This window comes from Urocitellus parryii, chromosome 9 (assembly GCF_045843805.1).
Source record: "Urocitellus parryii isolate mUroPar1 chromosome 9, mUroPar1.hap1, whole genome shotgun sequence".
In the NCBI taxonomy this organism is placed as follows: domain Eukaryota; kingdom Metazoa; phylum Chordata; class Mammalia; order Rodentia; family Sciuridae; genus Urocitellus; species Urocitellus parryii.
Window position 1 is genome coordinate 31,165,257 of NC_135539.1, and position 72,089 is coordinate 31,237,345.

Genomic DNA, 72,089 nt, shown 5'->3' on the forward strand with positions numbered 1-72,089 from the left:
TATAGGAGCACCAGGAAGATAGCCAGGAGGACCCAGGTCTCTATGGAAGAATTGGGGATCAGGTCCATCACCACTTTTCTTCAGCAGTTCTGTCTTCTGAATTGTTTTTTCTGCTATGTGGGCTTTTTTTTGCCAAAATGTGTCAAGCTGTAATTCAGTGAAGCCAATTTATGTGCTAGGAAAGGAGGTGGGGCCAGGCATGCAGCCAGTGAAAAGGGCACCTATGCATCTCCTGGAATTGGAGGGTCAGGTGTCCTCTTTGCAGTTGACAAAGAATCATGCACTCTCCTCCTTTGATCTTTTAAACCATTGACTTAAACAAACTTCCTTTGGTAATTTCATTAACTTTGAAGCCAGCAGCTTTCCAATGGGTAACTAAAAGCAGAATAAATCTTGGCATTCTGCCTTCATTAGGTATCCTTTACTAACCTAATATTTGTGACTACACAGCTTTGCACAAGACATGTTAATCATTTAAGGAGTGCTTATATAAAAACTAGCAAAATAAGAATTTTTAGCCCCAAATATACCTAATCTGATACCATCTTGGAGATTGAAGCAAGATTGAAGGGACATTTGATTGTCACCTTTTGGGGGATTTTTTTGTTTTGTTTTGTCTTGTTTTGTTTGTTTTTTGTTTGTTTGTTTTGGTGCTGAGGATCAAACCCAGGGCCTTGTGCATGCAAGGCAAGCACTCTACCAACTGAGCTATAGCCCCAGCCCTGATTGTCAGCTTTTACAGTAGCTTTTTTCAGAGCCCCAGAGTGGTGCCTAGAATTTCTTATTTTTTTTTCAATTCCTTCCAGGAATGGCAGAGCCTTGTAGACAGATCACTATGAAGAGACTGTCCCCTCAATAAAAGGAATCATATCATGACATCTACATTGCCTCTTCTAGGATTCCAGGTCTGGTAGATGAACATCCTGAGCAGTAAAAATTTAGCCCTTTCAAGTGATTAGGACTTCTCAGGAGCCACCTCACAGTGCTAGAACTGAGATAGTGATCCATGAGACTACAGTTTGGGCAAGATTGCTTAACAATGCATACTTCTTCCCCACTGCCCTAATTATTATTCTATTAAAGCCTTCAGGTCAAGTCAGCACCCTGAAGACATGCCTAAAAATATGTCTTCCTGGGGTGGCTACACAGATTAAAGTACTTTACTTGCTTTTTACAATTACCCTTTGCGTTTGATTTTGGGGGTGAGTGGCCAGACCTAGATTTTGTATCTGGCCTGGAACTTCTGTAGTATGCTTAGTTCATATTTGGTGGAAAAATCAATACATCACTGTGTAATCAATAATGTCAAACGTTATTTTATATTATGAGAACTCAAGCAAAGCCATTAGCATTTAATTGCCTTAAGCGTTCATGGCATCATAGCTGCTGACATGATAATACATGAGACCTTCATCAAAACAAGCTATATCCATAAATATCTGGCTATACAGGTTCCTGCACCTAGAATGTTTTTGTGCCTCACAAAGACTTCAGCTTACCCTTCAAAACCCAGGTCCCACAGCACCTACTTTGGTATAGTCTTTCCTAATTTATCTTGAGCAGTAGGACAACTTATTCCTTGCTGTGATCTCCAAGACTCTGGAAGCTGAGGAAGGAGAATTGCAAGTTTAAAACCAGCCTCAGAAATTCATTGAGCCCTATGCCACTTAGATAGACCCTCTCTCAAAATAAAATACAAAAAGGGAAGGATAATAAAATGAATCAGTCAGTATTACTTTATGTGCATATATAATTACACAATCCAGGTAACTCTACATCATATACAACCAAGAGATTCATTCTACTATACTTCCTACTCATAAACCCCCTTTGTTCCCTTCACACACTTCTACTTAATCCAAAGTAGTTCTATTCTTGTCTATACCCCCCTCTATTGTGAATTAGCATCCAGATATCAGAGAAAAACATTTGAAATTTGGTTTGGGGGGCATTGTCTTATTTTGCTTAACATAATATTGCTGGTAAAAAAAATTTACTGGTAAATCCATTTACCAGTAAATGCCATTTTATTCTTCTTTAAGGCTGAGTCATATTTCATTGTGTGTGTGTGTGTGTATCTATCTATCACATTTTCTTTATATATTCATGTGTTGAAAGACACCTACATTTGTTCCATAGTTTAAGTATAAATATCTGCTCTAAGTACATGGTTATATAGAGACTCAGCCCCAGATACCATGCTGATTTGAGAGGGGCACACATGAACAGGCAATTGTAGGATGCCAAATAAAGTAATCATAGAGGTATGAGAAAAAACATTCTTATCAATTTTAAAGGTGGAGCTTCTTTCTTGGCATGGGACAGTCCATTCTCTTGTGCATCGTCAGCCCACATAATATCTCTTTTGAGAAGCCTGTTATTACTTTTACTGGCAAATAAATTGCTCATGGTTCTGGCTTTTGTTTTACATTCAAAACTCACAGGTTTAACTCACATATTAAGTATGCAAAAAGAAAAAAAGAATGGAATGAAAGAAAAAAAAGAAAGATGATTTTTTAAACTCAGCTCTCAAATGCTCTTTCTTTTAAGTAGGGACTATTTTCATCTTGCCAACTTTGGGAGGCAGAAGTATCTAAGCTTTGTGGCGGGGAGAGGGAATAGCCAAGTATTCTGGGCCTTGTGTTTGGAGTCGTGTGAAGACTGTCAGGTCCAGGAACACATCCTCTTGGACTGAAGGAGGAATGCTCCTCACACCATAGTCACTGCAGGTTGAATGAGATGTATGCCCACTGTGTTCAGGACCTGTGTCAAGCATTACACATGAACTATCCAGAAACTTGGCTTTCATGAATTTTAACCTTTGTTGGGAGAATGAAACACTAAACAGCAAGATGAAAAAGACCCACACATATAGATTTTGAATTATAAATTTGGATGAGTTCTGTGAAGTTAAAGAATACTTTACTGAAACTTGTAGCAGTATTTGACTCACTTATTCTTTCCTTTTTTAAACTTACTCCTTTTTCAAAAAATATAAAAACAGCAGAATCAACAAAACTAAAGAGAAGGGAAGTGTGAGCTGTTGGGTGTGCCTAGACTTCTTTCCTCATGTAGGTGGTGGATATTGCCTAGAATTGACTTAAGATGTCCCCGGGTCTTATTATCTGAATCACAGGACTTGCTCAGGACTTCCTGCCTCTCTCAGGATTGATATAAAACACACCCCTTCCTCATTATTCTACTTATTTTGTATATTAAAGTCCACAAGTTCCTGCAGTCCAGTCAGGAACCAAGAGATCCTATGATCATGATGCACAAAAGTGGAATAGGCAGGATCTCAAAGAAGACACACCTGCCATGGAAGCTCTGAGCCCTAAAGTCTACAGAGGTTTCTCAATTGGGAGTGCAGAGAGAGAAGTACACCACACCCCCCCACACCCCTTACCTCAAGAAAAATAGCTAGTGTTTATTTTTTAACTCTTTAAATTTTTATTTGGGTTTTTTTGATATATATGAAAAAAGATTGTATTTTGACATTATACATACATGGAGTATATCTTATTCAAATCAGGATACCATTTTTGTGGTTGTACATGATGTGGAATTTTACTGGTCATGTATTCATATATGAACATAGGAAAGTGGCGTCCAATTCCTTCTACTTTCTTTTCTAATATTTTGTTGTTGTTGTTGTTGTAAGGACTTCTCCTTCATTAACTGGCACAACCCATCCAACAATTCTATGAGATATGTATGGCTATAATTATCATTTTATGAAAGAGCAACTAAGTCCCAGAATTTTTAACTCACTATATACAGTTACATAGCTAATTACTACCATCAAAAAGCAGGGCCCTGGAGCAAAATCTTGTAATTTCATTTTCTATTGAAAGTTCAAGAGACCTTCTAAAAAACCTGGTTGATGTTTCAACCTCACATGGGTTACATATTTCTTTCCACATCTCCCAGAACACTCCCAACACAGTTACAAAATGCTGCAGAACTGCTTGTAAACACAAATCCACAGACGACCTTTTTTAAAATTTATTACTAAATGTGAAGTCACTGAATTCTATGAGTCAGCAGACAGTCAGAGGTAAAAGGAGTTCAGCCATTTTGCAATCAGAATCATTCCAATAGTCAGGAAAACAAGAAGGAAAAGAGGTCAAAACCAATAAATCAAAGAGAACTGAGAGAATTAATCAGTGAGGACAAAATGTGCATCATGGGGTTATGTTGAAAAAGCCTGAAAAGCCTGCACACTGCCCCTCTATGTGGGCCAGTGACTTTCTAACTTGCCTGGTGGGACTGCAGGCTGGCCTTATCCAGGTAATCACCTGCTCACCCCCATGCAGATCCCTGTAAAATGGATCTTTTAACATTTCTTACTGATTTTGTTACCCGGTTCTTTTGATTTTGAAACAGAGTCTTGCTAAGTTGCTTAGTACCTCACTATGATACAGATTAAAACTGATAATCCACTGGCTTATGTAAGCTCTTCTTTTCAACAATTTCACCAAGAGTTTTGGATTTACCATAAAGCAGTTATTCCATAAGGAATATTCCATATTCCCTCAAGGTCAAGCCATTGTAGAATGAGCTCATTTATCTATTAAGCTACAATTACAAAAACTAAAAGGGGGGTATAGGACTATGACTCCCCAACATAATCTCAATAATGCTCTATTTGTTTTAAATTTTCTAAATTATGACTCAGAAGGTCACACTGCACTGAGTGACACATGTCTTCCACAGCAACAGGCCCTTTAGGACTTACAGACTGATCAATGGAAAGGACAAGACCCAGTGATTATGTGGGGCAGAGGTCATGCTTGTATTTTTCCAGAAGGTGCTTTTTGTCCTATTTGGGTACCTGAACACACCATCAGGCATGGAGGACTTAGAACCTAGATTCAAATGATTGAAGATCAACCCAGAGAAGCCTTCACTCAAAAGTTAGAAAACATGATATTGTGTCCATCTACAACTAAAAACAATTTTAAAAAATACTCGAAAGGAGAAGAAGAGGGACCCTGAGAAACCAAACAAGGAAGCTAATCTCATGGAAGGACCTGAAGAAATTGACAATATGGGCTACAGGAATGATTTGACAGCAAGGGAAAGCTAAAACTCCAATGGTGATGCTTGCTGCAGTAACAGCTCTATTGAGGTGTTGGGTGAAAGGGAATCAGAGAGAAACTTATTGTACATATTTTCCAGATCCACCTCTAGTACACCCAGCTGTGTGGACTGGAGAATCCATCCCAGTATTTACTAATGACTCACATATGATGGGAGGACTTACAGATACTCATATTACTCTCAATGATGTGACTGGATTTAATTATTCTGGCTATGTTGTGTTGGTTCCATGATAAACATGCTGACTGTCTAAAAGTGTTATTTGAGGGAAAGACAGAATTAGGAGACTTAGACCAACTAATTGTATTGTTATTGGAGACTTAAAACCTTATATTAGATGAGTTATTAAAATGGGACTTTTCCATAACAAACCAGTCATCTCACCAGAACGTCCATGAATAATACCTCATTGTCCTAACGGTTCTGCAATAGAAATTGGCAGTTTTCCTAAGTGGATAGATTGTATAAATACTTTTCCACTACAACATAAAGTGTCAAAAAATGGTGGGTATATTTTGTACTGGTCTCCTAAAATTGATAAAATGCAGTCATGCAAGAGTACTGCCAACTCCTGGAGGATTTGTTAGCAACATCTTGACTTTCAGCAAAGATGGCATTCAGAAAGATGTTTGGTACTTAATTGCTGCCTCATAATTCTTACATTTTATTGACAAGCCTTTACCAGACTTTGTAGGCAAGAACTGTAAGGAAGGTTCTTGCTATGGCTTATGAGCCTGTGTTCAATCTCCTTATGTCTTAATTACTGGAATGTAAAAATTAAATGGAAAGATTATAGATATCTTGTAACATGTAGTAAATGTAATTTAACTAACTGTATCACCAGATATATTAGAGGAAAAGGAATACTCCATCAGCCTTCTTTTATCTTATTACCAGCTAATATTTCAGAGCCATGGTACACTGAAGCTGGTTTTCAAGTCTTACAACAAATACATGCCCAGCTAGTGAGATCTAAATGTGCTCATAATAGTGGGAGTTGTTGCCTTGGTTTCTTTTATTGCTTCAATGGTCACAGCTTCAGTGGCCATATCTCAAAATATTCAACATGCAAATTTTCTTAATAATTTGGCTCAGAATACTTCCAAGGCTCTTCATAATCAAATAAATATTGATGAAAGATTGAGACTAAGTAAATGCTTTAGAGGCTACTGTCATCAATATTAGTAATGAACTTTCAGATTTGAAATTCAAGGAAAGACTTAAATGTCATGCTAACCAAATACAATGCTTCCCAATGGGATTGGAAGAAGGTTAAAAACCATTTGTTGGGTATTTGGCAAAATAATAATAACAGCTTGGATCTTTTGGAGCTCCATCATTATATTCAAGATGTAAAAAATAGTAAAATTGATTTTTCGGATCCTACTTTTTAGCTGATCAAATAAACAACCCTGGAAACATTCTTAAACATTCTGCATGTTATATTCTTGTATTGTTCTCTTTGCTACTAATTCTCTCTACTAAAAGATCCTACTTTTTAGCTGATCAAAAAACCCTGGAAACATTCTTAAACATTCTGCATGTTATATTCTTGTGTTGTTCTCTTTGCTACTAATTCTCTCTACTAATTCTCTATTGTAATAGTTGGATGGTGAGCCTTCAAAATAAGGATTCAGGGATTCAAAAAAGTGACCCATCGCCTGCTTTTTCAAAGAAAAAAGTGGGAATATTAGGGGGGCTGTTGGGCTGAATGACCGGCATTCTCCTTCTTGTGATTGGAAGAGATTCTGTCGGTTACTTTTGTAGGGACCTAGATATTGCCTGAATCCTTGAAGTAGCCAAATGTGTCTTCATAGGTAGGTGTTCCTTCCCACAGCCCCAGGGGTTGAATTTCTCACGTGTAACCCTGCCCCTCTTGACCTTTCTTGGATGAAACTTTTTAAACAATGAGGGTCCCTCCCTCCCCCCAATAGAAGCTCACTTCTGAACAGGCTAGCTCTCTCTCTTGCCAACCTCTGGTGACTTTCCTCACTCTCCCATTTGGGGAGCTTGAGGCCGAGAGCAGGGGAGCCATCTTGAAGCTTGATTCAAAGGTAAAGTGTGTGTCTGTGTTTTATTTGGTATCCCTGGAAATTACCACGAGTGACCTTAAGTTTAGCTGTCCGCACTGGTTGTGGGCAGCAGTATTTGACCAAAATTCTGTAACATAATCCAGAACACACACATGCACACACACACACACACACACACACACACACACACACATATTAGTTGCTAAGCTCCTTTTCTTAAACTCAGACTCATAAAGTGAGCAACAAACCCAAGCAAACCATATAAATCACACACATGCTCACACACATAACAACCCCACATATACAGACTCACACATACACACACACACACAATATGTATACATATACACACATATACTTATGCATTTTTTTTACTGAGAGGAGACATAAATTTTGGTCTTTAATAAAGTCCAGAAATTTTGCAATTTCAGAGTGATCATGATCATGAAGGCAGATTTTAGATTTCTCTTGTTTTGAAAAAAGCATATTTCAATAATTTTAGCTGCTAGATCATTAGAGACAGAAAAAAATTTTCTTACAATTTGTTTTCTTGGATCAAAAGTTTCTTATCACTATGAACACATTATCCCATATTTCTGGCATCTCATTTGGTCTCCACTCCTTATTTCCCCAGGGTCTCAGGATAAATACAATATCATCCTGATTTCTACATCCTATGGCTTCATCCTGCACATTGTAAGACAAATTCCTTTGCCACTTGCAGCTCCCACCTCACTGTGGTCTCTCTCTTGTTTGGTGCATGCATCTTCTCATACATGAAGTCCAGGTCCCAGTGCACTCTACTGCAAGACAAAGTTGGTTTATTACTCCCACTCTGAATCCTCTGTTTTATTTATTTTTATTTTAACTTGTTATATATGACAGAAGAATGAGTTACAATTCATAGTACACATATAAAGCACATTTTTTCATATCTCTGGTTTTATAGAAAGTATATTTACACCTTTAAGGTCTTCATATATGTATTTAAGGTTATGATATTCATCTCATTCCGCCATCTTTTTATTCCTCCATGCCCCCTCCTTAGCACTCCCACCCCTTTGTTCTATCTAGAGTTTGTCTAAATTCTCCCATGCTCCCCCCAAGCCCCATTATGAATCACCCTCTTTATATCAGAGAAAACATTTGACATTTGTTTTTCTGGGATTAGCTAACTTTACTGAGCATTATCTTCTCAAACTCTATACATTTACCTGAAAATGTCATGATTTTATTCTCTTTTATTGCTGACTAATATTCCATTGTGTATATATATCACATTTTCTTTATCCATTCACCTACTAAAAGGCGTCTATGTTGGTTCCACAGTTTGGCTATTGTAAGTTGTGCTGCTATACACTTTGATGTGGCTGTGTCCCTGAAGTATGCTGTTTTTAAGTCCTTTGGGTATAGACCAAGGAGAGCAATAGCTGGATCAAATGGTGATTATATTCCCAGATTTCCAAGGAATCTCCATACTATTGTTTATATTGGCTGTACCAATTTACAGCCCTATAAGCAATGTATGAATGTACCTTTTTCCCCACATCCTCACCAACACTTATTGTTGTTTGTATTCTTAATAGTTGCATTCTGAATGGAGTGAGATGAAATCTTAGAGTAGTTTTGATTTGTATTTCTCTAATTGCTAGGCATGTTGAACATTTATATATATTTGTTAGTTGATTATAAATCATCTTCTGAGAGGTGCCTCTTCAGTTCCTTGGCCCATTTATTGGTTGAGATATTAGTTTTTTTGGTCTTTAGCTTTTTGCGTTCTTTATACACCCTAGAGATTAGTGCTCTATCTGATGTGTGACAGGTAAAACTTTGCTACCAAGATGTAGACTCTCTATTCACCTCACTGTTTCTTTTGCTGAGAAGAAACTTTTTAGTTTGAATCCACCCCACTTATTGATTCTTGGTTTTAATTCTTGTGCTATAGGAGTGTAATTAAGGAAGTTGGGGTCTAATCTGGCATGATGGAGATTTTGGCCTTCTTTTTCTTATAATACGCACGGTGACTCTGATTTAATTCCTACGTCCTTTATTTACTTTGAGTTGAGTTTTGTGCATGGTGAGAAATAGGGTTTTAATTTCATTTTGATGCATATAGATTGCCAGTTTCTCCAGCACCATTTGTGGAAAAGGTTTTTTTTTTTTCTCCAATGTTTGTTTTGGTGCCTTTGTCTAATGTAAGGTGACTGCAATTATGTGGGTTAGTTTCTGTGTCCTCCATTCTGTATCATTGGTCTACCAGTCTATCTTGGTGCCAATACCATGCTGTTTTTGTTACTATTGCTCTGTATTATGGTTTAAGTTCTAATATGGTGATGCCACCTTCTTTACTTTCTTGCTAAAAAGGGAAGATTAGAGGGAAGATCTTATTCTAAGACATCTAAAAGCAAAAAATAAAAAAGAAAAGAGATATTAGAAAAGGGAATTTAGAGTCAATCTTGAATTTTCTTGAAGTATTGTATATAATGAAGTAATTATTCTCTTTTTTCTTTGAGATAAGATTTTGCCATGTTCTCTATGTTGCGTATAGACCGAGGAGTGGGATATCTGGGACAAATGGCAGATATATCTTCTTAAAGGTCCTAAGAATGACTCCTGGATTTGCAATTCTCCTGCCTCAGCCTCCAGAGTGGTTGGGACTACAGTTGGTGCCACAGTTTCGCTAGTTGTCCTTGAGTTGGAATATGAAGCAAGTTTAGTTTTCTGTATCATTTTCTCATGTGCATGAACTGTTTTTGAAATCCTGCCAACTTTGAATCATTCCCTCCACCTGGATGTGAAAAAATCAAAGCTGAGAGAAAGTGAGTGAGTTTCCCAGGGACATTCTCAAGGACACTTCACTCATATTTTCCCCCGATCTTTTTCATTTCTTTCATGAATCCTTCTAGAATCATGGGGAAATTAGGAAATTAAAGGCACAAATCACCTCTTTAGTTAACCATGTTGATGTGATTAGTTTAGTTGGCTTCTTCATTACTGTGACCCTGACAAGAACCACTGGACTCACAGTTTCAGAGATCTCAATTCATACACGGCTTACTCTGTTGCTGTGGTCTGCAGTGAGGCAGAGTAACATGGCAGAAGAGTGTAAAGGAATAAAGAAGTTTAGGAAATGGCACTAGAAAGCCGACAGAAACTCCACTAACCAGGGACAAAATGTATGCCCTGAAGCCAGGCCCTCAGAGACCCACCTCTTCCACCAATATCCTACCTGCCTACAGTTGAACCCAGTTAATTCTTACTGAGGAAATAGTGTACTGAGTAGATTAAGGCTTTCACGATCCAATCACTTTATTTCTGAACTTTCTTGCATTGCCTCACACATGATCTTCTGAAGGACACCAACACCATAACAGTGATTCTCATGTATGTTGTGGAGTGAGAAAGAATAAGTGAGGATTGACAAAATGGGGTAACCTTCCAGTTTTCCAGCTCAATGTGGAAAAGATGGGGAGATGCCACTCTACCCATGGGAGTCAGCAAATTAAGTACTCTAAGTTTTTGCTTCTAACCCTTAAAAATAAATCTTCCTGTTTCTATGTTTCAGGGGTGATATTTTTATGATGCACAGGGAGACCCCCAATTATGTGGATCTTACAGCCTGTCTAGTATACTGTTGAACGGAAAAATGTGAATAGACAAATAATGCCTTTTCAGCAGGAATAGCAGTATGGAATTCTCAGATGGTCATTAGGTCTCAGAATTTTAGAATTAGAATATGATAAACAAGCCTCAGTGTTTGGGAGAGATAATCTGAGCAGAGTGTAGCCTTTTTTTCTGGCCTCTGGTTTTGAGCTCATGAATTTCTGTCCAGTAGTCAAGACTTAACTTCTGTCCAGTAGTCAAATACCTAACCAGGTTAGTCCCAAATGCAAGCCACAATTTCACATTTCTTTTGGAACATTCCATTCAGTTGTCTTAAATTTTAATAATTTTTAAATCACCCAATTTCTGCTCATTTGAAATCACTAAATGTGTCTTTGTTGAAAAAACAATACTCATCTTGTGTTTAATTATGTGAAGTCCATAGATAAGAACTGTCTGATCTCATTCATAATTTTTTCCTTCTAAGACTTACAGACAGGGTATTATCTTTGGAGGATAATAAAAATGCAGAATGCTTTTGTTTCATCTCTCAAATCCTCTAAATGTAACTTCAGTAGTAAAACTTGAGTAGTTCCTTAGAAATAATCACAAATTTAGACATTAAGAAATTATGTATGTGCAAATTATCAAACTATGAATACTTGCATTGCCCAAGAAATTGTAGTTTCAAATCTATCCATGAACATTTTTTAAATAGCTACTCATGAGATCTAGTTATGAATAGGAGTGTTTGAATGTGCTTGATGTCTTCTCTTTCACAGATTTTTGATCAAATATTAAATACAATATAAATTTCCTGGAAATGTGCAAAGGCAAATTAAACATCCCCTTTATGATATGTACAAGTCTGAACAACATCATGAGCATATAATGCAGATGAACTAGATATCTGAGCTGTTTCACTGAGGCTCTTGAAAAGTTGACAGCAGAGCCCCAGGGAAAAATCTGGCCATGCTCAGGGTGGAGCTTGCACACTGTTTCAAAAAGGATGAGAGCTGGGAACTTCCTCCAAAAGAAGTGCATATTTACCAATGACATTAAACTGGTATTTTCTTTTTGCCAAATAAAAAAGAGGGAACTCAACCATACTCGCCTTGCAGTAGTGCAGAAACATTCCGAAGAAAGACAAAGGTGTTGGCTCAGAAATTCCCAGCTTCTCAAACAGCACATGTGAATAGGTTCTACATCTATAAAGTGAGAGACAAAAGAGGCTGAGCAGTCTCTGACTCAGAAACTGGACCAGGCAATGAGGGAGGTAACATGTAGGTGATATATAACAACAACTCCAACTCACAGTGAGAGAAAGTGGGCACATTCGCTCTTTCCCAACTCCATTTAGAAAGCCCCTCCTTACACCAAAGTCATAATGATGAGCTAAGAGAAGTTGAGATTTTATGCCCCAATTATTAGGTTTATACTCAGCGCACATTCCCAGACTTGAGTGCTCCTGCAAGGTCCAGCCTGGCATTCTGCCAGGGCATTTCATTTGCATGTCTCTTTGGTATATTGGCCCTTCCTTAATGTAGTATTTCCCAGTCTAAAAAGGGGGGTGATATTTTGAAGTTACTTTGATGAAGAGATTTTGCTTAACACAGTCTATTCAATCACAGAGGGCCCATTGAGAGCTTCTGGTGACATTTTTTTCTTTTACAACTTGGTCATAAAACTTTGGGGCTTTTCCTTCTCTCTCTGCAATGCTCCCAGTTCAGCATCCAGCCCTTCTTTAAAATTGACTTTATATGGATCCTTGGAAGCAGTAATAATATCCTTCTGTTGAATGGCAAATGCACCATTTTGAAACAATGAGACTTCCCTCTACCTCACACAAATGTGAGCCATGTTGAGTGTCACCCAAATCTGTAGTCAGACAATCTGGTTGCCTTGAGCCAGAGGGAAGACTGAGTTCCCTATGTCCTCTGAGTGCTACAGCGAGGAATGAATGACTGAGGAATCATCTCCAGGCCATTCTCCCTCTCATTAAGTCTGTTCCTCCAACTGTGATGCTCAGATGGCAGCACAGAGCCAGGCATGCTCATGTTCATCAAGGTGGCCAGTCACAGCACACTTTGTTTATTGCCCCCATGCATCAACTCCCTTTGTATGAAAATCCAGAAAGGGTGGTGCTCCTTTGGCCTGGCTGGCCAGCAACTCAGGTGTGTCATACTCACAGCCCCATGCCAGAGTGTTCTATGTCATACAACCCCTGCCCCACCATCCCAAAAAATGAGAGAAACACGAAAAAAAGAAATGGTGTACAAGAGAGTCCTAGCAGCTTTTTTTAACCATGAAACAGCTAGTTCTGCAAAAGTGGCCCCATAGTGGCAGAGGAGAAAACTGTGGCATGGATAAATGGCCCAGCATGCTCTGTAATTCCTCTCATCTACATGGAGGGGGACCCTCCAAAGTTCAGGAACTGTCCTGTTGAATGAGAAGAAAATATGCAATGTAAAATAAGAACCCATAATGTGTTCCAGACAGTTGCAATAAGATCTTGCTGCTGCTTTTTAGAGGAGAATCTTTAAGGCAGTGTAGGTTTCATATATTCTTACAAATCCTGCCATTAAATACTGTGATAGTAAAATCAAATGTGACTCCATTTTGTTTTGTGCCTCCATTCTATAAAATGACCATGCCAAGTAGAAGGGTCATGACTGGGTCAAGATGTTCTTTTCCTTTTGATATCAAAACCTTTAAGGACATGTAACTACCTAATGGGGCATGGTTTCTATAACTAGGGTAACAGGGCTCTGTTTCTGTAACCGGGGTGACTGAGCCAACTGTGATTGGTTAGGCTTCCTACCACTTGACTGCACTCTTCTGCTTCTGAAACCTGGCTTGCTTGCATTGGCTGGACCCCCAAACATCCCTTTTGTGGTTTTCAGGGTAATAAGGAGCACCCTTGCAATTGTTCAGGGCTGATGAAGGAAACAGCTTTATATTCTGTTCAGTGGCCACTAGTGTGCTGCAATAAAGGCTCGATTCGATTATACAAGAGTGGTCTGGAAGTCAGTTTGTGTAACCCCAGGATGAAGCTTTAACTATAACATCTGGGGGCTATAGCATTCTAGGATGCTCCTCCTGCTGGCCTGTCAGATATGGTGAGTGGACTCCTCTGGGGAAAAGGCCAGATTGGATGCAGTTGCTTACACCTTTCCTGGGACAGGAGGAGATGTTGTCACTGTCTCCCTGGAGGCCTCCTAGTGGGCTCTTACCTTTGCCTGGGGCAGGATGAGTCATGACTCTGCCCCATTGGAGGACTCCCTGTGTGACCTCATCTGTCTGTATCTGGGGGCATGAGGAGACATTGTCTCTGTCCCCCTGGATGCCTCCCTGTGGGGCCTCATCTGTTCCTGGGGGCATAATGAAATGTGGTTTCTGCCCCATTAGTGGTCTCCCTGTGTGACCTTACCGATTGTTGCTTGTCCTGCATCTGTTCTGCTGTTTGTCATTTCCCCAGCTTCTGCCTTCCTATTTGTCATTTGTCCAGTGTCTGTTTGCCAGCCATCTGTCTTGTATTTATCTGTCCCTGTGTTGTGCATAGGCCCTTTTTTTTGTTCTCACAACTGCTCTTCTCTCATCAGGACTCCTTCTCTTCACCATCATCATGGGACAAGGAAGCTCTATAGAGATCTCTACCTGGACCCCTTTAACTTATTTTCTTAACAATTTTCAGAACTTTTTTTGTTGGTTTGTTTTTGTTTGTTCCCTTTGTGTTCTATGTTAATTTCTACCTCAATTTGTTTCAAATGAGAAAAAAATGGTTAAAATGGTTTTAAGTGTGCTCACTACAGTTTTCATTAAAATGTAAAGTGCTGCCAACAGGACTAAAAGAATTGTCAATAGTAAAAGCTAAAGGTAAAAAAAAAAAAAAAAAAAAAAAAAAAAGCATTCTGGAGATTGCCTTCACTTAGGAACTAGACCAGGTGACCAACTGGGTAAATCATGTCAGTTCCTATAGAGGACAGATTAAAACTAAAGTGTTTTATAAAGTTATTATTCCTAAATTGTATAACAAAAAGCATAATTTTGTCTAGGAAGTTTGGCTTTTGTCTCTCAGTATTTGCAAGCATGAATAACTCCCAACTATTAAAAAAGTGGTCCAAAGATTTTTCCATGTCAGGCTAAAATTTGGTGGCCACAATTTAAGAAACCAGAAAAACCAGTTTAGAATGTGTCCCCCACCTGGGGACTCTCCCTAGGAGACCAGTGGAGCTGCATCTTTGGGAAGTTCCTTCAGGAAAAAAATAAGACCCTTTCATTTGTCTATATTCCCTTAACTTTTTCAGCTTTGATGAATAGGACCTCCTCAAGGAAAAGGTCAGAAAAACTTTTAAAATTCTATATTTGTCAAATTGATAATTTTGATCCAATATGCCTAGATTAATATGTTTTTCTGATTACACTCTGCTTTATTCTAAGGCAAATTTACAAGAGTTAACTCTCAATCTAATCGGTTTTAAAAAATAAGTTACAAGGCTTTTGTTTGTCTGTTTGCTTTGTGTGGGTGCACCGGTGGGTGTACTGTCCCATCTACATGTATTGCCATGTCTACATATATTTGGTACAAAAAAAATTGACATCTGAGCTCATAAATTAAAATTTAAAAAATAGATCCAAATACCTTTGGTTAATATGATTTAAAAGGTTCAATTTAAATTGGAAAAATAAATAAAAATACAAATGTCTTTAAAGTTACTAATGCACAATTTTTTTTCTAGATTGTTAAACAGCTGTTAAAATGTTAATATTCATAAAGTGTCTGATATCCATTCTCTCTAGGACTTTTCTTCAACAGGAAAAAATGATTAATAACACTATTGAATGCACCTGTTTGATACCTTGTTTTTAAAAAATGAAACATAAATTTCATCTAAACATATATAAAATTAATCATGTATGTGTTTGTTATAGACATCTAATTTTTTTACAAAGTTAAAATGCTAACTGTTAAATATAATATCAAGTACTCTTAAGTCCTTAGATTCCATAAGGCAAAATACCTAAACAATGTTGGTGTTTTCATAAGTTGGTAAATTAATTTTTAAAAAATTATTTGTGTGGGACAGAGGATGTGGCTCAAGTAGTAAGGTACTCGCCTGGAATATGCAGGGCACTGGGTTCGATCCTCAGCACCACATAAAAATAAAATAACAATATTGCCTCCACCAAAATCCTCAAAATAAATATTTAAAAACTCTCTCTCTCTCTCTCTCTCTCTCTCTCTCTCTCTCTCTCTCTCTCTCTCTTTCTCCAAAAATATTTTGTGTTATCGTAAAAACAAGGTTACTACAAATTAAAAGTCCCAACAGGTATAATTCTACATACAAGGAGTCAAGAGGTTTCAACTACATTTCAATTAAAGACCATAAATAACAAATATTTCATCTTATTAAAATAGATTAATTTATCTAAATTCAGGAATGTATAAGGGTTATTTCAAGGTATAAACAGAAAGAAGGATCAATGGATTAAAAATTATTAAAAGGTTCTAATATAAAATATATATTTAGTAAAAATCTAATAGGTTTTTAAAAATAAGCTAATGTTTCATATGTATGTCATATTGTGCTAGCTAACATTCATACAGAGTCAGGAAACAATATATGTAAACTTTATAAAATAATATCTTAAAAGAGAGACAAAAATCAGCTTTAAAACCATTTAAAAATTGGTTCCAGGTAAAAAGTCTTTATGTGGTAAAGTATAATTTTAATACATCTAAGTAAACAACAAAAGGGTCTAATTAAGTAATATAAAGGTCTAAAAATAAAAGATAAATATTAAAAGGTTTATATGTAAATAAGTTGGTTATATATGTAACACAAATAGTTAAAACTATTCAAGGTCTTTCCCTACAGACAAATATTAATGTACTGATATATTTAAATGCTAAAATGACAAAACCTTCTAAAAATATTAATTACATTGTGTCTGTGAATTTTATCCCCTACAACAAATAATATTGGTTAAACAGCAACGTTTATTTTAAAGTATTGTTCTACATTACACAGTCTAGATTTTTCTTTAAAAGCTAATCTTGGTTAATATAAAAACATCGATAAAAGTGTAGTACATTACTCTTTTTTACAGATTGAATGTGTTCATATGTTTCAGGTATGTAAGTCTTTAAGGTAAAAGGTTTAAAGGAACATTTTATCAAGTTGGTATTCTCCAAACTAAAATTGTCTATAATGGTAATTTAAACTTGAAAAGGATAATAGATTTTATTGGGGATTTATTTATATTATTTGATGTTTTGTAACCAAACCTTATGTTACCTTTTACACTGGGATATAAAAATTTAAAGGTATTTTAAAAGATAATGAGAGCCTGATCTGTTTAAAAGTTGATATTATAAAAGATTTTTGCCACATTTCCACATAAAAGAAAGAGTGCTCAGCCTTTTCTGAATTAATGTTTCAGATGTATATCATATTGTGCTAGCTAACATTCATACAGAGTCAGAAAGCAATATATGTAAACTTTATAAAATAATATCTAAAAAGAGAGACAAAGATCAGCTTTAGAACTAAAACATTTTACCTAAGATTTGTGAAGAGCCCTGCCTTACTTGAGATAAGGCTCTGCCTCCCACCTTACAGCATGTTAAAATAACTTCAAAGTAGGCCAGATTTTAGTTAATTTAGAGTTATATTCAAAGGTTGATTTTATTAAAAAGATTACTATGATCTCAAATAAAAATATATAACTCAGCCAAGGTTCAAAATTATATACAAGCTAGATATGTTTTTACTATTGTTAATTTCACTTTGTATTTTCATTATAACTAAAAAAATGTGACTATGACACTGAGAACAACCAAGAGACCTTTATTGTGGCAGTGTCTGATTAATAGGGAAGAGAGAGAGAGAGAGAGAGAGAGAGAGAGAGAGAGAGAGAGAGAGAGAGAAAGGAAAGTGCAAAAGAGAGAGAAACAGAGAAAGGAGAGAGAGAGAAAAAAAAACAAAGGGTATGAGAGAGGGAAAAAAAGAGAAAGAGAATGAGAGGGAGAATAAAAGAGTGCAAAAGTAAGATAAGAAAGAGAGAACAAGAGAGGGGGACCTGGCAAGAGAGATTTTACAGCCAAAATCTTATGGGCTCTCTGGGTCTACAAGCTGCCTTGTTGGCATACAGTGATTGTATCACTGTAGTTGCTAAGGGTGTCATCTTCTGTCTTCAGGCAGATCAGGCAGGGGTCAGATGTGGGTTTCCATTATAACAGATGGGTGAAAGTTGAGTGTTCAACCTTGAGTGGAGTTGAGTGTTCAGACTTGAGGCAAACAAGCGAAGCTAACATTTGTTCAGCCTGCTCCACAACTAACAATAACTGAGCCTGTTAATGTGTTATAGACGTAAAACTTCATTAACACACAACCTAAGTTCATTTGAGATACTAAGCCATCATCTGTAGACAGATAATAATTAAAAGGGATTAAACTAACTGAAAAGGGGCTAAAGTTATGGCTCAGCAGTACAGTGTTTGCCTTGCATGAGTGAGTCAATGGGTTCAATCCTCAACATTAAATAAGTTAATAAAAAAATAAAGGTATTGTGTTATGTAAAAAATTAACTCTAAAGTTACAAACATTAAAGTTAAAACAGAGTATTCTCAGTTTAAGACTGATAAAACTGACTTGCTGGATGTTAAAGGTCAAACTTAAAAATTAAGGTTAAAATAAAGGGGACAAGAAAAACCAATATGTGGCTCTTGCCCTCTGAGTCAGCCTGAACCCAGGACAGGGGGAAGAGCTTTGCAACTCTGGGCCACATAACCTCCTGATAAGGGAGATTAATGAGACCACTGAAGAACAGAAAGCCAATGAGTATACATGCTGCAAAAGAGGAGGTTCATTAAAAAGGGGAGACATGCCTGATGCTTCCAAGGGAAGCCACATGGTCAGCAAGACCTTGACCCATCCTAATGCAGATGGCACTAGCAGAGCTGAAATGCTGCTCACAAGTTCCCCAAGAGTGTCCTCCAAGGAAACTCAGCTGAGTCTTACCAATAGATAGGAAAAAATTCAGTTTGACCAGCTTGGTCTTAATCACCTAGCAAAAACAGTTAAAAACCAAAGCACAAGATAGGAAAGGTAGCAGAATACAACAGTTACTAATAGGGCATTATGTAAAAATGTGGATGTGTAACAGATGTGATTCTGCAATCTGTATTTGGGGTAAAAATGGGAGTTCATAACCAACTTGAAGCTAATGTATGAAACATATGTCAAGAGCTCTGTAATGTTTTGAACAACCAATAAAAAAAGAAAAAAGAAAAAACCAAAGCACACCCATTCCTGGGCATTTAAAATAAACAACACTTATTTTAATGTAACTTAAAATGTACACTTGTGTTAACACCCCCCAAAATAAGTAAGACTGAAGACAACAAAAGAAAAATTCTTAGGCAAGAATGCCTGATAATAAAAGTTGCCAGAGTCAGAAGTTTTTAGTCAGTTTAAGGCCTACATATTTTCCTAACCTCATACACAAGTAGACTTAATCAGTGTTTGCTAGTATAATTATCTTCCCCTAAGTAACAAAGAAATCTCTACTGAATGTAGAGTCATGCCAATAAAGATATTTTACAAAATAAGATGACATTATCTAACTTAACTAAATGTTGGGTCTACATTCCTGATAATTCTGACAATGTTAAAGATTTATTTCCCGAAAAAAGGGCCTTATTAGGCTTTGTTAGGCCTTGTTATGGGAAAATTTCTCAGGTCTTCTGCCTCCTGGTAAACAATTATTAATTTCTATCATTTTCATAATATTCGTGAAAAGATTTCAGATGCTACTACTGCTATTTTGCATTAATCTTATTTCAGTACTCATGTCTTTTTGTTTCTCTCATAGAAGTGCACACCCCCAGGTGAATTTACAATCTGTTCTTCCTGAACCAGATTTTTACCATGGACTCCTTGACCCTCTCAGTTTCTACAAAGGGACTCCAAACTGCTTGCCCACTGCACATCTCTCCCTCTCAGCACGAAGCAGTAATAACAGTCATCGCCCTTTTACTCTACAGTAGTAGTAGGTACCTAATATTAGAGAAAAAATTATGGTCAGTATAGATATTTGCCAATATGTCTAGCTCAGGAAGATGTACCTGGGGAACTACCCCCAAGATCACCCTGGGTGATCTCCCAGAAAGAGACACTTGCTTCCACAACCCAAATTATAAGTGGGACAACTCCCCATTTGCCAAAAATTGTGCTTCCCAGTCCCACTTCAAACTCCTTACCTAAATCTCAAAACTGTCAATAACTCTTATCTATGTAACCTACTATTTTGATGGAGAAAAAGGAAAAGAACCTGGGCTTATTAAAAGGCCAGGGCCCACTGATTAATCAACATAGACAGGCTGCCCCCATTTTAGTTCCCCTCCTGGCTGGTATGGGAATAGCTGGATCAGTATACTGCTTTGGGAACTGCAGCTCTTATCACAGGCTCTAAAAATTTTAAGTCCCTCAGCCATAGAATATATATAGATTTAGGGGAACTAAAAATGTCAGTCTCCAAACTAGAATTTTTACTAGACTCTCTGACAGAAATATTATTACAAACAGATGGGGTCTAGATCATCTCTTTCTAAAACAAGGAGGATTTTGTATGGCCCTAGGAAAAATGTGTTGTTTTTAAGCAAACCATTCTGGGAAAATAAAAAAAAAACAATTTGGTGCTAGTGAGAAAGAAACACAAACCATAAGAAGCTTCAGGCAATTAGTTCTAAAACTATTGCTCCTGGTCTACTTGGCTGACTACCTTCATCTCAGCCATAGTTGGGCCCCTAGTCCTCCTCCTGAATGGAACTACTATCGGGCTCTGCCTATTACACAAGAGTGTAGATGAGGTTCGACTTCTGGTCCTGCGACCCTAGTATGGTCCCTTAGACACAGAAGGATGAAAAAGAAACTGAAGCCTAATGATGTGCAACATTGCCAACAAACCTTCTAAAACCAGTGGGAATGTGATAGTAAAAGCAAATGTGACTCCATTTTGTTTTGTTACTCCATTCTGTAAAACAGCCATGCCAAGTAGAAGGGTCATGATTGGGTCAAGATGTTCTTTTCCTTTTACTATCAAAACCTTTAAGAACATGGAACTACCTAGTGGGGCATTGTTTCTCTAACTAGGGTAACGGAGCTCTGTTTCTGTAACTGGGGTGACTGGACTCACTGTTATTGGTTAGGCTTCCAGTCGCTTGACTTCACTCTCCTGCTTCTATAACCTGGCTTGCTTACATTGGCTAGACCCCCAAACATCCCTTTTGTGGTTTTCAGGCTTATAAGGAGCACCCTTGAAACTGTTCAGAGTTGACGGGGTGTGGGGGACAGTTTTAAGTTCTGGTCTGTGGCCACTAGTGCACTTCAATAAAGGCTTGAGTAATTATATGTGACTGGTATGGAAGTTAATTTATAAAACCCTGGGACAAAGCTTTAACTATAACAGTACAACAAAACTAAATTACATCACTTCTAGATGGTATAGATTCATTCTTTCATGCTGGAGTGTGGAGGGAAATAAAAAAGAAAAGCCCAATTGGGTTTGGGGTGTTTGTCAGGTTGCTAGTAGATTTTATACTGGGGGTAAATAAGTCTCTTTACTGATGCTAATCTCCCAGAGAGAGGAAAGATAATACAAAAGAAAGGAATAAAACTTCTTAAAATTTCTGTCAGGTATTTTCTGTTCTAGACACCATCATTTAGACATTTCTGTGAATTTTAGGGTGGGAGAATTGAGATCTTGGAGGGAAGGATGTGCTAGGAGAGGTTCACAGAAAAGAGGGAATTGTTCAGTCATCCTCCCAGGGAGTCTGAGGGGCTATGGTGCATTGTACAAATGGTTCTACAGCCAGGAGGGCACGGGAATCACCATATGAACAGGTATAGTACTCCAGAATATTTTTAGCAGTTAACCCAGAAGATGAAGAGACAAAACCCAAGGAACCTGGTTTTCTCCAGAATTCCCAAAGCTTGAAAGGGTGACGTTCCCACTGCATGTGATAAGAACTTATGCATTAGCTGTATCTGTTGAATTCTGGTTCATCACTCTATGTGCAAACTCAGAGCCAATCAGATTATCCCTGGGAATACAGCTCACCATGAATCCCCAAACCCATAGGAATATAGATTTCAGGACAGGGAGAAGCTCAAGCAGTCTGCCTAAGATCAATAGAAAATTATTAAGTGTTTATAACAATTTTAATTCCATCATCTATTTTGATCTTCCGAATAGTTAAGGAAAACAGGAACCTGATTAGGCCACCAACTCCAGGCTTCTGGAGGAGAAAAGGCTGGACAGTGACTCACAGATAGAAAAGCATAAGGCTGATAGCCAGGAGGACCCGTGTGTCTATGAAAGAATTCAGGGATAGGTTCTTCACCACTTTTCTTCATAAGTTTTGAATTGTGTATCTTTCTTTCAGCAAGATGGGCTGCCCTTTGCAGAACTGTGCCTGCAGAGTGTCCCTTCTGAGACAAGCTACGATTCAGTGAGGCCATTTTTTGTGCTGGGGAAGGAGGTGGGGCCAGATATGAATCCAGTGGAAAGGACACCTTTGCATCTCCTGGAATTGGAGGGGTCAAGTGTCCTCTTTGCAGTTGGCAAAGAATCATGCACTCTCCTACTTTGACCTTTGTTTGAAAACAGGGAGTTAAGATACTGCCTTGGGTAAAGACATTGACTCTGGGGCCTGCAGCTGTACAATGAGTAACTAAAAGCAGGATAAATCTTGTCATTCTGCCTTCATTCAGTGTCCTTTACTAACTTAATATTTGTGACTGCTCAGCTGTGCACATAGACATGTTAATAATTTAAGGAGTGCTCTTATAAAACACTAGCAATAGATTACAAATTTATCTAACCTATCTTATCCCCCTTGAAGATTGAGGCAATATTGAAGGGACATTCAACTATCAGCTTTTTAAAAAATATTCTTTTTAGTTGTAGATGAACAAAACACCTTTGTTTAATTCATTTATTTTTATGCAATGCTGAGAGTCAAAGCCAGTGCCTCACACGTGACAGTCAAGTGATCTACAACTGAGCCACAACCCCAGCCCCTCAAGTGTCAGCTTTTACAGTATCTTGTTTCAGAATCCTAGGGTGGTTCCCAGAAATCTTCAGTCATTGTTTATTTCCTTCCAGGAAAGGCAGAGCCTTGTAGACAGATATACATACACAGGAGTTTATTCCCTCAACAGGAGCAATCATCTCATGGGACCTACACTGTCCCCTTTAGAATTCCAGGTCTGGTAGATAAATATCCTGAATAATAAATAAAATTTATTCCTTTTAAGTGATAAGGACTTCTCAGGAGCCACCTAACAGTGCTAGAAGTGAGATAGTGATCCCTCAGACCTCAGTTTGTACAAGACTGTTTCACAATGCATACCTCTTCCCCACTGTCCCAATTCTGCTTCTATTTAAACCTTCAGGTCATGCCAGCACCCAGAAGACATGACTAAAAACATGGATCCCCTTGTCTTTCTGGTGTGGCTGCACTGACTAAAGTTCTTTTATTGATTTTTGCAATTTCTTTTTGGATTTTGGGGGGGGGGGGGTGAGTGGCCAGACCTTGATTTTGTACCTGGCATGGGATTCCCATAATTCTTTACATTCTTATTTTGTGGAAAATGAATAAATCACTGTGTAGTCAATAATGCCAAAGGTTATGTGATATTATGACAAACTCAAGTGAAGCCACTGGGACTAATCTCCTTATATGTTCTTGGAACCTAGCTGCTTTTCTTTTTGCTGATTTTGTTGTTGTTGTTGTTGTTATTGTTATAAGTGGACACAATATCATTATTCTTATTTTCCTGTGATGCTGAGGATCAAACCCCGTGTCTCACAAATGGTAGATGAACATTCTATCTCTGAGCAAACCCAGTCCCATAGCTGCTGTATGTACAAATCATGAGACCTTTGTCAACACAAGCTCCATCCATATATCTTTGCCCACACAGGTTCCTCTGTCTAGAATATTTTTGTGTCTCATAAAAGACTCCTGCTGAGCCTCCAAAACCCAGCTCTTATAGCACCTATTTTGGTAGAGTCTTTCCTTACTAATCTCAAAGACTAGGACAACTTATTCCTCGTCTCTTCTCCTTAGGACTCTGTAGTCTGAGGCAGGAAGATCATGAGTTCAAAACCAGCTTCAGAAATGCAGTGAACCCCTCAGCATCATATATATATATATATATATATATATATATATATATATATATATGAATGATAGTAGAAAAAATTGGTCATTACCCTATGTGAATATATGGTTACATGACTGGTGTATGTCTGCATCACATACAACCAGAAGAATAAGAAGTTATACTCCATTTTTATATAATGTGTCAAAATGCATTCTATTGTCATGTACAACTAATTAGAACAAATAGTGAAGTGTTGGGGATATGGCTCAGTGACTAAGCACCCCTGGATTCAATCCCCAGAATGAAAATAAATAAACAAATAAAAATAAATGAATAAAGGCTGCACCTCAGTGGAGAATCACGTCTGGTTTAATTCCCACTTCAAAACAAAAACAAAAATTCTCACAAACCAAGAAATGAACAAACCACCACCATCACCACTGGCAACAGCACTTATTCCTCTGAAGCAACTTCTGTGCTCTGCACACACTTCCATTGTTGTCTTCTATACTCTTATAGCACATTGCTTGTTTCCACCAGTGTTTCCCTGAACCAGACATTGAGCTTCTCAAGGGCCCAGTCTGGGTATTATCCACTATTGTAGCCTGATATCCAGCAGAAAGTTTTACTCCTGGCATCAAGAAAAGTTGGCTGAGTTGAATTGGGTGAGATTGTTGTGGTTGTGCATGATCCTTTATAGGGAGTCTTTGGTTACCACTTCATCTTCCTGCCTTGTTAATATACCAAGAAAAGTTGTCTCTGTGTCAGTCACCTTCACTGTACTTTCAGGCCGATCTGCACTAATTCTGTTGGGAAGATGGCCTCTCAAGGAGAGATGGGACTTAGACAAGATGGAGCTGATGGTCCCACCAGTGTGTATTCATGTTGCTGTGCAGTTCCTGAGGGAATATTGCAGTACACAGCAAGTTACCCAAATTCTTGACAAAAGAGAGGTTCATGCTTTCTAAAAAGTCTGCATGTCCCAAACCAATGGATGTTAAAGGAAAGAAAAAGAAAACAAAAGAAAACAGCGGCCTGCATGGACACATAGACCTCCAAACCCCTTGGTGCAATGCCAGAGCAGATACAAGGTATAGGAACACCAAAATATGATTTGAGCTTTCCCTTTGGGATCATAAGTCAGAATATATGGCCTCCTGATTTTTGGTGAACAGAGGATTAATTAAATGGGTGAGCATCAAGTCTGGGAAGCTAAGAGAGGAACAGCTCTGTAACAGGTGTCACTACTACCTGTGAGCCCCCAATACTTTAGTGATGAAAGACATCCCCTGATTGTCTGGAAATAACAGCAGTTTTTTATTTAATGTCACCATATGATGGACGATCTATCTAATTGGAACATTATCTAATATTCTGTGTCTACTTGGTCTGAGGAATTGAGGATTAGGTGATAAATCTTCAAAGTTCTTAAAAATCAACAGAAAGAGTAGGAATTTAAATAGCACAAGCAGGTCATTCTTCTTTTATCTGTTCTCAGCGTCAACCTTCTGTATAAACTTGTAACCACCCCAGGCAACTCTTCCCATCCCTCTGGTCTGTAAATCCCCAGGGATTCCTGACACTATCCTGAAAATGTGGGCTTCTCACTGGCAAAATATGATAAGGTTTGAATGCATGTGAAACAACATTCATTCAACAAGGAAAGTTTGGAATATCATTTCATAACTATAAACAATTTAATTAGTCCACCCAAACCCCAATCATTTTTATATTCTTTTGGAGACACATTCCTATGGAAACTATATGTTTCTATGTTATAAAAACATGTGTTTTTCTGAGATGATGTTATGACTAAATCTAATTTGACTTTCCACCTTCTCTGCTTACATGAGGAACAGCTCACACATGTTAAAATGGACATAATGGAGTTTTACTCAGCCATAAAGAATAATGAAATTATGTCATCTGATAGGAAATGTGTGGAACCACATAACATCAGAATAAGTGAAATAAACCAGATTCAGACAGTCAAGTGTTGAATGTTTTCTGTCATACACAGAAGCTATACCAAACTAAGAAATAAAAAGGGGAGTGAAATCCCATGAAAGTGAAAGGGAGATCAGTGGGGCAGAGAAAGGGAATTGAGGGGAAGGGAGGAGCAATGGGAAAAAGAGAGAAAAAATGAAATTAAATTTACCAAATTATGCTATGTCCATAAATGAATGTATTACATACATTGAATTTCACCTTTATGTACATCTACAAACACTAATTTAAAAAGCTATAAATAAATAGAACACGAATAGATTAAATGAAGCGGAACAGGGGGAAGGAGGAGAGGAGAAAAAGTGGATGCACTGGGGACCAAAGTGAAGCAAATTATATTTTATGCTTGTATGATTACATCAAAACAAACCCCAATATTATATATAACACACAAATAGAATCATTGAAAACTGACATCAATATCAATAGGCTAATCTGTGCTTAGGACTGAAATGTAATGTGTACCATGTCTTAACCAATGCATTGGACCATTCATTGATTGGATTATGTGTTTTTTGGTGTTAAATTTTTTTTCAGTTCTTTATATATCCTAGATATTAATAATCTATCAATGTGTATGTGGTTAAAAATTTGCTCCTATTCTATAGGCTTTCTATTCACCTCATTGATAAAAAGCTTTTCAGTTTGAATTCATCCCATTTATTGATTCTTGATTTTGATTCTTGCTCTATAAAAGTCTTATTAAGGAATTCAGGGCCTGATCCAACATGAGGAAGATTTGGACCTACTTTTTTGTCTATTAGGTTCAGTGTCTCTGGTTTAATTCCTAGGTCCTTGATCCACTTTGAGTTGAGTTTTGTGCATGGTGAGAGATAGGGGTTTAATTTCATTTTTGCATGTGGATTTCCAGTTTCCCCAGCCCCATTTTTTGAAAAGGCTCTATTTTCTCCAATATAAGTTTTTGGCTCCTTTGTCTGGTATGATATAACTGTATTTATGTAGGATTGTCTCTGTGTCCTCTATTCTGTACCATTGGTGCCAATACCATGCTGTTTTTGTTACTATTGCTCTGTAGTTTAGTTTAAGCTCTGGTATAATGATGCCACCTGCTTCACTCTTCTTGGTAAAGTTTGCTTTGTTTATTCTGGGTCTCTTATTTTTCCAGATGAGTTTCATGATTGCTTTTTCTATTTCTATGAGGAATGTCATTGGGATTTTGATTGGGATTGCATGAAATCTGTATAGTTCTTTTGGCAGTATAATCATTTTGAAAATATTAATTCTGTCTCTCCAGGAGCATGGGAGGATCTTCCATCTTCTGAGGCTTTCTTTAATTTCTTTCTTTAGTGTTCTGTAGTTTTATTTTAGAGGTCTTTACCTCTTTCATTAAGTTGATTCCCAAATATATTATTTATTTATTTACTTTGAGGCTATTGTAAACAGGATGCTTTTCCTAGTTTCTCTTTCAGAGGATTGGTCACCAATGTAAAGAAATGCCTTTGATTTATGGGTGTTGATTTTACATCCTGCTACGTTGCTGAATAGATTTATTAGTTCTAGAATTTTTCTGGTGGAATTTTTTGGATCTTCTAGGCATACAATCATGCTGTTGGAAAACAGTGATAATTTGACTTCTTAGTTTCTAATCCATATCCATTTAATTTCTTTAATCTGTCTAATTGCTCTGGCTATATTTTCAAGAACTATGTTAAATAGAAGTGGCAAAAGAAGGCATCCCTCTCTTCTTCCAGTTTTTAGAGGGAATGCTTTCAATTTTTCTCCATTTAGAATGATGTTAGCCTGTGGCTTAGCATAGATAACTTTTACAGTATTGAAAATGTTCCAGTTATCCCTAGTTTTTCTAGTGTTTTGAACATAAAGGAGTGTTGTATTTTGTCTTTTCTACATCTATTGAGATGATCATATGATTCTTATCTTTAAGTCTATTGATGTAACAAATTACATTTTATAATGAATGAATTGTATTGATGTGATGAATTACATTTATATTTATGCTGAACCAACCTTACATCCCTGGGATGAACCCTATTTGATCGTAGTTCACTATCTTTCTAATAAGTTTTTGTATTTTATTTGCCAGAATTTGATTGAGAATTTTTGCATCTATGTTTATTAGAGATAGTGATCTGAAGCTTTCTTTCTTTGATGTGTCTTTGTCTGATTTTAGAATCAGGGTAATATTGGCATGATAGAATTAGTTTTCAAGTGCTCTCTCTTTTTCTCTTTCATGAAATAGTTTGAGGAGTATTTGTATTAGTTCTTTGAAGGTCTTGTAGAACTCAGCTATGTATCTTTCTGGTCCTGGGCTTTTCTTGGTTGGGAGGATTCTGATGCCATCTTCCATTTCATTCCTTAAAATTTATCTATTTAACTTGTGAATATTATCCTGATTCACTTTGAGGAAATCATATGACCCTAGAAATTTGTCAATACCTTCGATATTTTCTATTTTACTGGAGTACAAATTTTCAAAATAGTTTCTAATTATCTTGTGTATTTCTGTCGTGTTCATCATGATATTACCCTTTTCATCACAGATGTTAGTAATTTGAGTTTACTCTCCCTTCCTTGTAAGCATGGCTAACGGTTTATTGATTTTATTTATTTTTTTCAAAGAACCAACTTTTTATTTTGTCAATTTTTTTCTTTTTTTATTGTTGGTTGTTCAAAACATTACATAGTTCTTGATATATCATATTTCACATTTTGATTCAAGTGGGTTATGAACTCCCATTTTTACCGCGTATACAGCTTGCAGAATCACATCAGTTACACTTCCATTGATTTACATATTGCCATACTCATGTCTGTTGTATTCTGCTGCCTTTCCTATCGTCTACTATCCCCCCTCCCCTCCCCTCCCCTCCCCTCTTCTCTCTCTACCCCCTCTACTATAATTCATTCCTCCCCCTTGTATTGTATTTTTTCTTTCCCCTCACTTCTTCCTGTATGTAATTTTGTATAACCCTGAGGGTCTCCTTCCATTTCCATGCAATTTCCCTTCTCTCTCCCTTTCGCTCCCACCTCTCATCCTTGTTTAATGTTGGTCTTCTTCTCGTGCTCTTCTTCCCTAGTCTGTTCTTAGTTACTCTCTTTATATCAAAGAAGACATTTGGCATTTGTTTTTTAGGGCTTGCCTAGCCTCACTTAGCATAATCTGCTGTAATGCCATCCATTTCCCTCCAAATTCTATTATTTTGTCATTTTTTAATGCAGAATAATACTCCATTGTGTATAAATGCCACATTTTTTTTTATCCATTCATCTACTGAAGGGCATCTAGGTTGCTTCCACAGTCTTGCTATTGTGAATTGTGCTGCTATGAACATCGATGTAACAGTGTCCCTGTAGCATGCTCTTTTTAGGTCTTTAGGGAATAGACCGAGAAGGGGAATAGCTGGGTCAAATGGTGGTTCCATTCCCAGCTTTCCAAGAATCTCCATACTGCTTTCCAAATTGGCTGCACCAATTTGTAGTCCCACCAACAATGTATAAGTGTACCCTTTTCCCCAGATCCTCGCCAGCACTTGTTGTTGTTTGACTTCCTAATGGCTGCCAGTCTTACTGGAGTGAGATGGTATCTTAGGGTAGTTTTGATTTGCATTTCTCTGACTGCTAGCGATGGTGAGCATTTTTTCATGTACTTGTTGATTGATTGTATGTCCTCCTCTGAGAAGTGTCTGTTCAGGTCCTTGGCCCATTTGTTGATTGGGTGATTTGTTATCTTATTGTCTATTTTTTTGAGTTCTTTATATACTCTGGATATTAGGGCTCTATCTGAAGTGTGAGGAGTAAAGATTTGTTCCCATGATGTAGGCTCCCTATTTACCTCTCTTATTGTTTCTTTTGCTGAGAAAAAACTTTTTAGTTTGAGTAAGTCCCATTTGTTGATTCTAGATGTTAATTCTTGTGCTATGGGTGTCCTATTGAGGAATTTGGAGCCCAACCCCACAGTATGTAGGTCGTAGCCAACTTTTTCTTCTATCAGATGCCGTGTCTCTGATTTGATATCAAGCTCCTTGATCCATTTTGAGTTAACTTTTGTGCATGGCGAGAGAAAGGGATTCAGTTTCATTTTGTTGCATATGGATTTCCAGTTTTCCCAGCACCATTTGTTGAAGATGCTATCCTTCCTCCATTGCATGCTTTTAGCCCCTTTATCAAATATAAGAAAGTTGTAGTTTTGTTGGTTGGTTTCTGTGTCTTCTATTCTGTACCATTGGTTCACCTGCCTGTTTTGGTACCAGTACCATGCTGTTTTTGTTACTATTGCTCTGTAGTATAGTTTGAAATCTGGTATCGCTATACCACCTGATTCACACTTCCTGCTTAGCATTGTTTTTGCTATTCTGGGTCTTTTAATCTTCCATATGAATTTCATGATTGCTTTCTCTATTTCTACAAGAAATGCCGTTGGGATTTTGATTGGCATTGCATTAAACCTATAGAGAACTTTTGGTAATATCGCCATTTTGATGATGTTCAATTTTTTTCAATTGTTTCTTTTGTTTCAGTTTCATTGATTTCATATCTGATTTTAATTATTTCCTGTCTTCTACTGCTTTTGGTCTTGATTTGTTGTTCTTTTGGGGGACTTTCAGATGTAATTTTAGGGCATTTATTTGTAGACTTTTTATTCTTTTAAGGAATGAACTCCATGCAATGACTTTCCTCTTAGTATGGCCTTCATAGAGTCCCAGAGATTTCGAGATTTTTGTCAGTGTTCTCATTTACCTCTAAGAATTTTTAAAATTATTTTAGATTTTTTGTGTAGTTGTACATGGACATTATGTCTTTATTTTACTTATTTTCGTAAGCAGTTCTAAGGATCAAGCCCAGAGCCTCACACATGCTAGGCAAGCACTTGGTCACTGAGCCACAACCTCTAATAATTTTTAATCTCCTCTTTAATGTCTTTCACAAGCCATTGTTCATTAAATAGCATAATATTTACTCTCTAGGTTTTGGAGTATCTTCTATTTTTTATTTTGTTATTGATTTCTAATTTTATTTCATTATAATCTGATAGAATGCAGATTAGTGTCTCTACTTCTTTGAATTGGCTAAGAGTTGCTTTGTGGCATAATATATGATCTATTTCAGAGAAGGATCTATGTGCTGCTGAGAAGAAAGTGTATTCACTCATTGGTGGATGAAATATTCTCTATATGTCTGTTAAGTCTAAGTTATTGATTGAATTATTCAGTTCTATAATTTCTTTGTTAACTTTTGTTTGGAAGATCTATCCAGTGGTGAAAGAGTCATGTTAAAGTCATGCAGAATTACTGTATTGTGGTCTATTTGACTCTGGAATTTGAGAAGAGTTTGATTGGTGAGCATAGATGCTCTACTGCTTGGGGCATACATATTTATACTTTTTATGTCTTGTTGATGTATGGTTTCCTTAAGTAGTATGAAATGTACTTCTTTATCCCTTTTGATTAACTTTGGCTTGAAGTCTATTTGATATGAGGGTGGAAACCCTTACTTGTTTCCTTAGTCCATGTGCATGTGTTTTTTCCCAACCTTTCACCTTTGGTCTGTGGATGCTTTTTCCTATGAGATGAGCCTCTTGAATGCAGCATATTGTTGGGTCTTTTAAAAAAAAATTCAACCTGCCACTCTATGTCTTTTGATTGGTGAATTAAGGGCATTAATATTGAGGGTTACTATTCAGACATGATTTGTATTTTAAAATACCAAAAAATAAACATAAATAGTCATTATGTTTATTTTTGGTATTTAAATTGACTTGGTTTCTCTTTTGGCTGATTTTTCCTTTAGTGTAATAACTCCCTTTGCTGATTTTCATTGCTGTTTTTCATTTTCTTCTCATGGAGTATTTTGCCAAGGATGTTCTGTAGTGCACTCTTTTTAGTTGTACATTCTTTTAACTTACATTTGTCATGGAAGATTTTTATTTCATCATCAAATCTAAAGCTTAATTTTGCTGAATATGATTCTTGGTTGGCATCCATTTTCCTTCATAGCTTGGTATATATTTTTGCAGGATCTTCTAGCTTTCAGGGTCTGGATTGAAAAATCTGCAGAGATCCTAATTTGTTTTCCCTATATGTGATCTCATTCCTTTCTCTGTGGCTTTTAAATTTTTATCCTTACTCTGTATGCCAGACCTTTTCATTATAATGCATCTTGGTGTAGATTTGTTGTAATTTTGGTTTCCTCTAGGCCTCTTGTATTTGATTTTCCAATTTATTCTTCATACTTGGGAAGTTTTTTAATATTATTTCATTGAAGAGATTGTGCATTCCTTTGCTTTGAATCTTTGTCCCTTCCTCTATCTCAGTACATCTTAGATTTGGTCTTTTGATGTTATCCCATAATTATTGGGTGTTCTGTTTATGCTTTCTTAACATCTTCACTGTGCTCAGATTTACTTTCAAGATTGTATATTTTTTTCTTCATTATCTAACATTCTGTCTTCCAAGTGATCTAATCTGATGTTTATGCTTTCTGTTAAGTTTTTGCTTGTTTGTTGATTGTTTCCTTGATTTCTGATTTTATTTTCAGAATCTCTCTTTCTTAAAGTATTCTTTTGCTACCTGTATTTGACCCCTTATCTCTTTGTTGGTGTGATCAATGTTTGCCTGTATTTTCTCAATTAGGTCATTCTTTACTTTATAGGTCATTTTAATTATGTATATTCTTAATTCCTTCTCTGACATTTCATCAACTGATCAACTGTACTGTCCATGGATTCTATTATTACAGTATCTTGGTGTGTTTGGGGCAATTTTCTCCCCTGTTTTTTTTTTCATGTTGTGTATGTGTCTTCCTTTTTTGCAGTGCAAATCTGTTATTACAGTTTCTACCCTATAATCTTATAGTTTCCCTGAAGATTACTTGTACCTCACCTTGGTTTTGGACTTCTGGCCCCAGCCAATGTCCTGTGATAATGCTACTGCAACAAAATATGATGGTGGCAATAGTGGAGATAACTCAAGATAGTTGTGGGGTTGTCTTAAGATGGATGCAACTACTTTCTGAGATGGGGCTAAAAAGTGGGCCTTAAAGTGGCTTTGAGCTGCCTGTTCTGAGATGCAGCTGCCTCCAAGCCCTACTTGTTCTCCCAAGGTGGATACTACTGCATGAGGAAGGTATGGTGATGCTTATAGAGGCCCAATATGGAGGTGGGGTTAGGCCTGAGTTCTGTTGCAGGTTTGCCAGTCAGCTGGGTGGACCTAGGATTTCTTCCACCCTTTTTTGAATGTTTTCTTGCATTTTGCACAAAAAGGCTCACCTTGGACTTTCACAAATTTTAACCTGGAATCAGCCTTTTGTCTAACCAGCCCTATTTCCTATAGTGAAATATGATATTTTTGTTCCATGATCTGGTCACCAAGACTGATCCATTGGTCTTGCTATTAAAATGTCACTGTTACCCAGTCCCATTAGTGCAGACAAGTATGAATTTAATTTTCTACATTCAAACACTCAAACACACACACTTGTTTCCTCTATTTTTCTATCTGGAAAAGCATGAATTCACAGTGATACATTCCATTTCAGTCCTACTTAACAGGTCGCATCCCAATTTTCTTTACTGAACCAGAGAGTCACTTCACCAACATATACTATGAAAACTGGATTTCATTGTCCTTGATGTATTTACTTATTTAAACAATCTCTCGAGCAGCTACACGCGCCGGCAGGGAACGCAGACCGGACCCACTAGGACAGGTCCGGAGGACAGCTGAGGGCTAGGCCCGTCCCCTCCCCCAGTGTCTGCAGGTAGGAGGGGGACTGTGAACACCAGCAGAGCGGGCCCAAAGCCTGCTGAGGGGCGGAACCGGCCCCTCCCCCAGTGCCTGCAAGCGAGGCGAACCTGCAAGCCACGGGCGGGCGGGTCAGGCCCAGCAACCAGCCAAGTGACAGCAGAGACACGCGCCTGCAGGGAACACGGACCGGACCCACTAGGACAGGTCCGGCGGACGGCTGAGGGCTAGGCCTGTCCCCTCCCCCAGTGTCTGCAGGTAGGCGGGGGACTGTGAACAACAGCCGAGCGGGCCCAAAGCCTGCTGAGGGGCGGAACCGGCCCCTCCCCCAGAGCCTGCAAACGAGGCGAACCTGCAACCCATCGGGAGGTTAGGCCCAGCAACCTACGGAGTGACACAGGTGCCCCTGGCGCCTGCTGAGTAGGTGGACCTTTGACGGACCAGCAAAGCAGACCTAGGGCCTGCCAGCATGGTAGATGGTTCACACTAATTGGAGGAGGATCACAACCACTACCTGCCCTGCAAGAGTGATTTTCCAACTATACAAGAGCAATATAAATAAATAGAGGGAAAATATCAAAGACACAACAATTTCACCAAGCAGAAAGAAACGCCAGCGGTATGAAACGACAAGGAAAGAAAGGACCACAGGCAATGCAGGTCAACTCAACTTTAGAAGAGGTAATAGCTGCAACAGATGGAATGTCAGATAGAGAGCTCAGGACATACATGCTTCAGATGATCTGGAGTCTCAAGGAAGACATGAGACAGCAAAATCAGACAATGAAAGATCACATCGACAAACAAATCCAGGAAGTAAAAGATCAATTTCACAGGGAGATAGAGGTAATAAAAAACAAACAAATAGAAATACTAGAAATGCAGGAAACAATAAACCAACTTAAAAACTCAATTGAGAATACTACCAGCAGAGTGGATCACTTAGAAGATAGAACATCAGACAATGAAGACAGAGTATTTCAACTTGAAAAGAACATAGATAGCTCAGCAAGTCTACTAAGAAACCATGAGCAGCACATTCAAGAGCTATGGGATAATATCAAAAGACCAAACTTAAGAGTCATTGGGATACAGGAAGGCACAGAGCTCCAAACCAAAGGATTAAGCAATCTATTCAGTGAAATAATACAAGAAAACTTCCCAGACTTGAAGAATGAGACAGAATCCCAAATCCTAGAAGCCTACAGGACGCCGAATGTGCAAAATCATAAGAGATCCACACCTAGACACATTATAATGAAGATGTCCAACATACAGAATAAGGAGAGAATTTTAAAAGCTACAAGGGAAAGGAAGCAGATTACATTTAGGGGTAAACCAATCAGGATAACAGCTGATCTCTCAACACAGACTCTAAAAGCTAGAAGATCCTGGAATAACATATTTCAAACGCTTAAAGAAAATGGATTCCAACCAAGAATCGTGTGTCCGGCAAAATTAAGCTTCAGGTTAGAAGATGAAATTAAAACCTTCCATGATAAACAAAAGTTAAAAGAATTCGCAGCTAGAAAACCATCTCTTCACAAAATCCTTGGCAAAACATTACAGGAAGAGGAAATGGAGAATAACATTGATAACCAACAATGGGAGTTTGGACAGTAAAGGGGGGAAAGTAGTCAAAGAGGATAACAAATCAGGTTTAGTAACATCAATAAACAAATATGGATAGAAGAACAAACCATATCTCAATAATAACCCTAAATGTTAATGGCTTAAACTCACCAATTAAGAGACACAGGCTAGTAGAATGGATCACAAAACAAGACCCAACATATGCTGTCTACAGGAGACGCATTTGATAGGAAAAGATGTACATAGACTGAAGGTGAAAGGTTGGGAAAAATCATATCACTCATATGGACCACGGAAACAAGCAGGAGTGTCCATACTCATATCTAATAAAATAGATTTCAAGCCAAAGCTAATCAAAAGGGATAAAGAAGGACACTTCATACTGCTCAAGGGAACCATACACCAACAAGACATAACAATCATAAATATATATGCCCCAAATAATGGTGCAGCCATGTTCATCAAGCAAACTCTTCTCAAGTTCAAGAGTCTAATAGACCACCATACAATAATCATGGGAGACTTCAACACACCTCTGTCACCACTGGACAGATCTTCCAAACAAAAGTTAAATAAGGAAACTATAGAACTCAATAACACAATTAACAACCTAGACTCAATTGACATATATAGACTATACCACCCAACATCAAGTTGCTACACTTTTTTCTCAGCAGCACATGGAACCTTCTCAAAAATAGACCATATACTATGTCACAGGGCAACTCTTAGACAATACAAAGAGGTAGAGATAATACCATGCATCTTGTCTGATCATAATGGAATGAAACTGAAAATCAATGATAAAAGAAGAAAGGAAAAATCAAGCATCACCTGGAGAATGAACAATAGGTTGCTGAGTGATCAATGGGTATTAGAAGACATCAAGGAGGAAATTAAAAAATTCCTAGAGTTAAATGAAAACACAGACACAACATATCGGAATCTTTGGGACACATTGAAAGCAGTTCTAAGAGGAAAATTCATTGCTTGGAGTTCATTCCTCAAAAAAAGAAAAAACCAACAAATAAATGATCTCATACTTCATCTCAAAATCCTAGAAAAAGAAGAGCAAAACAACAGCAAAAGAAGTAGAAGGCAAGAAATAATTAAAATCAGAGCTGAAATTAATGAAATTGAAACAAAAGAAACAATTGAAAAAATTGACAAAACTAAAAGCTGGTTCTTTGAAAAAATAAATAAAATTGACAGACCCTTAGCCATGCTAATGAAGAGAAGAAGAGAGAGAACCCAAATTACTAGCATACGGGATGAAAAAGGCAATATCACAACAGACACTACAGAAATACAGAAGATAATCAGAAATTACTTTGAATCCTTATACTCCAATAAAATAGAACATAGTGAAGGCATAGATAAATTCCTTGAGTCTTATGATCTGCCCAGATTGAGCCAGGAGGATATAGACAACCTAAACAGACCAATAACAATAGAGGAAATAGAAGAAACCATCAAAAGACTACCAACTAAGAAAAGCCCAGGACCGGATGGGTATACAGCAGAGTTTTACAAAACCTTTAAAGAGGAACTAACACCAATACTTTTCAAGCTATTTCAGGAAATAGAAAAAGAGGGAGAACTTCCAAATTCATTCTACAAGGCCAACATCACCCTGATTCCGAAACCAGACAAAGACACTTCAAAGAAAGAAAACTACAGACCAATATCTCTAATGAACCTTGATGCAAAAATCCTCAATAAAATTCTGGCGAATCGGATTCAAACACATATCAAAAAAATTATACACCATGATCAATTAGGATTCATCCCTGGTATGCAAGGTTGGTTCAATATACGGAAATCAATAAATGTTATCCACCACATCAATAGACTTAAAAATAAGAACCATATGATCATCTCGATAGATGCAGAAAAAGCTTTTGACAAAGTACAGCATCCCTTTATGTTCAAAACTCTAGAAAAATTAGGGATAACTGGATCATACCTCAACATTGTAAAAGCAATCTATGATAAGCCACAGGCCAGCATCATTCTGAATGGAGAAAAATTGAAGGCATTCCCTCTAAGATCTGGTACAAGACAGGGATGCCCTCTCTCACCACTTCTGTTCAACATAGTCCTCGAAACACTGGCCAGAGCAATAAGGCAGACGAAAGAAATTAAAGGCATAAAAATAGGAAAAGAAGAACTTAAATTATCACTATTTGCAGATGATATGATTCTATACCTAGCAGACCCAAAAGGATCTACAAAGAAGCTATTAGAGCTAATAAATGAATTCAGCAAAGTGGCAGGATATAAGATCAACACGCATAAATCAAAGGCATTCCTGTATATCAGCGACAAATCCTCCGAAATGGAAATGAGGACAACTACTCCATTCACAATACCCCCCCAAAAAATAAAATACTTGGGAATCAACCTAACAAAAGAGGTGAAAGATTTATACAATGAAAATTACAGAACCCTAAAGAAAGACATAGAAGAAGACCTTAGAAGATGGAAAAATATACCCTGCTCATGGATAGGCAGAACTAACATCATCAAAATGGCGATACTACCAAAAGTCCTATATAAGTTCAATGCAATGCCAATCAAAATCCCAACAGCATATCTTGTAGAAATCGATAAAAGAATCATGAAATTCATATGGAATAATAAAAGACCCAGAATAGCAAAAACAATACTAAGCAGGAAGTGTGAATCAGGCGGTATAGCCATACCAGACTTCAAACTATACTACAGAGCAATAGTAACAAAAACAGCATGGTACTGGTACCAAAACAGGCGGGTGGACCAATGGTACAGAATAGAGGACACAGTAACCAATCCACAAAACTACAACTATCTTATTTTTGATAAAGGGGCTAAAAGCATGCAATGGAGGAAGGATAGCATCTTCAACAAATGGTGCTGGGAAAACTGGAAATCCATTTGCACCAAAATGAATCTGAATCCCTATCTCTCGCCTTGCACAAAAGTTAACTCAAAATGGATCAAGGAGCTTGATATTAAATCAGAGACACGGCATCTGATAAAAGAAAAAGTTGGTTATGATCTACACGCTGTGGGATTGGGCTCCAAATTCCTCAATAGGACACCCATAGCACTAGAGTTAACAACTAGAATCAACAAATGGGATTTACTCAAACTAAAAAGTTTTTTCTCAGCAAAAGAAACAATAAGAGAGATAAACAGGGAGCCTACATCCTGGGAACAAATCTTTACTCCACACACTTCAGATAGAGCCCTAATAACCAGAATATACAAAGAACTCAAAAAAATAGACAATAAGATAACAAATAACCCAATCAATAAATGGGCCAAGGACCTGAACAGACACTTCTCAGAGGAGGACATACAATCACTCAATAAGTACATGAAAAAATGCTCACCATCGCTAGCAGTCAGAGAAATGCAAATCAAAACTACCCTAAGATACCATCTCACTCCAGTAAGACTGGCAGCCATTAGGAAGTCAAACAACAATAAGTGCTGGAGAGGATGCGGGGAAAAGGGCACTCTTGTTCATTGCTGGTGGGACTGCAAATTGGTGCAGCCAATTTGGAAAGCAGTATGGAGATTTCTTGGAAAGCTGGGAATGGAACCACCATTTGACCCAGCTATTCCCCTTCTCGGTCTATTCCCTAAAGCCCTAACAAGAGCATGCTACAGGGACACTGCTACATCGATGTTCATAGCAGCTCAATTCACGATAGCAAGACTGTGGAACCAGCCTAGATGCCCTTCAATAGATGAGTGGATAAAAAAAATGTGGCATTTATACACTATGGAGTATTACTCTGCATTAAAAAATGACAAAATCATAGAATTTGGAGGGAAATAGATGGCATTAGAGCAGATTATGCTAATTGAAGCTAGTCAATCTTTAAAAAACAAATACCAAATGACTCCTTTGATATAAGGGGAGTAAACAAGGACAGGGTAGGGACGAAGAGCTTGAGAAGAAGATTTACATTAAACAGGGATGAGAGGTGGGAGGGAAAGGGAGTGAGAAGGGAAATTGCATGGAAATGGAAGGCGATCCTCAGGGTTATACAAAATGTCATATAAAAGGAAAGGAGGGGCAAGACAAGATAATACAAATGGAAGTAATGATTTACAGTAGAAGGGGTAAAGAGAGAAAAGGGGAGGGGAGGGGAGGGGAGGGGGGATAGTAGAGAATAGGACAGACAGCAGAATACATCAGACACTAGAAAGGCAATATGTCAATCAATGGAAGGGAAACTGATGTGATACAGCAATTTGTATACGGGGTAAAAGCGGGAGTTCATAATCCACTGGAATCAACCGTGTAATATGATGTATTAAGATCTATGTAATGTTATGAATGACCAATAAAAAAAAATAAATAAAAAAAAATAAAATAAACAATCTCTCTTTTATACATCTAAATTTCATTCATCCTATTCTAAAACCACATGCCCTCCTTAGCTCACCTAGGTGTTTTTTTACCCTGTTTTGTCAATGAGTGTTTATGACAGGCTGCCTCTCTCTGTGGAGCCCATCTCAGGTTCCTTGGGCTTCCGTACCCAGGCCAGGCTGTCCCTTCTGAGGACACCTTCCCAATTGTATCTCATATCTAACTTGAAGCCACCATTAGTCACTCCTCCACCACAAAGTGTGCCCTCACATTGCTGGAGCACATTTAATGGCATTAGGAGTGAATTATTCAAGAAGGTAAGGGGGTGTAAAGGGAAGGAAGAGAAGGGACAGGACATAACATGGAAAAATCTGTGTAGCTCCTGATACCAGTTGAATCTGAGGAGCAGTGCTATAGAAACAATTGACTATCAACCACATTCTAATTCAATGCTCCTTCTGCTTGTTATCAACTTAGGAGTTGAAGATGGACTACAAATTTGTTTCTTGCTTTTCAGAATCAACAAGGGAGATAGGATGGGAGTATGAAATCTAAGCTAGAGATATAGTAATACCTACCTCAGTAGAGTGTTACAAATTTTGTGCTTCAAAAATGACACAAGGCCACTATGAATATTCTTTTCCAGCAATGGGTAAATTCACAGTGGATTAACTCTATCTTACTATTTAATTTGAATTTCTGAAAAAGCTCCATGTATTCACTGATTGTGATGATCAAAAGATTGAATTTTGACTCTCACTGATTCAGTACTATATATCCCCTTAAATAGACATAAATGTTTCAGATAAACATCTATAAGGATATGTTTATTGACTTTCTCATTATAAAATTTATCACAACATATTTCAAAGAACACATCATATATCAATGTCATTACAAAAGCCACCACAACCACCCTCCTTCTAATTAAAAATTATTGAAATATTTGGTGATAATTATTGATTCTCTAATCAGAGCTCAGGAGGAGCTGCCAGGACTAACTGGCAGTGAGAGGAGAGAGCCCATTAGATCCAGAAAGGGTGAGTCTTCACATCCGGAACTGAAGTGGGCACCTCCTTTCCATCAGAAAATACATAATACTTTGCACAGACCCTAGCAAGCTCAGAAAAGGTCCATCATCTCTTATCATTATCAATTGAGGAATATAGAGTCTATCTTCATTTTGAGTTTTCTTCACAAAATAAATTTTTGTTCTCTGATGTTCTGGTTCCCAGGCTCTGAGGACAACAATGCACAAATCCTTAGGGAAGTTCAGGCTCCACTTATTGACCCATCTCTGCACACAGCCTTTAAATAATAGGCTTTTCAGGTTGAAGAAGTCCTTGATCACTTAATTTCAGGGGAATCTGTAATGTATAGACAAGCACATGGAGAAGCAATGAATGAAACACCAGGAACCAAAGCAGCAAAGTAGAGAAGATACATTAAGCCCAGTGATGCTCCACAAACAAAAAAAACTATTTTTAGTATCATGTACTTTGTATTTGTCCTACTCGTTATCTAAGGTGTGTCATGATTGGATAGTAAAATTATTCATTTATCTGAAAAATTATTTCATAAACATTTATCCTGTACAAGGCCTGAGATAGGGAGGTTTTGTAAGTTCTGGTGAGGAGAACTTCCCTCAAACATCAGAACCTGTGGTCACCACAACTCATGACTATGCACAGGGTCTCTCCAGGAGACATGGAGCTGAATGTACACTGTGCTCAAGTTCACAGTCAATACATACACATGTCACACTAATCTGCATTGAGTCCATATGGTTTTTACACTTTGGTCTTCGTAAAGCTATAGATTTGGAGCCCCCGTGGTGAAGAACTCTAAATCTCAAAGATGTTGCAAAAGAGACTCACAGGACTATAGATCTAAGAATTAAATGATGAATGAGCATATATTTTTTCTGTGACTCAGCCCCTGTATTTGGAAAAAACATCTTCAAATAAAACATTATGTATATGAAAAGCTCTGACCTGTGTTTCCTTGCAAGTTTGGAAGGAAAAGGTCTGCATTACTTTGACAAGAGCAAGTTTTATGTTCATGAGAGCAAACCTCATGCCAATGCAGTTTCGGGGTCCATTTCCAAAGGGCATGTACATGTAAGGATTGATGCTGTCCTTGTTATTCTTACTGAACCTGGTTCCACAATAGATGAGAAGTCAAAAAAATATTAAAACCACAACAGTTACTTGTTTCAGTTTGTGCCTTAGACACCCCCAAGCAATAGTGTAAAAAATGATTTCATGGGCTGGTCATTGAAATCCAGCTTTGGTTTTGCTATGAGAATTGTTAAGCTATGGAGTTTTTCTACCTTTCTCTTCCTTAGCCTATAGGAGTTTTCCACCTTTCTCCTCCTTAGCCTATAGGATCTTTCAGTCTTTTTGAGATGAGATAAATGCTGTTTCAAAGGAAATCATGGTAAATTGAGACAGTAAAGAAAACAAAACATACATAAAATATAAGGAGTATAAGAGTGAATACATACAATGAAATGAGATAGTGATTATGTCAGTTATGGCACATAGTATAAAATTTGAAAACACATAAACACAGACACACACACACACACACACACACACACACACATGCACATGCATATACACAAACAGAGTCATGGTGCCATATCTGAGGATAATTAGTTTTAGCATAGGAATAAACAAAATCCTGGGTGATCAAGTCTCATAAAAATAATGGGAACATACTTGTATAACCTATGCACATCATGAAATATATTTTAAATCATCTCTGGATTGCTTATAATAACTAATAATATTTAAATACTACATAAATACTTATTGTATTACACTGTTTAGGGAAAACTGACAAGAAAAAAACATTTATAAGTTAGTTGAAATTATAGATGCAAAAACTATACATACACGCTGAGCATGGCACACACCTGTAATCCCAGCATCTTGGAAGGTGGAGACAGCAGGATCCCAAGTTCAAAGCCAGCTTCACCAATTTAGTGAGGCCCTAAACAACTCAGTGAAACCCTGTCTGTGATAAAATACAAAATAGGGCTACGGCTGTGGCTCAGTGGTGGACCACCCATGAGTTCAACTCCTGGTACCCTGCAAAAAAAAATCATACATGCAGAGGTTGAATGTATATATTATCAGGTGCTAGCAAAAATCCAATATGATACAATCTAGTTTAGCAAAAATATATATATATATATTCCTAGAAATATGTTTATGAGAACATGATCATATTATTAATTCATGATTATTTTAAAAATTTAACAAGCTAAAAAGTTTCTTTTCAGCAAAAGAAACAAATTGTGAGGTGAATAAAGAGCCTACAGCTTGGGAGCAAATTTTTACCCCTCACACATTAGATAGAACATCAATCTCTAGGGTATATAAAGAACTCAAAAGTGAAGCACCAAAAAAACAAATAACCCAATCAATAAATGGGCCAAGAACCTTAACAGACACTTCTCAGAAGAGGATATACAATCAATCAACAAATATATGAAAAAATGCTCATCATCTCTAGCAATTAGAGAAATGCAAATCAAAATTACTCTAAGATATCATCTCACTCCAGTCAGAATGGCAGCTATTATGATGCCATTATAAGTGTTGGCAAGGATGTGGGGGAAAAAGTACACTCATACATTGCTGGTGGGACTGTAAATTGGTGCAACCAATATGGAAAGCAGAATGGAGATTCCTTGGAAATCTGGGAATGGAACCACCATTTTACCAAGATATCCCTCTCCTTGGTTTATACCTAAAAGGTATAAACATGCTACAGGGGCACAGCCACATCAATGTTCATAGCAGCACAATTCACAATAGATAAATTGTGGAGCCAACCTAGATGCCCTTCAGTAGATGAGTGGATTAAAAAACGTGGCATATATACACAATGGAATTTTACTCAGCATTAAAAGACAATAAAATAGAGGCATTTGCAGGTAAATGGATGGTGCTGGAGAAGATAATGCTAAGTGAAGTTAGACAATTCCAAAAAAAAACAAATGCTGAATGTTTTCTCTGATATAAGGAGGCTGACTCATAGTGGGGTAGGGAGGGGTAGCATGGGAGGAATAGACAAACTCTAGATAGGGCAGAGGGGTGGGAGGGGAAGGGAGGAGGCAGGGGATTAGCAAGGATGGTGGAATGTGATGGACATCGTTATCCACAGTACAGATATGAAAACATAAATTGGTGCAAAATACTTTATATACAAACAGAGATATAAGAAATTGTGTTACATATGTGTACTAAGAATTGTAATGCATTTCATTGTCATTTATTTTTAAAAAAGCAATTTAAAAATTTTTAAAAAGAATTTAGGATAGTGAATGGACATAGCATTCATTTTATTCCTTGTCACAAATTCATATCATTTTGCAAGAAAGTGTTATATTTATAACAAAAAAACCTGCTTAAAATACAAAGACATATATGAAAACAATTACATAGCTACCTGTTTGTCATCTATGATAAGAAATACAAAGACATGCTTGGACAACCCTAGGCCAGGGTGGTTCTCTTTCCCAGAGGCCCTGTACCTTTCAGGGCAGAACTCCTCAGGCTCTGGCCAGTGCTGTGGGTCTCGATGAAGAACAAAGCTTGATATCATCACCACTGTCCCCTTCCTAATGGACATTCCATTGATTCAACATCTTTCTTACAGACCCTCTCAAGTCTGCCAGCAATTGGGTACAACCTGAGAGTTTCATTCACCACCATGTCCAAGTACTCCATCTGTAACACGGTATCATAGGTAGCAGATGTCTGAAGAGAAAAAAAAAGATTTTTGGAAATTCATGTTTGGAACTAACTTTAAACTCAATCTACATAGTTTTATTAAAGTGTTAGGAGGTCCCAAGAATAACAGAATGGTGAAGAAGAGTAGTGCTTACAATTGACTAAGCATTGTAATAACAATAATGTCCATTTGACAACCATATCCATGGCCCATTGAGAAGTGCAGAGTAGTTATGAACATAAGAGGCCTATGGAACAATCCCAAATTCAGTGTATAATATCCTCAGCATCATCGTGTACAATTTTTCCTCATGTGAGGAAAAGTAACTAATAGAATATGACAATTACACTCAGGCAAAATATGTGAAAGTCACTGTTACCTTTATCTAGAAAAGACACATGCCTATTTCAAGGAAATAGAAAAGAGGAAATAACCCATTATATATCAGTTTTTTTCTTGAATAATCCTGCTTTGAATCTATCTATCTATCTATCTATCTATCTATCTATATGTATATGTGTGTGTGTATGTGTGTGTATATATATATATATATATATATATATATATATATATATATATAACTTAGAGGTAACACTACATCGTTTAAAAAATGTTGGGAGAAACTGGTAACTTCCATCCCAGTACCACCAAAAGAAGGCTAAGATTCGATGGCACCATGTCAAACAATTTCAGTTTCAGAGGACACTCTAAGGAGGATATAAAGCCACTCTCAGCTCCACCCCTTGTTGCTGGACCAGGCTCCTGGTTGTTCTTCAGGGCTTCATTGTGAGCTCTGAAGAAGAGGCTTTGTGAACACTTCACTGCCAAACCAGCCATGCCAGCCCCAGAGACCAGGTGTCTTCATATCCAATAGATGGACTCAATAGACTTCCTGTTTAGGCAGAGGACAGCAGGCACAACATGTGGCTAATGCCTGGTATGACACTGGAGAGGACAAAAGGTAGAAGTAAAGAGTTTGGCTCAGGAGACAGAAAACCTGACTCATCCCCTGGATGCTTCTCTCTAATACATGACTAGAGCGTGAAGATGTGTGTAGCAGAACAGAGTTGGCCTGCCCACCAAGCCCAGGCTTACTCAGCAGACAGCCAGGCAGGGGCTCATGCCACAGATCAGCAGAGCCAATGATCTGGACACTGGAGTTACACATGCTTACACTTCCTAGGTGTCATCATGGTAACTGGTAATGGATACAACTGAAACTACACTCTTTTAAAAATTCCTTGTAGTTTTGGGAATAGAATTTTCCCCAAAATACTGTTTTCTCCTTCATTTGTCTCTTCAGATCCTTTCCAAATAGAGCTGGTGAAAAGAATCAGTGTATATATTTTGGTCAAAGCCTCCTAGGAGGTGACGAGGAGGGAGTCTTGTTGAAGCTCCACCTCTCTCCTCCCTCTCCAGGTACCATCTTCTCACCTTATTGGGCAAAGCTGCATCAATCTCCTGCTGCAGTTTGGTCTGGGCATCAGGATGGGTGGCCAGTTCATACAATATGAAGGAAAGAGCACTTATAGTGGTCTCATAGCCAGCAAAAATGAAGATAATTGATTGAACCACAAGCTCCAGATCAGACAGGGCTAATGGAAGAGGAAACACAACTTAGGTAAATCCAGCAAATCACAACATCAGAAGTTTAGATGAAGAGAAATCCCATTAAAACCCACAGATGACTAGGCAGGACCATGAAAAAGCAATTCAGAGGCATTCTCAGATTGTTTTTTCACTTCTGTGTCTATCTGATATGGGAGACAAAGGAAAACTTTTTTTAATCCAGTTTTCTGAGGTCTATACCACTCTTGAACTTAGCTACTAACTGGGCCATTCTCAGCACCACCAAAGATAGGTAATTTCAAGAGATACCATTTCTATCTAAGATACACAGTATGATCATTATGAACTTTTAGATACCTGGGCCCTGAAATAAACATGGTCCCTGTGCCAAACATGCAATTCAAGATAAAAAAGAATACATAAAACAAGTGTTTGAAAGGTCTACAGAGTTCAGATTTATTGATGATGGTTTTCTATGATGATGTCATGAGAACATTTAATTATCAAATCTTTTATCCCAGTGAGTATGAACCCCATGAAATAGGACTATAAAGTCAAGGTTCAGGCCAGGTGCAGTGGCACACACCAGTAATCCCAGTGGGAGTCTGAGGCAAGAGGATCATGAGTTCAAAGCCAACCTCAGCAACAGGGAGGTGCTAAGCAACTCAGTGAGACCCCTGTCTCTAAATAAAATACAAAGTAGGGCTGGGGATGTGGCTCAGTGGTTGAGTGCCCCTGAGTTAAATTCCTGGTAACCCTGTCCCCTGCACCAAAAACAGTCAAAATTTGGATCTCGGCTGTTTACATTTGTAGCTACTAGCCACATGTGAATGTTTAAATTTTAAACAGTTCCTCAGTGGCACTAGTCACATGTCAAGTGCTAAGAAGGCACATGTGTTTGGTGGTTATTTTATTGAAGAGTTAAACTACAGACTGTTTCCTTCATCACAGAAAGCTGAATAGAACTGGGTAAATACATACAGGATAGATGGATAGATAGATAGTTAAGTAAATAGATAGATAGATAGATAGATAGATAGATAGATAGATAGATAGATAATATGTACATGTGAACATAAAAATATGTACACTGGGTCTTGGGTTGTAGCTCAGTGGTAGAACACTCACCTAGCACACGTTGAGGCACTGGGTTTGGTCCTCAGCACCATATGAAAATAAAATAAAATTATTGTGTGCATCTACAACTATAAAATAAAAATATCTTAAAAAATATATATATACTGGCAGGCTGTAGTAGTCCAGTCCTCATCTCTAGAATTAATTGCTCAACACTCAGGACTTTCTTCAGATGGTTGTCAAGGCACTAGGTACCTAAAATTAGAATTGCAATGGGAGTATTTGAGTATTATAGAAATAAGCAATAAAATAGAAAAAAAATTTTGAATGAGAGAGAAAAATAGTTTATATCACTGGACGTGAGTAGATACAGAAATATTTCTTTCCTCTGTTGCATGTAGAAGTATTTCATGTTAATAATGTTGTCTAATGAGAGTATCTAAAAGCAAAAATCCACGAGATGTTCACAAATTTTGATTTCTGAATTCCATTAATTGTGAAAACAAAAACAAAAAACAAAGCTGTCACGAGAAACAGCAGAAACCTAGAATATCTTAAATCAGAGAGCAAGAAAATACTCAGAAAATAAATGAAAAGGGCACAGAATACACTGTATGCTACTGTAGTGTGGATACATGTCATAGAATGTACAAGACCAAGAGCAAACCTGAAGGAAATCTATGGACTGTGAATGGTAGACATGTCTCAATATAGGTTCCTGAACTGTGATAAATATAACTCTCTGGTGGTGGATATTAGGAGTGAAGCAGTGTATTCATGACTACATGGAGAACCTCTATGTTTTCAGTTCAATATTGCTATGGCCAAAATAAACAGAAGCTACCTTTAAAACAATCATTAAAAAGATAACAAGAATAATAGAGGACTCAGGAGCCTACATGAAAGGGATTCCAGTGGACAAATATGGGGGAATTGAGCATCAAAATGAAAATAGTAAGAAAATAATTTGAATAAAAATACCATGCTAGTGAAAGAAATACTTGTTTATATCAGCTTCAACATTTGAACACGGCTCTAGGTGTGCTTCTCTAGAAAGTTCCTCAGGCTACTGTATATGATATGGAAGCATGCACTTTCTGCAACTAGGTAGAAATGCTCTTCTTCCTGGAAAATCTCCTGCACATTTCCAGAACAATCCTTTCCTGTGAGTTTCCCCATCAGTAGATGAGGTAGCAACCTTGTTTACCTTTATGAGACTCCAAATCTTTGGAATTCTGCAAATTTTTCATAAGTGAAGAAAATCCACCCAATGCTAGAAACAGAGAGATTTCAAAGATAGAAGATCAATTATGAAATCAGAAATAAATTAATAGTGCAGAACTTTTCTTCCCTTCTGAGACTATGACTTCTTTAAGTACAGAAGTCCAGCTGGAGTTTCCTAAGTCATCAGTGAAGAAAAACATCCATATACAAACTGAAGAGTAGGATGTTTCCCTGAGTGAAAACTGGCTGTGCTGTCCAATAGCTACTGGCCTTTGCTCTCCCTACTTGTGAGCTCCTGTAGATTCTGAACATAGCCTCCTGGCCAGAGAGTGGCTGGCTTTGTCTCCCGTTACATTTGTTTGCTTAGGGAGAAGTCCTGGACTTCAATATTTTGTTTTACTACCTTAATTCTTCATCAAAGATGCCATAGATTAATCTCCTGACATTTTTAGAGCTCATCATCAGATTTTGGGCAAGCATCTTAAAAGATCCCACCATGCTTGAAGGTATGAACTTTATACTGACACCTGGAGGGCCCATCCTGGCTCCCTGGCCTGCACACATCCCTGTGCTGGCCTTTGGACATGAGGCAAAACCTTCACCTAAAAAACCCCATGCTTGCTCCATGAGGGGCCAGAAAGTGCCAGCTACCCTGAGGATGCCTTCTGTGGAGAGTTTGTAAAGTGAGAGGTTTGGAAATGCAATGATTCTTGACCATATAAAATCTGATGAAATTACAGCACCAGGAAAATAATGTTTATGTTGAAATTTTATCTATTGAAGAGAAGGGATATGATAAAACATTTTTCCTCTATTCAAAAAAATCATTTCAACTGATATATAAGAACATTATGCTATACACATATTAACAAGGTACCTGATTACTTTGATATATGTATATGCTATTTGATGTTTATATCAGTTTAGAAACATCTTTAATTGCATTTATCATTTCCTGATGGTGGATGTTTTCAAAATCTATTAGGCTCAATTAATAAGAACAATTTTAACATAGTGCTGCAATAAACATGGGAGTGCAGATGTCTTTTTGACATACTGATTTCATTTCCCATGGTTATACACCTAGTAGTGGGATTGCTGGATTATACAGTGGGTCTGCATTTGATTTCTGAGGGCCTTCCTCACAGTTTTCCATAAAGGCTGCCCTAATTTGCATTCTAGTCAATAATGTACAAGGACTCCTTTTTTAGAGATTTTGGGCTTTTTCTACCAGCAATATTTATGCCTTGACAAACTAAATTCCATGCCCATTATTTAATTTTAAGTGCTTTCTCTCTGATTCATTATTTTTTCAGTATTCGGAATATATAATTTTATTCATTTAAGTCTTTTTTACTAGTTCTTTTTAGTTATATGAGAGTAGAGTCCATTTTGACATAATTATAAAAGCATGGAATACATCTTACTTTAATTTAGTTCCCTCCCTGATTCATTCTTGTATCTCAATTACCAGATGCTAAATTCTTTATTATTCCCAAATGAGAACCCTCTACTATTCTCAACCAAGAGTTCTTCATCTACCTTTTAAAAATATACAAAGAAGTATGGAAGTCATACACCCATAGGCAAATAAATTATCAAAAATGAACCTCCTCTGTAACCACCACCGTATTTTACCTGTTGTTTCTCTTGAAGGTGACTTTCTTTCATTCTCTTTATAGCTTTCTTTAAAACATTTGTGACATCCTTTGGAAACAGAGAGATATTCATTGCCTCATAAATTGGAGTAAGGAATGGAAATATTACTGTAGGGGAAAGAAAAAAACAAAGAACACTTCAGTGAAAAATGTAAAATTTACCTGGAGCAATTACATCTTTTCTACCTATCAGAAAAGTGGAAGTCACAAGGGTTCCTAAAGAGGAACTGTTTCTGTTGGGACAACTGATTGAGCTCCAGGCCACTGGCGGAGCAAGAGGATGTCATATATACAGCCACCACCAAACCAGTGAGATCAGTGGCCACTTCTGCCTCTGTGGAGTGACCAAAGGAGCAAGATGAAAACTCTGACCACTTTCCCCTTCATGTACTGGAATAGAGTGTCTTTGGATACAATTAGGCTTTAGTCTGAGGCTGCAGTTAATCATGCTCTTCAAGAAAGAGCAGTCAGGATGGGACCAACAGAACATGTGTTCCTTGAGCACCACAGGAGGAATCCAGAAGGCATTATTAGAAAGAAAATTGGGAAACTCATAGTATGAGCAAATTGATCAATATATTCCTGAATAAACACTGGACAAAAGAAGAAATAGAGTGAAATAGATAAAGTATTGAAAGGAAAAAAGGAGGCATAGTATATCAAACTTATAAAATGGAGAAAATACCATCATTGCTCAGAGGGAAATTCTTATCTATTAAATAAAAACAAATATCACGAATGAATGATCAAACTTTACATAATAAGTCATGAAAAAAGAATACAATAGTCACTAATAGGGCATTATGGAAAAATGTGGATATGTAACCAATGTGATTCTGCAACTTGTATTTGGGGTAAAAATGGGAGTTCATAACCCACTTGAATCAAATGTATAAAAGATGATATGTCATGAGTTATGTAATGTTTTGAACAACCAATACAAATAAATAAATAAATAAAATAAAAAAAACAAAAAACAAATGCTATTCTTTGAAAAAAACAACAACAAAATTCACAAAATAATAGCTACACTGACCCAGAAATAGAAAGGCTACAGTTAGTAGCATTCAAAATGAAAACTGGGGAAATACTGACATTGTAAACATAGAAAGAATTATAAAGATGTTGTAACAATCAGATTATTATAGCAATTATACAAATTACATAAATGAAATAGACAAATTCCTAAAAAGACACAAACAACAGAAACTAACACAAAAAGTAATACAAAACATATATTGACATACATCATGTGATGAGACTAAATTAGAAATTAAGAACTTTTAAAAAGTGAAGCTCAGGTCCAGATATTCCATGGACAATTCTACCAAACATTAAAAGAACTAATACCAATTCTTTACCTACCTCTTTACAAACATTCATAGAAATATGTAGTATTTTCTAAGTATAGAATATAGTGAACACTTGTAAAAGATCCTAAAATGCCCGTGTTAACCTAATCCTGAGACTTAACACAAAGATAACACAGGAGAACTACAAACTGATATATCTTATAATTATGGATGCAAAAATCTCAACAAAATAATTTTTTTATTCTTCTCTCTCTCTCTCTCTCTCTCTCTCTCTCTCTCTCTCTCTCTCCCCACTTATCTATCTCCCCAAATTCTCTTTCTCTCTTTTCTCCTGCTACTAACATCTTTTGATTCCTCTTTTATGCTTCCTAAGATCTAATAACTCTATATCCTCACTTCCTACTTCCTTAACATCTCATCCTAAACCCACCCCCCCATTCTCTCTTTGCCCACCATTATAAACTATAGGTCCTTTTGCAACCTACTGTTTACATTGTTAATAGTAATCAAACTCACCATTTCTGTCTGTTGTGACAAAACTGTAAACATCTCAATAGAGGCTCTTCGGTTTAATTAAGCCTGAATATTGTTTGCATTGATATATGTTAATATTGATCTCCTCCTTAAAGGAGAGGTCATGGAATTCTGCAGGGACACTATAAGTCTATTGATATAAACTATAATACCTTAGATATACACTGCTAAAAGGAAAGACTCAAAAACAATGTGAAAAAACAAGGGAAGAAAGTGCCCCAAAGAAACCAAGATACATTACTAGAACCAATGGCCAGCACAGCAGAAGAGATGTCCAAGAGGAGTTCAGGAAGTATGTAATTAAAATGTTCTGTGAATTAAAGAATTATATAAGAAAGCAAACAAGGCAACAAAAGATCATTTCAATAAAGAGCTACACAGCCAAATATAGGAAGCAAAAGATTACTTCATAAGGAAATAGAGATTCTAAAAAAAAAGGAAAAGAAATCATTGAAATGAAGGAAACAATAAAGCAAATTAAAAACTCCATAGAAATCATCACCAACAGACTATAACACTTGAAAGATAGGACCTCAGACAATGAAGACAAAATATATAATCTTAAAAGTAAAGTTGACCACACAGTGAAGATGGTAAAAAACCATGAGCAGAACATTCATGAATTATCAAAAGGCCAAATGTAAGAATTATTGAGATAGAAGAAGGCATAGAGTTCCAAAACAAAGGAATGAACAGTTTATTCGATAAAATAATATCAGTACCTTTTCCAAACCTGAATAATGAATTGGACAATCAAATACAAAAGGCTTACAGGACACCAAGTGTTCAAAATCACGACAGATTCTACACCAAGGCACATAACAACGAAAATGCCTAACATACAGAATAAAGAAAGAAATTTAAAAGCCACAAGAGAAAGGAATCAGATTACATATAGGAGGAAATCAATTAGAATCTCTGCAGATTTCTAAACCCAGACCTTCAAAGCTAGAGGGTCCAGGAACAGTATATATCAAACTCTGAAAGAAAATGGATGCCAATCAAGAATCTTTTATCCAGCAAAATTAAGATTTAGATTTCATGATAAAGTGAAAAACTTCAATAATAAAGAAAAATTGAAAGAATTTAAAACTAGAAAGCCTGGACTACAGAATACATCCTTAGCAAAATATTCCATGAAGCAAAAATGAAAAACAACTATGAAAATCAGCAAAGGGAGGAAGTACACTAAAGGAAAAGACAATCAAAGGAGAAACCAAGTCAAGTTAAAAACCAAAAATAAAGCAAAATGACTGGAAATATGAACCATGTTTCAATAATAACCCTGAATGTTAATGGCCTAAACTCATCAATCAAAAGACATAGACTGGCAGATTGGATTTTTTAAAAAACCAACAATATGCTGGCTTCAAGAGACTTATCTCATAGGAAAAGACAACCACAAACTGAAGGTGAAAGTTTGGGAATAAATATACTACTCACATTGACTGTGTAAACAAGCACAGGTTTCCATCCTCATACCAAATAAAGTAGACATCAAGACAAAGTTAATCATAAGGAATAAAGAAGGACATTTTATACTGCTTAAAAAAACATTCATCAACAAGATTGAATGAAATAAACAAGAAATAACAATTATAAATACTTAAGCACCAAATAATGAATTATGGGCTAACAAGAAAAGAACAAATGTAATGGCCATCTACATTCTTCAAACTCTTCTCAATTTCAAGAGTAAAATAGACCACAATACAATAATACTAGGTGACTTTAACACAACACATTCACCACTGGATAGACCCTCCAAAAAAAAGCTAAACAAAGAAACTATAGAAGTCAATAATATAATCAATAACTTAGACTTAACAGACATACAAAAATTATAGGAATAAAATAAAAAAAAAACAGACATACAGACAATATTTCATCCATCAATGAGTGAATACACTTTCTTCTCAGCAGCACATGGATCCTTCTCTAAAATAGGCCATATATTATGCCACAAAGCAACTCTTAGCAGGTAGAAATAGAGATACTACCCTGAATGCCATCAGATTATAATGGAATGAAATTAGAAATTAATGATAAAATGAAAAACAGAAGCTACTCCAACACATGGAGACTAAATAATATGCTACTTAATGAGCAAGAGATAGCAGAAAAGATCAGAGAGGAGATTAAAAAATTCTTAGATGTAAATGTGACCAATGATACAACATATTGAAATCTCTGGAACACTATAAAGATGGTACTAAGAGGAAAGTTAATTACATGGAGTTCATTTATTTAAAGAAGAAAAAGTCAATAAATAAAAGACCTAAAATTGCATCTCAATGCCCCCAAAAGAGAACAATCAACACCGAAAGTAGTAGAAGACAGGGAATAATTAAAATCAGAGCTGAAATCAATGAAACTGAAACAAAAGAAACAATTGAAAAAATTGACAAAACACAAAGTTTGTTCTTTGAAAAAATAAATAAAATTCATAAACCCTTAGCCACACTAATAAAGAGAGAGAAAACTTAAATTACTAAAATCTGTGTTTAAAAAAAAAAAGGAAATATCAGGATGGACACATCTGAAATACAGAAGATAATTAAAAACTATTTAAAAATTTATACTCCAATTAAATAGAAAATAACAAAGACATCGACAAATTTCTAGAGTCATGATCAATCCAAACTGAATCAAGCTAATATACACAAGTTAAACAAATCAATTTCAAGCAAGTAAATAGAAGACACCATCAAAAGCATACATACAAAGAAGAGCTCGACCAGTCAGGGTGGGTGGGGGGTCATCCGAGGAATAGAGGAACTTTGAATAGGGCAAGGGAAATGGAGGGGAGATGGGTGTAGGATTGATGGTGGAATGAGATGGACATCATTACCCTAGGAACATGTATGATGACACAAATGGTGTGAATCTACTTCATCTACAAGTACAGAAGTGAAAAGTTGTGCTCCCTTTGTGTTTTATGTAGTGGAATGCATTCTGCTATCATCTATAATTCACTAGAACAAATAAATAAATATGTTTTTAAAAAATGAAGTACGCACACATGCTTCAGGATGGAAGAATTTGAAAATACAATGATAAATGAAAGAAGTCAGACATGCAAAGCCACATATTGTAGTATTCATTAATAAAAAAAAAATCCACAGGGGCTCGGGATGTGGCTCAAGCGGCAATGTGCTCTCCTGGCATGCGCAGGGTGCTGGATTTGATCCTCAGTACCACATAAAATAAAGATGTTGTGTCCACCAAAAATTAAAAAAATAAATATTTAGAAATTCTCAATCTCTCTCTCTCTCTCTCTCTCTCTCTCTCTCTCTCTCTCTCTCTGTCTCTCTCTATCTATCTATCTCTATCTCTATCTCTTGAAAAAAAAGAAAAATCACAGTATCAGCAAATCTATAGTCAGAAAATAGATCCATGGTTGCTTAGGCTTGGGGAATAGAGGGTTGATAATGAAATGGTAGCCTGCTTCTGAGTTGACAAATGGTCACTAGTGATGGCTGAGTATATCTTTGTACTGAAAACAATTTAATTGTATAATTAAGTGGGGTAATTAAAAGATTATTAATTATGTATCAATAATCATCTTATTTAAATAAAGAAAGGGAACAAATAACATGGTATTCCACATATTTATTGAGAAGCAAAGGGTCAAAGAAATTAAATTTTAAGAGCTTCTTGACATTCTCCACAAAGGGATCTTGTGGGTTATTGAGGGAATCGATGTTCACTCCAAATGATGTAGCAGTGCTCACATCCAAGCTGTATGCCCCAAAGATGCTGAATAGAGAAAGATATGACATGGAAAGATAAAACCAGTGCCTCTTCCCAATCCTTCCACTACACATGCAGCAAGAAGTAGGAGTAAGTTCACATACCCAGGCAAGACAAGCAGAGAGCCACACACTCACAGTTATCAGCTGAACTATCAGATGAGTCCATGATCCCTTCACACTTACTATGAGGCCTTTATGAGTTTCAAATGAAGTATTGCCCTTGTTCCAGGAGTGATGGGGACAGTGAGGTGAGTTAGACTCACCTCTGAACTCAAGAAGCTCACCCACACAGGGATAAGATCCATAATCAGACACACTACAGTAGCACAAATAGAATGTGAATAATGATAGTTGTGTACAAACTGAGCTTCATCAGGACAAGGGAGGAATAACTAAGTCTTCCTAGAGGACTCACAAAAGGTGATCTTGATCTTGACAGTATTTTGTCTTCTAGTATATCCAAAGTCACAAATAGCAGCCAAACAAACCTTGGTGGATACAGGAGACATCGTTTTTCCCCCAGCTGCCCTGTCTCTTCCTGGGAGCAGCACCTTCTGGGATGAACAGTTGGAGTTGTGACTCCAAACTCTTGCTTTGTCTGCTCATTGCACTAGCTCAACATTCGGAATTCAGTTCTGTGGCAGGCAGTTGGAGGGGCTCCTGGTGGAGCTTGGAATGTCAGAGCTGCCCTGCTACTTACTCTTTCAAATTGATAAACTTTCCCTTCTCTGATTCCAGTCTTATGTTTTTCACCAACACATCTCCATACTGGTTAATGATGGGGACCATCTACACACAAAACACAAGATCACCCATAGTTAAGTGAGGAGACTCAGTCCCCAATGCTATAGCTTTCCCAGGATGAAGAAGTATGAGGCATTTATAATGAATCTCACTATATCTCTTCTAAAACATATGACAAAGAATATTTTTAGGAAGTTCAAATTCAGAGGACTATCCGTTTGAAAGGGACTACTATCTCTCTCACTTTCTAGCCATACCCAGATTAATCCTTTAAGTTTCCAATGAAAAGCCTTCCTATTTTATTACCTCCTTGAGTTTTCCACTGGTGAAGATTGGAGACAGCAGTGTTCTTATTCTCTTCCATTCTTCGTCCTCAGATATGGTGATGGCTTTTTTCATAAATTTCACTGGAACAAAATTCTAAGTCCAAAGAAAAAGATATTTTGTCTACATAAATGTGGAGGTCTCCACAGTTGCAAAAGTTTGTTAAACAAGCTTTATTTATTTAAAAAAAATGTTTAGTGTGTGATAGTAGAAAAAGAACACCTGGACTTAAGCCTAATGATGTGCAAGATTGACATCAAACCTACTAAAACCAGTGGGGAATGTGATAGTAGGAGCAAATGTGATTCCATTTTGATTTATGACTTCATCCTGTAAAACAACCATGCCAAGTAGAAGAGTCATGACTGGGGCAAGATGTTCTTTTCCTTTTGCTATAGAAACTTTTAATAACATGGAACCACCTAATGGGGTATTGTTTCTGTAACTAGGGTAACAGGGCTCTGTTTCTGTAACTGGGGTGACTGGGCTAACTGTGATTCGATAGGCTTCCCTCTGCTTTACTGCACTGTCCTGCTTCTGTAACCTGGCTTGCTTGCATTGGCTATACCCCCTGAACATGTCTTTTGCAGTTTTCAGACTTATAAGGAGTTCCCTTGCAATTGTTCGGGGCTGATTAGGGGAACAGCTTTATGTTCTGGTCAGCCACCACTGGTGTGCCTCAATAAAGGCTTGATTCAATTATACTTGAGTGGTCTAGAAGTCAGTTTATGAAACCCTGGGATGAAGCTTTAACTGTAACATTTGGGTGTTCACCCTGGATCCATTTCTTCCCGACCCTCATGCCAAATTTGCCTCCAATGACGGGCCTTTGGACCTCAGCAGCGGAGTAGAGGGGAGCTCCTGAGAGACACTCCACAGCCTCACTCCAATCCATCCTAGGACGCTCTGAAAAGCCTCCTGCTGGCTGTCAGTTCTGGTGAGTCAACTCTTCTCTGGGGGAAAAGGTCAGATTGGATGCAGTCGCTTACACCTTCCCCGGGACAGGACGAGATGTTGTCACTGTCTTCCTGGAGGTCTCCCTGTGTGACCTCATCTCTCTGTATCTGGGGCCCACTGGAGGTCTCCTTGGGAGGTCTCATTTGTCTGGGGACAGGAGGAGACATAGTCTCTGTCCCACTGGAGGCCTCCCTGCAGGGCCTCATCTGTCTGGGGGCAGGACGAAACATGGTCTCTGCCCCATTAGAGGTCTCCCTGTGTGACCTCAGAGATTGGTGCTTGTCCTGTGTCTGTTCTGCTGTTTGTCATTTCTCCAGTGTCTTCTGCTGTTGGTCATTTGTCCATTGTCAGTTCACTGGCCATTTGTTCTGTTTGCAGGGTCTCTGCCCCATTAGAGGTCTCTCTGGGTGACCTCAGCTATTGTTGCTTGTCCTATGTCTGTTTGGCTGTTTCTTATTTCTCCAGCGTCTTCTTGCTGTTTGTCATTTGTCCCGTGTCTGTTCGCTGGCAGTTTGTCCTGTTTGTCTATCTGAGTGTTCTGCATGGGCCCTTTTCTTGTTCTCGTAATCGCTCTTCTTTCAACAGGACTCCTTCACTCCACCAACATCAGAGACAAGGAAGCACTACAGAGATCTCTACCTGGACCCCTTTAACTTGTTTTCTTAACAATTTTAAGGACTTTATCTGTTGGTTGGTTTTTGTTTGCTCCCTTTGTGTCCTGTGTTAATTTATACCTCAGGTGGTTTCGAATGGGAATAAAATGATTGAAATGATTTATCTGTGCTCACTACAGCTTGTATTAAAATGTAAAGTGCTGCCAAAAGGACTAAAAGAATTGTCAAAAGTAAAAGCTAAAGGTAAATAAAAGGCATTCTAGAGATTGTCTTCATTTAGGGACTAGGCCAGGTGGCCAACTGAGTAAATCATGTCAGTTCCTATAGAGGACAGATTAAAACTAAAGTGTTTTATAAAACTATTATTCCTAAATTGTCTAATAAAAAGCATAATTTTGTCTAGAAATTTGGCTTTTGTCTCTCAGTATTTGCAAGCATGAATAACTCCCAACTATTAAAAAATGGTCTAAAGATTTTTCAATGTCAGGCTAAAAGTTGGTGCCCACTATCCAAGAAACCAGAAAAACCAGTTTAAAATGAGACCCCAACCTGGGGGACTCTCCCAAGGAGACCAATGGAGCTGCATCTTTGGGAAGTTCCTCAAAAAGAAAAAAAAATAATAAGCCCCCTTCATTGGTCTATGTTCCCTCAACTCTTTTCAGTTTTCATGAACAGAACCACCTCAGGAAAAAGGTTAGAAAACTTTTAAAATTCTGTATTTGTTAAATTCATAATTTTGATCCAATATGCTTAGGTTAATGTTTTTCTGATTAAACTCTGCTTTATTCTAAGGCCAATTTACAAGAGTTAACTCTCAATCTAATAGGTTTTTTAAAAACAAGCTACAAAGTTTTTGTTTGTCTGTTTGCTTTGTGTGGGTGAACCGGTGTACTGTCTGTCTACATGTATTGCCATGTCTACATATACTTGGTACAAAAATTTGACATATGAGCTCATAAATTAAAATTTTTAAAAAATGGATCCAAATACTTTTGGTTGATATAATTTAAAAGGTTCAATTTAAATTGGGAAAATAAATAAAAGTACAAATATCTTCAAATTTACTAATGCACAGTTTTGTTTCTAGATGGTTAAACAGCTGTTAAAATGTAAATGTCTATAAAGTGTCTGATATCCATTGTCTCTAGGATTTTTATTCAACAGAGAAAAAAATGAAAAAATTACTAATACTATTCAATGCACTTGTTGGATACCTAGTTTTTTTTTTTTAAAGATATGTAAATTTCATCTAAACGTATATAAAATTAATCATGGATGTGTTTGTTAGAGACATCTAATTGGTACAAAGTTACAATGCTAACTGTTAAATATAATATCAAGTACTCTTAACTACTTAAATTCCATAAAGTAAAATATTTAAGCAATGTTGGCGTTTTTATAAATTGGTAAACTAAAAAAGAAATTTGATATTATTTTGTGTTATTATAAAAACAAGGTAACTGTAAGTTACAAAGTCCCAACAGGTATAATTCTGCATACAAAGAGTCAAGATGTTTCAACTGTGTTTCAATTAAAGTAATGTAAGTAACAAATATTTCATCTTATTAAAAGAAATTAATTTATCTAAATTCAAAAATTTATAGGGGTTATTTCAAGTTACAAACAAAAAAATATTCAATGGGCTAAAAATTATTAAAAAGTTCTAAATATAAAAATATATTTAATGAAAAACATTTCCAGGTAAAAAGTCTTTATGTGGTAAAGTATAATTATAATACATTTAAGTAAACAAAAGGGTCTAATTAAGTAATATAAAAGTCTATAAATAAAAGACAAATATTACAAAGTTTATATGTAACTAAGTTGGTTACGTATGTAACACAAATAGTCAAAACTATTCAAGGTTGTTCCCTAATGACAAATAATAATGTTATTTATATGTTAAATTGATAAAAACTTCTAAAAATATTAATTACATTATGTCTATTAAGTTTTAATCCTCTAGAACAAGTAATGTTAGAGAAATCAAGGTTTGTACATTTATGGCTAAACAACAACTGTTATTTTAAAATATTGTCCTACGGAATTCAAGCTCCCGTTCACCTGCATCTCGCAGGCAAACCACTGTGACTCGGCACTAAACAATCCTGCTGAAACAATTGGTTGGCCCTTCTGAACCTGTGGAGGTTAATACCAACGGAGCCTTCATAGGCAGTGGCCACAGGATTAAGACGGGGCTTGCGAGAGCCAGTCAGGACCCACCCGTTGCAATGGTCACCCGGCAAAGGGAACAAACTGTAGCCATTTGCATGGGATACCACCATGGCAGAGAACTGACGTCACGAGAATGCAGCTGAGGAGATAACTTCATTGAAACCGGTGGTGACAGGTGTGTAACCCCCTAGAACTTCCTCTCCACACAGTGGGGAAATCTTAAGGGCCCCTCCCAGCTCTCCCGTGAGCACAATAGTCAGACCGAGGGAATCAGGAGTGGTGCAGGACCCACGGCGCGGAACCCCGGCTACTGCTCCCACCAGTGCTGACAACTGAGGGCTCTTGCACCAGCTACTGGGGGAGTGGCTACCGAAGGGCAAGCAAAATTTGCTGAGGGTTCTCAGCCTCAAGCTCCACAAACTTAGGGTCTGAGGGAATGGCAAATGGGGAGAGTGTGCCCAGTCATTCAAGAAAATAGGGCTCCTGGGAACAGCAGACCTGGCGTGTAGCCAGTATTGTGGTGAGCATCACAGGTGAGTGGGGCTTGGCTTGAGGAAAAGTGGGGAAGTGACTAGACACAAGAGAAGGCCCTTGGCACTCAGGATTAGAGACCTGCCCAGTCTGGGAGGAGGTGGTTCTGCACAGTGATTGGTTCCCGTGTATTGAGAGGAGAAGCGTGGCCCAGTGGGCACAGCTTCACCTACTGGAAGAGAAGTTAATCAAACTCTAAGATTGCATTTATTAAATTTGTTTTTATTTGAGTTTATTTTTCATTTTCATTTTTAAATTTTTTAAAAAAAATTTTTATTATTTTTTAATTTTAATTTCAATTTTTTAAATTAAGGTTTTATATATTTTTTCTTTTTTTCTTTTCTATTATTTTCTTTTGTCTTTTCATTTCTTTTCAACTTCCTTATTCCCCCTTCCTTGAATTCTACCTGCTTACTCTCATTCTCTTTAGTGACTTCTTCCCTTCCCTTCTAATACATTTCCTCCCAAGCATCAAATAAATTTATAGGAGTAAACAGTAACTCAGCAGTCAAACAGAACAAGAAGTAACATGAGCAGCATGAAAAAGCAAGGAAGGAAAGGAGTACAAACAATGCAGGACAGCCTAAATATTCAGGAGGACCTAGAGGCATCAGAAAAATGGCCAAATAAAGAAATCAAGGAATACCTTAGACAGATGGAATGGAATCTGAAAGAGGATATGAGACAGCAAATTTAAACAGTGAAAGAACACATTGAAAATGAATTACATAAACAGATAAAAGAAGCAAATAAGCATCTTTATCAGGAGATAGAGATTATACAAAAATCAAACAAGAATTCTAGAAATGAAGGAAACTATTAACCAAATTAAAAACTCAAATGAGAGTATCACTAACAGAGTGGAGCAAATAGAAGCCAGAACGTCAGATAATGAAGAAAAAATATATCATCTTGAAAAGAGTCTAGCCAACTCAGAAAGGCTGGTAAAAAATCATGAGAAAAACATCCAAGAGATATGGGATAACATAAAAAAAAAAAAAAAAAACAAACTTAAGAGTCATCGGGATAGAGGAAGGTATAGAGGTTCAAACCAAGGGAGTGAGAAACCTGCTGAATGAAATAATTATAGAAAACTTTCCAGAAATAATAAAGGGAACAGATATACAAATTGTCGATGCATACAGGACACCGAGCATACAAAATCAGAGTAGACCAACGCCAAGACACATTGTTATGAAGATATCCAATATACAGAACAAAGAGAAAATATTAAAAGCTACAAGAGAAAGGAGGCAGATTACTTTCAGGGGTAAACCAATAAGCTGAACAACGGATTTTTTATCACAGATGCTGAAAGCGAGAAGATCCTGGAACAATGTATTTCAAACACTGAAAGACAATGGATGCCTACCAAGAATTCTGTATCCAGCAAAATTAAGCTTCAGGTACGACAATGAAACAAAAATCTTTCAGGATAAACAAAAGTTAAAAGAATTTGCAGCTAGAAAACCAGTACTGCATAGCATCTTGAGCAAAACACTACACGAGGAAGAAATGAAAAACAATAACCAAAACCAACAGTGGGAAGTACCTCAGTAAAGACAGACGGCAGGGGGAAAGCTAATCATGGAGAAACAAACTAAATTTAAAAAAAAGATAAATAATCAAACATGGCTGGAAGTACAAACCATATATCAATAGTAACTCTAAACGTTAATGGCTTAAATTCTCCAATAAAGCGACATAGGCTGGTAACATGGATTAAAAAAACAAATCCAACAATATGCTGCCTCCAGGAGACACATCTGATTGGAAAAGACATACAGGCTGAAGGTGAAAGGTTGGGAAAAAATATACCACACACACGGTCCTTGTAAGCAAGCAGGGGTAGCCATCCTCATATCGAATAAAATTGACTTCAAGACTAAGTTAATCATAATGGATAAGGAAGGACATTACATACTGTTAAAAGGAACCATTCACCAACAAGACATAACAATTATCAATATTTATGCACCATATAAGGGTGCTGCGATGTTCATAAAACAACTCTCCTCAAGTTCAAGAATCAAATAGACCACAACACGATAATTATGGGTGACGTCAGCACACCTCCCTCACCATTGGACAGATCCTCCAAACAAAAGGTTAATAAAGAAACTATAGAACCCAATATCACAATTGATAACCTAGACTTAACTGACATATATAGAATACATCAACCATCATCAAGCGGATATACTTTTTTGTCAGTAGCACATGGATCCTTCTCAAAAATACACCATATATTATGCCATAGGGCAACCCTCAGTAAATATAAAGGAGTGGAGATAATACCATGCATTTTATCTGATCATAATGCAATGAAACTGGAAATCAATGATAAAAGAAGGAAGTAAAAATCCTACATCACATGGAAAATGAACAATATGTTACTGAATTATTAATGGGTTACAGAAGACATAAAGGAGGAAATAAAAAAATTCTTAGAGATAATTGAAAATACAGACACAACATATCAGAATCTATGGGACACAATGAAAGCAGTTTTAAGAGGGAAATTCATCGCCTGGAGGTCATTCCTCTAAAAAAGAAAAAACAACAAATAAATGAGCTCAAACTTCATCTCAAAGCCCTAGAAAAGGAAGAGCAAAACAACAGCAAATGTAGCAGAAGGCAAGAAATAATTAAAATCAGAGTGGAAATCAATGAAATTGAAACAAAAGAAACTATTGAAAAAATTGACAAAACTAAAAGTTGGTTCGTCGAAAAAATAAATAAGATCGACAGACCCTTAGCCATGCTAACGCAGAGAAGAAGAGAGAGAACTCAAATTACTAACATAAGGGATGAAAAAGCCAATATCACAACAGATGCTACAGAAATACAGAAGACAATTAGAAATTATTTTGAAAACCTATATTCCAATAAAATAGAAGATAGTGAAGACATCGATAAGTTTTTTAAGTTATATAATTTGCCCAGACTGAGTCAGGAGGATACACATAATTTGAACAGACCAATATCAATGGATGAAATAGAAGAATCAATCAAAAGACTACCAAAAAAAAGCCAGGACCGGATGGGTATACAGTGGAGCTTTACAAACCTTTAAAGAAGAATTAATACCAATAATTTTCAAGTTATTTCAGGAAATTGAAAAAGAGGGAGCTCTTCCAAATTCATTCTATGAGGCCAACATCACCTTGATTCTGAAACCAGACAAAGACACCTCAAAGAAAGAAAACTACAGACCAATATCTCTAATGAACCTAGATGCAAAAATCCTCAATAAAATTCTGGTGAATCGAATACAAAAACACAACAAAAAAATTGTGCACCGTGATCAACTAGGATTCATCCCTGAGATGCAAGGATGGTTCAATATACGGAAATCAATATGTGTTATTCACCACATCAATAGACTTAAAGATAAGAACCATATGATCATCTCAATAGATGCCGAAAAAGCATTCGACAAAGTACAGCATCCCTTTGTGTTCAAAACATTAGAAAAACTAGGGATAACAGGAACTTACATCAACATTGTAAAAGCTATCTATGCTAAGCCTCAGGCTAGCATCATTCTGAATGGAGAAAAATTGAAGGCATGCCCTCTAAAATCTGGAACAAGACAGGTAAGCCCTCTGTCACCACTTCTATTGAATATAGTTCTCGAAACACTGGCCAGAGCAATTAGACAGATGAAAGAAATTAAAGGCATAAAAATAGGAAAAGAAGAACTTAAATTATCACTATTTTCAGATGACATGATTCTATACCTAGAAGACCCAAAAGGATCTACAAAGAAACTACTAGAACTAATAAATGAATTCAGCAACGTGGCAGAATATAAAATCAACACGCATAAATCAAAGGCATTTCTGTATATCATCGACAAAACTTCTGAAACAGAAATGAGGATAAACATCCCATTCAAAATATCCTCAAAAACAATAAAATACTTGGGAATCAACCTAACAAAAGAGGTGAAATATTTATACAATAAAAACTCCAGAACCCTAAAGAGAGAAATAGAAGAAGATCTTAGAAGATGGAAAAATATACCCTGTTCATGGATAGGCTGAACTAACATCATCAAAATGGTGATATAACCAAAAGTTCTCTATAAGTTTAATGCAATGCCAATCATAATCCCAATGGCATTTCTTGTAGAAATAGATAAAGCAATCATGAAATTCATATGGAAAAATAAAAGACCCAGAATAGCAAAAGCAACTCTAAGCAGGAAGTGTGAATCAGGCTCCATAGCAATACCAGATTTCAAACTATACTACAGAGCAACAGTAACAAAAACAGCATGGTACTGGTACCAAAACAGGCGGGTGGACCAATGGTACAGAATGGAGGACACAGAGACTAATCCACAAAGTTACAACTATCTTATATTTGATAAAGGAGATAAAAGCATGCAATGGAGGAAGGATAGCTTCTTCAACAAATGGTGCTGGGAAAACCGGATATCCATATGCAACAAAATGAAACTGAATCCCCTTCTCTCACGATGCACAAAAGTGAACTCAAAATGTATCCAGGAGTTTGATATCAAATCAGAGACTCTGCATCTGACAGAAGAAAAAGTTGGGTCCAATCTACATATTGTGGGGTCAGGCTCCAAATTTCTTAATAGGACACCTATAGCACAAGAGTTAATAACAAGAATCAACAAATGGGTTTAACTTAAACTAAAAGTTTTTTTCTCAGCAAAAGAAAAATAAGAGAGGTAAATAGGGAGCCTACATCCTAGGAATAAATTTTTACTCCTCACACTTCAGATAGAGCCCTATATCCAGAGTATACAAAGAACTCAAAAAATTAAACAATAAGATAACAAATAATCCAATCAACAAATGGGCCAAGGACCTAAACAGACACATCTCAGAGGAGGACATACAATCTATCAACAAGTACATGAAAACATGCTCACCATCTCTAGCAGTCAAAGAAATGCAAATCAAAACCACCCTAAGATACCATTTCACTCCAGTAAGATTGACAGCCATTTTGAAGTCAAACAACAACAAGTGCTGGTGAGGATGTGGGGAAAAGGGTACACTTGCATATTGCTGGTGGGACTGTAAATTGGTGCGGCCAATTTGGAAAGCAGTATGGAGATTCCTTGGAAAGCTGAGAGTGGAACCACCATTTGACCCAGCTACTCCCCTTCTTGGACTGTTCCCTAAACACCTTAAAAGAGCATACTATAGGGACACTGCTACAACAATGTTCATAGCAGCACAATTCACAATAGCTAGACTGTGGAACCAACCTAGATGCCCTTAAATAGATGAATGGATAAAAAATGTGGCATTTTTACACAATGGAGTATTACTCTGCTCTAAAAAATGACAAAATCTTGGAATTTGCAGGGAAATGGATGGTACTAGAGTAGATTATGCTAAGTGAAGCTAGCCAATCCCTTAAAAATAAATGCCAAATGTCTCCATTGATATAAGGAGAGCAACTAAGAACAGAATAGAGAAGAAGAGCATGAGAAGAAGATCACCACTAAACAGAGATGAGAGGCAGGAGGGAAAGAGAGAGAGAAGGGAAATTGCATGGTAAAGGAAGGAGACCCTCATTGTTATACAAAATTACATATAAGAGGAAGTGAAGGGAAAGGGAAAAAACAAGAGAGAGAAATGAATTACAGTAGATGGGGTAGGGAGAGAAGAATGGAAGGGAGGGGAGGGAAGGGGAGGGGAGGGAAGGGGAGGGGAGGGGGGATAGTAGAGGATAGGAAAGGCAGCAGAATACAACATACACTAGTATGGCAGTAGGTAAAAAAGTGGATGTGTAACCCATGTGAATCTGCAATATGTATCTAGGGTAAAAATGGGAGTTCATAATCCGCTTGAATCAAATGTATGAAATATGATATGTCAAGAACTTTGTAATGTTTTGAACAACTAATAAAAAATGAAAAAAACACAGGAAAGAAAAAAAATATCACACATACCCTTTTTAGACTGAAAATACTACATTAAGGAAAGGGTCAACATACCAAAGAGACATGCAAACGAAATGCCCTGGCAGAATGCCAGGCTGGACCTTGCAGGAGCACTCAAGTCTGGGAATGTGTATCAAGTATGAACCCAAGAATTGGGGCATGAAGTCTCAACTTATCTTAGCTCATCATTGTGCCTTTGGGGTGAGGAGGGTCTCTCTAAATGGAGTTGGGAAGGAGTGAATGTGCTGTGGAATTTTTGTTGTTATGTATCACCTACATGTTACCTCCCTCATTGTCTGGTCCAGTTTCTGAGTCAGAGACTTGTCAGGCCCTTATTTATAGAATGACAATCATGGTGAGCTGGCTTTCTCTCTCATTTTATAGATATGGAACCTATTCACATGTGCTATGTGAGAAGCTGGGAATTCCTGGGCCAACACCTCTGCATTTCTTTGGAATGCTTCTGTAAGGTGAATATGGTTGAGTTTCTTCCTTTTCTTTGGCAAAGAAAATGCCAGTTTAATGTCATTGATAAAAATGCACTTCTTTGGGAGGAAGTTCCTGGTTCTCATCCTTTTTGAAACAGTATGCAAGCTCCACCCTGAGCATGGCCAGATTTTCCTTGGGGCTCTGTTGTCAACTCTTCAAGAGCCTCAGTGGAAATACTAAGATCCCTAATTCACCTGCATATGATGCTCATGATGTTGTTCAGACTTGTACATATCATAAAGAGATATTTAATTTGCCTTTGCACATTTGAGCAAAAATCTGTGAAAGAGAAGATGTCAAGCACATTCAAACATTCCTATTCATAACTAGATCTCATGAGTAGGTTTATTTAAAAAAGTGTTCATGGATATATTTGAAACTACAATTTCTTGAACAATGCAAGTATTCATAGTTTGATAATTTTCACATACATAATTTCTTAATGTCTAAATCTATGGTTATTTCCATGGCACTGCCCAATTTTTACTACTAAAGGTACATGTAGAGGATTTGAGAGATAAAACAAAAGCATTCTGCAGTTTTTTTTTTATCCTTCAAAGATAACACCCTGTCGGTAAGTCTTAGAAGGGAGAAAATACAAAAGAGATAAGACAGCTCTTATCTATGGACCTCACATAATTAACCACAAGATTAGTATTGTTTTTCAACAAGGTCAGATTTAATGATATAAAATGAACAGGAATTGGATGATTTAAAAAATTATTAAAATTTAAGTCAATTGAATGGAGTGTTCCAAAAGAAATGTGAATTTGTGGCTTGCTTTTGTGATTAACCTGGTTAGGTATTTGACTCAGGACCTGAATACTGGATAGAAATTCATGAGCTCTAATCCAGATGGTCAGAGGATATGCTGCTCTCTGCTTAGATTATCTTTCCCAAAGTGTGAGGCTTCTTTTTTTTTAGAGAGAGAGAGAGAGAGAGAGAGAGAGAGAGAGAGAGAGAGAGAGAGAGAGAGAGAGAAAATTTTTTAATTTTTATTTTTTTAGTTTTTGGTGGACACAACATCTTTTTATTTCATTTTTATGTGGTGCTGAGGATGGAACCCAGTGCCTCATGCATGCCAGGTGCGCAAATTACTGCTTGAGCCACATACCCAGCCCCTGAGGCTACTTAATTAGATTCTTCTACAATTCAGAGACATAATGAACACCTGAGAATTCCATATTGATGTTCAAGGTATTGGAATCATTTGTTCCTCAATTAGAAGCAGGGTTCAATATTTTCAAAATAACAATACAAATCCTCTTGTTTCTCCTCCCAGGGTTTTTGGCAATATGACCCCCAATGTAATGAAAAGTATGGGAAAATGAGGGGGTAAATATTTTGGAAAGTTCCCTTGGGTCGACTTGTTGGATGAGGCATTCCAGGGCAAGAGGACAATGCCAGCCCAGAGCTATTACTGGGAATTAATTATCATAAAGCTTTAAGAGGCTCCTCCTCCTGCCGAGGGTCCCATATTTCACCAGGTGTCAAGGTTCATGGCCAAGAATGTCATACTTTTGATTTTTCTCAGTTTCTGATGACCCAAACAGACTTGGACTCACCTTCTCTCCAGTGCCCAGCCTCTACCCCCTTTTCCATTTTTTTCTTTATTAGGAGCCTTTAATACTGCATAGGAGGCATTAAGTCAGACATTTCTAAAATATACATCATGCATGGCTTAATCTCCTTTCAAGATTGTCACTTTAGTAAAAGTGACCTTTATATAAATTTGGGGGTTATTATGTACATTTGAAAGAAAAGAGGAGACAGAGATGAACAGATTGGGAAATGATTTGACCTCTGCTTTCTTTTATTTTAACTTTCTCTGCAAGTGTAAAGTCTTGGGGATTTCATTTGTTTTTCCCTGTCAATTAGGAGTTTTCAATAGAAGTGTACACAGGGATTTCTCTGCCTACTTCATTCTATTGACTTTGAAGAATGGACTTCCAGTACATTTTAAACCACTGTGTTCTGATGACCTTGTGTACTTCATAATCTGCTATGGTGAAATCAGCTAATTTCAGCAGCCATTTTCTTAATAATGCTTGGTGAAAACAGCTCCAGAGGTATTATTGTAGTTCTTGTATGCTATAAACAAGTGAGAGAAGGCTTTGCCTCTTCCTCCCTCTTCATCTTCTCTCATTAAGTCCTCAAAACTGCAGAGCTGGCCACATTATCCTGCCTAACTGGTGTGGCCCATAAAGGCCATGTTGTTGAGTGGAAAGAGCACACAGGGCTGAGTCCCCACTGATACTGTCTCTTGCATCTTAAGCACTTGTAAGAACTCAATAATTTAATGTAATAGGCAACAATAATTTAATTGTTGTCTATTTTTCTCTAATCTAATATCCTTTCACATCAGAAGAAATAAGTGAGAGCATGAAGAGAGAACCTTCAGAAGTGGATAAAATCTTTGCCCCCTGCGCTTCATTTATGGTGTTAATATTCACAATATACAAAGAACTCAATGAGCTTAACACTGAAAAAATCAAATAACCCAATCAATAAATGGGCAAAAGAACTGAGCAGACCCTTCTCAAAAAAAGAAATACAAATGATCAATGAATATATGAAAAAAATGTTCAACATGTAAAGCAATTAGAGAAGTGCAAAATTATTTTCCATGATTTTATAATTATGTCAAAATAAAAGTTATTGTTATGGATAAATAAAAAGAACTAATGAAAAATTTCAAATGACATTTGTCTTCATATCTTAGAAGAGATATTATTTGATTCATTATAAATATCTCTTACTTTATAATCCCGGGAAAACCATAGCCTCAGGGACTCGATTCTCCTATAACTGTGGGTGGAGTTGTGTTTGTGCTTAGATGATCCCCATCATTAACCAATATGGAGACACATTGTTGAAGTACCTGAACCAGGAAGTGAAGAAAGGCGCGCCTGTCACTGTGAAAGAGTAAGTAGCAGGCAGCTCTGGGGTTCTGAGATGTTTTAAGACCTTCCAGCAGCCTGCCAGGGAACTGAAATTACCACTGTTGAGCTATCCCCTGACCAGACAAAAGCAAGTGTGTGGTGTCACAACCACAATGGGCCACCCAAGGATGAGAGGCTCCCAGGAGAAGGCGGGGCAGCTGGGACATCTGTACAGAAAACAGAATTAGTTTATCTGCTTCATCATCAATGTGGATATTCTGTAAGTCAAAACACATGTTTTACAATGAAGAATGTGATCACTCAGAAGTTGAGGGTAGAGCCTAGGGAATGTTGGTTGGGGGGAAGTTTCTGATAGCTATTGAGCAGGGATAGAATGATACAATGCAGGCTATGCAACAACAAATCTTTTCATGGTTGCACTGATATTATCAGCAAAATGCAAAATATGAAATATTCCCACCAGTTCTTCCTCCAATCTCAACAGAGATAAGGTCCCGAAAGGATATGGATTACACCTACCATATCATTTGTTGTATAAAATGGGTAATTTGACCCATGCACAACCTCTGATACTGTCTTGGGAAATCTGAGAGAATATGTTCACCAAGTTGTGAGCTCATCCAAGTATATTTTGAGGAGATTTTCAATGTTTTAAGTTAGGATATTCTTACTCATTCCCTTTTGCGAGATTCTGCCATTGGGGCCACCTTGGGTTCTGGAGTGCAGGACCTCTCAGGAGCTGTAGAGAAGGGGGGACAATGTTTCTGCCTCTCAGAACAGGGTGTTGCTTTTATGTGATGTGCTAGAGAGGAATCAGCTCTTGGCACAGACTGTGCTTAGGCAGGACCTAGGTCAAGGTCACCTATCTTGGATCCCCTACCAGGAGTCAATTATAACACCCTGGTCCTGCTGAAGCTCCATACTTAATCATCTTTTATCATCTACACTCCACTCACTGATGTAATTTATCTGATTATGGGTGTCTGTCTCTCTGTTACTGAACTCCTTGAGCTCACTGAGTGCACCCTAGTGTCCCTTACCCCCCTGGCACAGGGGCAGCTGCCTCATGGCATTTGATAGGAGCATGGACTAGTCATTTGATCAACAGATATTTCTGAAAGTGTGTGAATGTGCTCATATCACTTCTTCCAGCATGTGTAGAAGGAGAGCAAAGCAATGCAGATTAAAATTTTACATTTCTTTCTTACTCAGAATATTGGGGAGCTACAGCATGGATGTGATCATTAGCACATCCTTTGGAGTTAATGTCAATTCCCTCAACAATCCATTTGTGAAAAAAGCCAAGAGCATCCTTGGTTCAGATGTCCTCCATCCATTTTTTCTTATAATTAGTATGTAGACTACCATTTCTTTTTTCTTTTAAAATAACAACTTCATTAAGATATTTTTTTACATACTATATGATTCCTTAAAATTTAAAAATTCATATTTTTAGCATGTTAAATGATACATGTAGCCCTCACCATTGTCAAACATCAGAAAACTCATTATCTTTTAACTGTCAGCTTCCAAAATTATTTACCTGAAACAAACACTACTCTATTTTCTGTTTCTGTAGCTTTGCATATAATGTATACATTATAAAAAATGGAGACATGTAATATGTGGTCTTTTGTGATGCAAAATGTATCATTTAGCATTTTATTTCCAAGTGAAATATATATCAGTACTTCATGTTTATGGCCAAATAATATTCCATTGTATAGACGTAGCACAATTTAGTTATCCTTTTATCAGTTGATGGACATTTGTGTTATTTACACCTTTTGGCGATTGTGAATGATGCTGTTATGAACATTAGTGTGAAACTTGTTTGTGAACTCTAATTTTCAATTTCATCTGAGTGTATACTCAGGAGTGAAATTTCTGCCTTACAAAGTACTTCTGTCAGTGTTTTCCATAATAGCTGTACCATTTAATATTGT

General features: G+C 37.1%; 1 protein-coding gene and 2 pseudogenes across 1 annotated transcript in view; 1 reads left to right on the forward strand and 2 right to left on the reverse strand.

Annotated features, from left to right (window-relative positions):
* LOC144256841 (cytochrome P450 3A21-like) overlaps positions 1–100 on the reverse strand; it is a 13,720-nt gene extending 13,620 nt beyond the window's left edge. The window contains exon 1 of the mRNA XM_077802453.1: positions 1–100. This exon is cut by the window's left edge and continues 3 nt beyond it. Within this exon, the coding sequence (XP_077658579.1) occupies positions 1–68 (68 nt within the window). The 5' untranslated portion in view covers positions 69–100.
* Positions 101–40,870: 40,770 nt separating this feature from the next.
* On the reverse strand, positions 40,871–56,632 carry LOC113177907 (cytochrome P450 3A4-like; annotated as a pseudogene).
* Positions 56,633–67,103: 10,471 nt separating this feature from the next.
* LOC113177908 (cytochrome P450 3A4-like) overlaps positions 67,104–72,089 on the forward strand; it is a 15,485-nt pseudogene continuing 10,499 nt past the window's right edge.